The sequence below is a fragment of the Asparagus officinalis genome, chromosome 4 (genome assembly GCF_001876935.1).
Source record: "Asparagus officinalis chromosome 4, Aspof.V1, whole genome shotgun sequence".
NCBI lineage: Eukaryota > Viridiplantae > Streptophyta > Magnoliopsida > Asparagales > Asparagaceae > Asparagus > Asparagus officinalis.
In genome coordinates, this window is record NC_033797.1 from 135561488 (window position 1) to 135627578 (window position 66091).

At 37.9% G+C, this 66091-nt stretch overlaps 3 protein-coding genes across 7 annotated transcripts in view; 1 reads left to right on the forward strand and 2 right to left on the reverse strand.

Annotated features, from left to right (window-relative positions):
- Window positions 1-8029, reverse strand: part of LOC109839355 — a 9078-nt gene extending 1049 nt beyond the window's left edge. The window contains 3 exon segments of the mRNA XM_020407784.1: window positions 426-649; window positions 3691-3741; window positions 7925-8029. Coding sequence (XP_020263373.1) covers window positions 426-649; window positions 3691-3741; window positions 7925-8029 — 380 coding nt within the window.
- LOC109839466 (tyrosine-specific transport protein-like) lies at window positions 12608-17458 on the forward strand. 5 transcript variants are annotated; one of them, XM_020407894.1, is made up of 7 exons: window positions 12608-13251; window positions 13563-13968; window positions 14498-14635; window positions 14718-14874; window positions 15763-15907; window positions 16334-16573; window positions 17021-17105. In XM_020407894.1, the coding sequence occupies exons 1-6, from the start codon at window positions 12859-12861 to the stop codon at window positions 16559-16561; spliced, it is 1467 nt and encodes a 488-aa protein (XP_020263483.1). In that variant the 5' UTR covers window positions 12608-12858; the 3' UTR covers window positions 16562-16573; window positions 17021-17105. The 5 variants fall into 5 exon arrangements, with proteins under 5 accessions (XP_020263483.1, XP_020263484.1, XP_020263481.1 ...); XM_020407892.1 differs by having other exon boundaries at window positions 12612-13251; window positions 16334-16507; window positions 17021-17458; XM_020407893.1 differs by having other exon boundaries at window positions 12612-13251; window positions 15766-15907; window positions 16334-16507; window positions 17021-17458.
- On the reverse strand, window positions 14020-43611 carry LOC109839467 (tRNA wybutosine-synthesizing protein 4). The gene is made up of 14 exons (XM_020407897.1): window positions 43459-43611; window positions 39654-39742; window positions 39423-39565; window positions 39182-39229; window positions 38902-38983; window positions 29287-29389; window positions 26764-26884; window positions 26623-26670; window positions 23787-23870; window positions 23524-23588; window positions 22655-22706; window positions 22495-22533; window positions 21205-21261; window positions 14020-14336 (listed from the first exon to the last, which is right to left on the reverse strand). The coding sequence occupies exons 1-14, from the start codon at window positions 43536-43538 to the stop codon at window positions 14307-14309; spliced, it is 1041 nt and encodes a 346-aa protein (XP_020263486.1). The 5' UTR covers window positions 43539-43611; the 3' UTR covers window positions 14020-14306.

A 66091-nucleotide genomic window follows, 5' to 3' on the forward strand; every position in this document is an offset into this window, starting at 1 on the left:
AGTGTAACTACACGTGTGAGCGTAGGGTCTGCATATCTGAGGAGGTAGCTCTGGAGTTTGTTTATTTTTTTTTTCCTTTCTCAGGGCCACTTGTGTAGATACAGAGACTCTAGACTCACCTGTGCAATTACACCATACCCAAGGGTACCCGAATGTAACTCATCCTAATTTATGCTCAAATGCATGGCCACAAAATTAAGGGTGTTAAGAAGAGCAAAGACGTATTTGAATTTATATGTGCAAGACCCCTCTCATTGCTCCCCAAGATTTTAAGCGTATAATGCGCAGAAAGGACAATCGATGTGATAGCGTAATTTGGATGGCTATATAGGAAAAAGCTTTAGTCGTCTACAGAATCTCGCAATGACAAGAACTCCAAATGGTAATCATGAGTAATTGCGATAAATGGTGAGCGAAATGCAAACCTGTAGCAGAAATTGACAAGCTGAGGAGCAAGCTCGTTGTCTCGGACTTTTGTGATGGCCATGGAAGTAGTAGAGACTGCCTGAGATGTGACTAAGATCAGTGATTGTAGTTTTTGCAATGAAGCCTTGGTCTTAGTAATCTTTGCATCATCTTTTCCCCTGTATTCAAGGCCCTGCAGTGTCTTCAACTTCTTCTCGTGCTCAATCTTCACACCTTCCCTTGCCTGCGCATAAATCCACAAAAAAAATAAGATGAATCCTAGAATAAGCATCGTCAAGTAAACTCAAAACTACTTTAATCAAACTTAGAAGCAAGTGAATGGATCAGGAACAAGCTTATAAAAGCAAGAATAGTTTTGACAGTCCATTATATATATGGTAACTAGTGTTACGACCCTTGGTGGCTAGGGAAAAGAGGCCTTAAGATATTGGCTAGAACATTCATCTAAAGTATTCAAAACTGTGCCACCAGATATTAACAAGGGAAAAAAACATATTATAACCTCTGCCCACATAGAACCTAGTCAGAAAGTCAAACATAAGAAAGTTCACGCACAATGTTGAGAACTCAGGAAAAATGGGCAAATCGGCATGAATTTAAAAGAACTCTAGGTAGAGTTAATATGCATGCATAAATTCAAGCAGAGAAGTACAAGGCAGAAGAATCACTTAGCAGTAATATTCAGGAAACAATTCAGAAGATGAGGAGTCAGATGACTGAAAGAACTTATTGTAAATTCTGAAATATGTATATACCTAAAGAAACAATATGAATTAATCAAAAAAAAATTGAGAAGTAAAGAAATGTAAGCTAAAGAGAAGTATCACCTAGCAATAATGCGTGTGAAATCATAGTCTTAACTACTCATGATAATGCAGGAATATTAATTAATTGACTAATTGATTGCTGAACTAACACGAATCCCAGGAAAAAGTACTTGGATTGGTCAAAAAAATAACTACAACCACTCACCACAAGAGGCCAGGCATGTGCACACTAAAGTTGTTGGATTACTGCAAATTGTTTCTTCAATAGATTGAAAACTGTATAATGATGAAGTATAACAGTTACTATGGGTGTCAATTGATCGGGTTGAACAGGTTTTTGAGCAGTTTTATAATGAACCTACAATATTGATCGAAACTTTTAGAGGAATAAAACCTGCCCGCCATATTTCAGGTCAGACTTATCTGTTACATGCAAACGATAAAGGATGGAGGCGGTAGTACTTCAATTTCAGTGTACAGTGTACTAAACAATCTGAACAAAAAAAGGTTCATATTAGCCAAAACTCTAGTTAACTTATAACATGTGAATTTCATATATATCAAAAGCCTTCCGCAAGCATTATCATTATGATTATTAATGTGTAACTAATTTAAAATCCATTAACATTAAGTAATGTTTCTATAAGTATATCAAGACTTTTCGTTGGAGTAGATTTGTATCTCGAATGGAGATTGCTAAAATGCATCACTAACAAGAGTCAAATTATCTAAATAAATTAGGTTTTAAAATGCATGTATATGTATTTATGGTGGGGTTTTGGACACAAGCCTAACTACGGGTATGTTTCCGGATTTCCAGGTTCATATCGGGCGGTTCTTGAAAAGGATTAACCCCATCTTTGGGTTTTGGATATATTTCAAAAGGTTTCAGAACCATGGTTATCGGAGTTGGGTCCAACAGGTATTGAGGCGATATGATAATAATTAAAGGCTACACAAACATTAATTCAGTATGTACCAACGATGATAGTAAAGTAATATACACGGCCCAATTTCAGTTAACACTTGAGAAAATCGTTGTCCTATACTTGACAAATTCATGCAACTTGTCCAAGTCTAACTTAACCTAATAAAGCAGAGATAAAGGTAACTTTAACTTCATAAATCATTCATGCTATTTTTGTTTCCATGCTGCTGCTGGAACAAAAAATCAAAGATACAAAGGAAGAAAGCTATGGGTGTGCCCCACATCCTTTATGACGTCATACCAAAGAAAAAGAAGGTGCCACATTGGTGGTCCAATAAAGTGACCCTATAATTTGAGTCCAGCTACGAGCATGCATGATCATAATCCTTATCAACGATTCCTTATCAATCTTCTGTATTTTTGAAACCCACAATACATGATCACATACTATCAGAAATCAATTATCAATTACTCTTCCTCTTTAACACACAATCAAGGATTCTAAAATGGCACAAACAAAGCTTAGGACTTAAGCTAAACCTAAAAGTCAACGAAATCAAAACAGTGAGATTGGGGTAGATCATCTGCAGTTTTTCCCATGGCTCAATGCAACTAAAATTTGCAGTGGCTACTTTTTCTTGCACTTTTGCGATAACAAACGGTTGTTGGCCAGCCTATTAGCTATGTGCACTTCCAAACAAAAGCATCCTTGAGAGAATCACATGCCTTTCTATCTCCTTCCATAGAAAAGTGATCCTCCACAAAATGGAATAATTCCAAGTTGTTCCAATCACAGCCAAATACATACCTATCTTCCTATGGCACCCAAGGTCATGAATGATTAACAATTGGACTAGTAGCAACTTTTAACTCTAAAAATGTTACATATTATTAAATCGAACAGTTTCTTTGATATCGGTCAACTAAATCTTTAATATTTTGAAATCAGTCCCTCAAGTTATCGAAATTGCCACTGAATTACCCATATTATATGTCATCTCGGAATTATTCCCGCAAGTCCGCAATTGATATTAGGTTCCCGATTCTTATAATTTGTTTCAAATTAATCCTTCAAATCAAGAGCAATGGTAGAAGGATATAACAAACAGGGTACCTCGTAGCAATTTCAATGATTCAAAAGACTAATTTCAAAATATTAAGATGTAAGAGACTGATATTGAAAAAAAAAACCTAAATAGAATTTCATGAATCTAAACAAAAGAAAATTCATTTTGAAACCAAAACGTAGTAAAGGAAGATTTTTAAAATAAAAGTGTACCATAATTTTCTGCCTAACCCATAATTTAAATAGCGGTACATTGTCATGTTGACCTCTGCTATCTTCATATGAAGCAACAAAGACCCTCTATATTATTCCACTGTAGTGTAAAGTTGCAGGGGCATTGCAGACATTTAACAGGCCAAACATCAACAAGGGTAACTTGGCAACACCACGGAACAGACAGTGATACTCCAGAAATAACGACACAAAGCAGTGTCATTATCGAATGTCGGCCATTTTCCGAAAATAGTAATTAAAAAAACTAATTTTTATTATTAAAAAATTACCTTGACCTCCTCATAGAGTTTCTTCTCCCAAGCCAGCAGCCGCTCAAGCGTCTTATTTGGGCAAATTACAGTGCAAGGAGATCCAGCGAGAAAAGTTCAAAGTTCAGGGGCAAGTTCTGTGTGACGCTCTAAATTAAAGGGTGTTTATACCGAGATAAACGAAATCTATCAGGGTTATGCGCAACACCCTAAAGTTCAGGGAGGTTTTGACAAATCTAACCATGTAAAGCTTAGATCGCACCACAAGATAAAGATTTCCTTGAATGCCAACGCAGCAAATAGCTAGCATAGGCTTGAAGAAGGTGGGGTGGGAGTGGAAACTACCAATAATAGATAAGGGAGGCGAGAAAGAGAGAGACGAGAAGAGAATGGAAAGCAAGTTATTTAAAAAAAAGAACAATTATGTAAGAACAATAACGTTTGCAACCCTTGTGATTGATTTCGGTTCAACAGTCCACGGTGCTCTATGCTTTTCATGCCTCCATCTCCTCTCTCTCCTCCCTCCTAGAGGCAAGTCCAGCAAGCTCCCAGTGAGAGTCCTAGTCAGCAAGCTCTCAAACCGAGCTCATCAAGTATTTTGATATAAAAAATTATAAAATAGGCCTTTGGGACCATCTCCCTTATTTTATGGAGCTCCAACAAGCTCCTAGTTAGGAGCCTCCAACAATATCAAAAAAACCTCTTGTAGGCGTCTAAAAATCGCCTATGGGCTATCCGCCACATAGCTCAAGACAAAGAGAAGGCGATGGAACATTATTTATCCCGAAAGCAAAGAAGGATTGCATCCGGACATCGACAAGCCGCAGCAACCGAGATCGGAACTGTTGATAATACGACGCCAACACCCGAAAGCGCACCCACAAGGCAAACGCCAGTGAACCGCACCGCGTTAAACAGACCTCAGAAAGCGTACAAAAACGCGCCCAAAGCGGGACAGTCAGTTAACACGGGCACGCATCATTCAGCAGGCTCGTGCATGTCCAATCAGTTCACCGGCGGGGTCAATCAGTTCGGGCACGTCGGTGCAACACACCGATGCATCCAATCAAACCACGCGCGTATATTGATCAACCGACGACGCGCGTTCTATCAGTTAGATCCCGCAACGAAAGCGTGCCAAGTCAACAAGACCCGATCAACCATATGTACAAACGGGAAGAAAAATACAGTCCACGGAAACCGGAAAACACGAGTCAGCCGAAGCCCAAAAGCGCGGCCGCGCGGGTACGGACCAAACCGACCAGAAAGCGAGCGCGGGTCGGCCGAAACCGAGCCGACCCGCGTTTTGGCGGGTCGGCCAAGGGCCGACCCCTGCAGGTCGGCCGGGTCGGTGCAAATATGAAATTGGTCCTCCACCTTTAGGGTACAGTTAACAATTTTGGTTTTACTGATTTGGGTTCCAAAAAATCTTTGGTGTTTGGTATTTTTTGTTTTGCCCTTGTGGTTTTTTGTTTGTTTTTGGTGTTTGTTTTTTTGGGCGCCCGTGTTTGGGGGTGTTGGTGGCGTGTGGTGCTTTTTTTTTTTGTTGGGGGGTTGGTTGTGTTTGTGATTTGGTTTGTGTTGTTTTTTTTGTTTTTTTGTGTTTCTGATTTTCGTTGGGAGTTTGGTGGTTGAATGCGTGTTTGTTGTGTGTGTGTTGGGTGGCTGATTGCGTGTGGCTGGGTGTGGGTCGGTTTGTGTTGGGGTTTGGCGTGAGTTGTTGAGCGTCGGTTTTGCGGTTTGATCTGTGGTGGTTGTCTGCTATTCGTTTGGTTGTTCTGGTTTGATGTGGATGTTTTTGTTGATTATGTGTTTTTGTTTGTTCTGCGGTTCCTGACTTGTGTTTTTTGTTTGTGCTTTGGGTTGTTGGTCTTCGGTGGTAGGTTTTTTTTTTTTTTTTTCGGTTTGGGTGTGTGTTTGGGCTTTGGTGTTGGAGGGAGTGGGTAGATAGGTGGTGTTGGGTTGTTGTTTTTGTTGTTCTTTTTTTTATATTTTTTTTTTTTATTTTTGTTTTTTTGTGTTTTTTCTGTTGGGTTTTGTGGTGGTTGGCTTTTTGTGGATTGTTTTGGTTATTTGTCTTTTGGGTGTTTGGTTGGTGTTTGTTTATTGTTGTTTTTTGGGTGTTTGATTTGATTGTTTGTGGGTTTGTGTATTCTGTTTCTTTGGAGCTTTAGGGGGTAGGAGTTATTTTTTTGTGTTTTGTTGTTCTGATTAGCGTGTGGTGTGATTGTTGGTTGGGGTTGGGATCAGTTGGTTTGGTGTTGTGTTTTTTGTTTTTATTTTTTTTATTTTTTGTTTCTTTTATTGGTATTTTGTGCGTTGGTGTTGGTTTAGATTTTTTTGTTTATTTGTGGTGTGAGTTTTTTTTGGATTTTATTATAGGGTGGGGGTTTTGGTTTTTGGGTTTTTGTTGGTTTTGGAGTTGTCTGGTTTTTTGGGCTTGTTTTGTTGTGTTTTTGGATTGGGAGTTGGGTGTTATTTTGTTTGTTTTTATTGTGGTTGTTTGTTCGGTTTTTGGTTGTGACTGGTTTGTGGATAGTTTGGTGATTGTTGGGATTTTGATCGTTTTTTTTTTTTCTTTTGTTTTGGGTATAATTTAGGGTGTTGGGTTTTTATTTTGTGCCATTTGTGGTTTGTTTTGGATCGGTGTGGGTTTGTGATGGATTTTAGTACGTTAATTGTGTTGGAGTTTGTTTTTTTTTTGGATCGTATTTGGTTTTTTTATTAAGGTTTAGTTTTTTTTTATGATATTTGATTGCGGTAGTAGGAGTAGATGTTATATTAAGTTGATTGTGAAGGGGGGAGAGGGATTTTAGTTGACATGAATGGATTTGTAGAGTGTGTTGTTTGGATTTTTTTTTTGTTCATATTTAGTAGGAGGGATTGTGTTTGTTCCATGCTTAAAGTTGAGGTTTTTTTTATTTTTGGGAGTTTCGAAGAGGAAGAGGAGTTTGTGGGGAGGAAGGATTATTTTTTTTGATTTTGGAGTTGTATATTTAAATTTTCACAGGATGTGTAGTATGAATAAGTTTTTTTGAAAAGGGTGTATATTGTGATTGTAGTTTTTTTGATGGATTAATATATAAAGATGATTTTTTTGGATATTTTAGTGCATATTTTGTTATATAATATAAGTGGCAGTTGATACCAAATTGGTAAAAGTATAGAAATAGTCCACAGAATTAACATTTAATTATAATTACCACTCAAAATAGGACGCAGATGAGACCCCAAAAATGTTGATTTTACATAAAAATAAGAAAAACCACCAAAGAAAGAGTGATATAGGAAATGTGAACTTAAGAAATTTTTATATTTAGATATTACAACATTAGTTTGGAAGTGAGGAGTAAGCAAAAGTGAATATAATATATGGAAAAAAATGATGAGGAAAGTAATATCACAATTGTGAGATCAAGGAAAATATAAACACACAATAAAGTGAAGATGAAAGTAAACATATGATATAATTGTCTTATATGTTTAAGATGTAGAGATATATTATATGAGACACAGGAGAAAAAATAGATAGAGTTATTATTTTTTTAAATTTAATATAATTCAAAATTAGTATTTGAAATATTCTAAAGGATAATAGTTAACATTATATAAACAATAGGTAAGATTCCACAACGTGCAGAAACAGGAATAGGGGAAAAGAAGCAAAAAAAGATTTTTGGGGAAAGATAGACGATTATACAAGTTGAAATAAAAACGTAAAAAAAAAAAAACAAAGAGCAGGAAAAAAGGTGTAAATTTAAAGACAATAAATATAATAATAATTTTTAGTTAAATAAAATTCGTGAAAAAAAAAAAATAGTTATTAATAATATAGAAACAAGAAATAAAAAACAAAAGGAAGGAGAGAGAGAGAGATGGATGGCATGAGAAGTAGAAGATGAACGGGAAAAACGTCACAGGAGTGAAGGGGCGGAGGAGATCATGAAGGAAGAAGTACAGAATAGAAAATAGATAAGAAAAATCAAGAATAAATAGATAATCACACATCCGAAAAGAATACTCAATAGGAGTTACGAAGCCAGGTGATCTCACGTACTCAGAGCACCGCGGTTATCTCCGTCAGCGCGTAGCGCCTCTGCTCCGGCGTTCCAGTCCGGCGTCGGCTCGAGGACGCCATCTACGCTCCAGGAGGCCGCATCCTGCTCGCCCGCGGCCGTTGGGCCGCTACTCGTCGCTCTACACTACTCGGCGACGCCGTCGCAGGGGTCGTCGGCTGGGACTGGAGAACTTCTACCTCGTCCGCGCTCGGCTCTTCTTCAACGCTTGAAGGAGGAAAGGAGGAGGAGGAGGAGAGGAGGAAGAGGGAGCGATCATCGCCAACAGAAAACCATCTCGTCATCCACACACGGGCTCATCGAGGCGGGGTGAGGCGAAGAAGCGAGGCGGGAAGAACGCCGGAGTCCCTGCAGCGAGGTGAATAGCACCAGCGCCATTACGCAGCTCGCATCGTCGTCCACCGCGGCTGCGGCGGCGAGAGAGGGCATGAGGGCAGGAGGCGCGGGAGCGCACGAAGACGAAAGTCCTCCAAGTACTCCAGATCTGACGATTCGCGATCCGATTCGGCTCGCTCGCGCTCCGTTCTCGACCCGCTTCCGTCGAGATCGGGTCCTCCGCAGGGGTCGGGTCCCGTCGATACGGACTCCTCCGCCGCTCCGCCTCCGTTCGGGATCCTGAGATGGCTTGCGCGCACCGGACTGGCGGAGATCGTGGCTGCGGCTGAGGATGTAAGCTTCCTAAAGGGGCGCGGCGCGAGAAAGTGTCGGAAGATTCTATAGACAGGAGGGGATCAGTGATCGCAGCTTCAGCTGCGCGTCGTGGGAGATTTGGAATAGGCGTTAAGGGTTCACAGTGCGCGCTTCTCTACGTTTCTTTGGGGCTTTCTCTTTTTGTTTGTTGTAAACGTTACATTCGATAGCGTTTTAAGTGCGCTGTCTGGACGCTGGGCTCGACGCCGCTTGGCGATCAGGGTACGCGCTTTGATGCTGGCGGCGTTCGCGCGCGGCGAAGGAGGAAGAGCTCGATTGCGAATAGAGTGTCTATACTTTTACTCAATTGTGTATCAACTCCACTAGTATAGATGAATTCTGAGTGAATATTTGAGTCTTCTTTACTTAAAGAGGTAGATTTGTCAAAATATGAACTTTTTTTTTTTTTTTTGCTTTGAGGCTAAAATAGTCGCACAAAAAAAAAACTTATCTTTTTCACACATTTGGTGTCTTTGGAAAGGGAAGGCGAGCCGCTTTTTTTTTTTTTTGTGGGGTCAAAAGTAGTAGACAGTAGACTGACACAGTTGCTGCTGTTGTGTAATTTTATAAGTTGGTGGATGGCAATTTGAGATGGATGCTAACTTTTCCCCCCAAAAAGAGTCAAAGAAAGAAGGGAAATTTTTCCTTTTTCCCCCCACTAAACTTTCCCCTCTCTGATTGAGGACCCTGGAATAAATAGGAGAGGATAAAAGCGCGCTTTATAGCTGTTAATTCGAGCTTGGGGGTGGTGTTTGTAGACTTTAGAGGGAGCACAAATTCGCCTCTGCTACTTTTTTTTTTTTTTTTTTTTAAGGAGGGACCATAAAGTGCTACTTTTTTTTTTTTTTTTTTTTAAGGAGGGACCATAAAGTTTAAGAGAAAATGCTCGTGAAAGCAAGCACACACGTTGTATTTTCAAATCCGGATTCATGAGCAAGCGGGAAAACTTCTTTCTTTTCCTTTTTTTTTTTTTGTTTTTTTTTCCTCCCCCTTGCACCAATTATGCTAAATTGGAATGCATCCTTTACTCTCTTGATTATTTCGCCAAACAAAAAAATAAAAAAATAACCTCTTTAAGTAAAGAATTTAACCTGAAATTGAGCTGTTACTGCCGTGAAAAAATGAAAACCGTAGAAGGCTCGCCATCTTGATGTCATCTTGAATTTGTTAATGGTGTTTACATTTTAATAAGTCCATGCAAATGAACCTTCGTTTTGAGGGCATCCGCTTATTTTCCGTATAAAATACAATCCATGTAAATTGCACAAAATATAGATAGACCGCTGAAAACCGCTTTGAAATTATACGCATAAATTGCAAGAAGGAAAAAAAAAAAAACCAATCCATAATGATTATTCTCCAACTTCTGGATTATGCACAAAGACTACTTTTCTCAATTGCAAATTTGTTTCTTTGCCATCAAAGGGGGCCCAATTAAAGCTCTTAGACAAAGATATTTCGAATTATTTTCATTTTTGGCCCATTTTGTAGTAACCTATGTATCAAAGTGACAAAGGTATTAGATCATCTCCAACAGCTTCCCTAAAATTTTCTCCAAAATGGAGAAACAAAAGTCATATTCTCCAAATTATTTTTACTCCAACTCCAACAGCTTCCCCATTTTGAAAAATCGCATTTATTACAATAATAAAGCTCTCCCCAAAAATTTGGAGAATGCTGCAGATTTGGGGAATGCTCCCTATTTTTTCTCCTCATTCCCTATTTTGGGGAATGAGATGGGGAATCTGTTGGACCAAAAAAAAGCTCTATATTCTCCAAATTTAAGTATTTCAAGAAGATGGGGAAGCTGTTGGAGATGCTCTTAGAAGTCCTGTCTTTAGAGGCAACAACAGCTTCTTACTCAAAAGATGTGAGGGTCTCGTTGGAATTAATGAAGGATAACAAAGTGTTAAATAAAAGAGTTGACGAATGATAATTAAGTTATGCCCAAAAGTATAACTTAGGGTCAATTTCACCAGAGACCCCTAGCTTTGTGGGTGCTGCATTATCTCCCTTAACCCCCCGCGAACTCGAACCTTAATTGTCTCACACCACACGGCCACCTTGCTTGTAACTCACAAACAACCTAAAATATCATCAAGAGAGAAAATTTCAAACTTTGTCGCTTGTCATCCCTCCTCTAAATTTTGGGTCTCTTTCCTCTTAATGTTTTTAAATTATTTGCAAATTACATGCAAGGAGATCCAGCGAGAAAAGTTCAAAGTTCAGGGGAAGTTCTGTGTGACGCTCTGAAATTAAAGGGTGTTATACGAGATAAACGAAATCTACAGGGTTATGCGCAACACCCTAAAGTTCAGGGAGGTTTTGACAAATTAACCATGTAAACTTAGATCGCACCACAAGATAAGATTTCCTTGAATGCCAACGCAGCAAATAGCCTAGCATAGGCTTGAAGAAGGTGGGTGGGAGTGGAAACTACCAATAATAGATAAGGGAGGCGAGAAGAGAGAGAGAGAGAGAGAATGGAAACAAGTTATTAAAAAAAAGAACAATTATTAAGAACAATAAGTTTGCAACCCTTGTGATTTGATTTCGGTTCAACAGTCCACGTGCTCTATGCTTTTATGCCTCCATCTCCTCTCTCTCCTCCTAGAGCAAGTCCAGCAAGCTCCCAGTTGAGAGTCCTAGTCAGCAAGCTCTCAAGAGCTCTCAAGTATTTTGATATAAAAAATTATAAAAATAGGCCTTGGGACCATCTCCTTATTTTATGGAGCTCCAACAAGCTCCTAGTTAGGAGCTCCAACAATATCAAAAAAACCTCTTGTAGGCGTCTAAAAATGCCTATGGGTATCCGCACATAGCTCAAGACAAAGAGAAGGCGATGAACATTATTATCCGAAGCAAAGAGGATCATCCGACATCGACAAGCGCATGAACCGAATCGGCAAACTGTTGATAATACGACAACGAACCACCACAATGGCAAACGCCAAGTGAACCGCACGCGTTAAACAACTCAAAGCGTACAAACGCGCCCAACAGTCAGTTAACACGCACGCATCATTCAGCTCGTGCATGTCAATCAGTTCACGCGTCAATCAGTTCGGGCACGTCGGTCAACACACATGCATCAATCAAACACGCGCGTATATCAACCGACGCGCGTTCTACAGTTAATCCCGCAACGAAGCGTGCAAGTCAACAAGACGATCAAATATGTAAAACGGGGAAAAAAATACAAGTCACGGAAAAACCGGGGTCGGCCAAAAATTTCCTCACTAGGGTCAACATTTTCCTTCCAAAAATTTCGACCATACACAACACTATTGGTTACCATCCAAACTAAATTGAGGGTCTGAATTTTTTTTTTTATTTTAGATAGTGACTTCAATATACGAACAATGTATATATATGGATCTCCATATCTTAGAAAATCTTCCAATCTTCATATATTCCTCTCCGTGTCCATTCATATTCCTATAACAAACAAGATTAAAGAAAGTAAAACAGGCGCTTGCATATTTTATTCCATGTCTAAAATTACTATTTCTTTTTTGTTTTTTGGTCAGATTATTGTATTCTAATTATTGCCTACTCTGTCTCCTTTCGATTTATATGCATGGGCCTTTAAGCAGCCAGACATCAACAAATTAAAGGCCCATATGGCTTCACAAAGAAAAGGCAGGAAAATCAATCACCCATTAAACAAATCCACTTCAGTTGTTGCCTTTATAGGATAAATGAATTGGATTGTAAAATAGTTAAAATTAAGAAAAACCTGAAAAAATGTTTTGAATTTTTTTCTGAGCTCATAGATTATAAGCAGATGGAGAATTACAAATTACCTCTCGTCGGACACGTGTCCCAATTGAATTCCGAAGTTTTTCTTGAATTGAAGAGAGTAGTAGGTTTCTTTACTATCTTTAGAATAGTGTTTTCATGTCTCATTTAAAAAAAAGGGTTTTGCATATAAAACCACAATAAAATAGTGTTTTTTCAGAGAATCACCACAAAAATTATAATTTGATATTCTCATCACATTGTCCAAATAAAACCATATCAAGCTCAATGTCAGATGGACAAATCACAAGTTAAGACTCACAATAAAAGAAACTTCAATGGTTTGGAAATAAAAAATAAAAAAAACTTCCGCAATATACTTCCAGTATTTCATACTCATTTCTCTTAACATGTTACAGATGAAAGATTATATGACGGCATTCATTCTGAAAACTAATTTTTGCATCATAGTAAGTAAAATAAACAAAATTCTTCAGCCACTAGTATGTCAATCTGTGAGCCCACCATAAGAAAAGACAGGTAGATATTTTCTTTCACAAGCACACAAGGATGTTGGATTCCAACACATTCCATTATTAACAAAAATCACTTTGTGAATGAATCTCTCTCTCTCTTCTTCCTCCACCCCCTCTCTTTTCTTCCTAGTAACCGAAAGGGAATTATGAGGTCATCTTATAATTCTACCATGAACGCCTATCTATATGCTTGCAGAGCGACAAGATCAAATCCAACAATTTGTTTTCGTCATAGCAGCATTCGCTTTAGAAAGGCCGAAGGCAACAAAAATAACGCCAGAGATTGTGGTCGCTTGATGAGGATTCGCGAGCATCAGAACAATGGAAGCCTCCGCAATACTCAAAGAAAACTCTCGTTGTTCGTAATGGCGACAGATGAAGAGAACGATAACGATGACGGTGGTGGCGATGGTGGTCGATCATTGAATGATCAACAACCAGAGAAGAAGAGGGGGACTATTGTTGGTGCAGTTTCCTTGATTGTTGGAACCAGCATTGGCTCTGGGATCCTTGCTCTCCCTGACAAAACTTCACCTGCGGTATAAAACTCTCTCTGCCTCGATATACTATGCATCCTTCATTCAGCAATACGTTTACCTTACTTTTCTAACTACAATGTTGCTAACCAAACAAGAGAAATATAAATACGACTGCAACGTTTACTTCTGCAGCTCTATTTTCTATCAACCAAACAGCCCCTTACCTTTCTTCATGCAGAGGCAAGTTTGATATCAAACAGGAATTTGCAACTTGTCGTTTAGCAGAATAATGTTAAACCAAAATGCACGTCATTTATGCAAGTTATGAGTCTGTTTGCATTCAATCAGACGATGATGACCAGAATTTGCAGGGTTTCATTCCCAGTGCAGTAGCCATCACTCTATGTTGGTTAGTCCTCGTGATCGAAGCTCTGCTACTCGTTGAAATCAATGTGCATTTGATGAACAGGTGGGAGAAAGATGAGAAGAAACAACAATATAGCAATGAGACAGAAGTTGTATCATTGAAAACGATGGCACAGGAGACTCTAGGAGAGTGGGGTGGTAACCTAGCAAGTGTCACCTATATTTTCTTAGCCTACGCTTCCATGGTTGCATACATAACAAAGTCTGGTGATGTTCTTTCTCAGCTTATCAATGTTGATAATCCAACTATATCAGGAATCATCTTCACCCTTGCCTTGGCACTTCTCATATCGCTTGGTGGTACTGATACAACTGATCGAGTGAACCGATGGTTGACAGTCTCAATGATAGGTTTGAACTATATTAATTCCTCACATTTCTTTCATATTAAACGCACGAGGATAAATTGAAGATAACCCCTTATATATACCTTCAATACAGTTATCATCCATCAACTATAATTATGCCTTGCATTTATGAAGGATGTAGGGGAAAAGGTTTGTACATAAGAAATGAGTCTAACAAGTATCCGTTGCTATTTTATACTAAATTTTGATTCATCACAACAAACTCAAATAAAATAAATAACACAAACAAAAACTCTGATAGGCATCTAGATACACCATAGCTCTTACTTTAGTTAAACGATCCATCTTCATCTGCACCCCTTAGCTCATCTAAAAAATACATCACTCTGTAGTCAACCTCATCTGAATTACCTGCATTTGAAGAAAGGTGTCAACAATTCTGCGGAAAAAAAGAGAAGAAAAAGTAGTTCGAATAGATAAGTTTCTCAAAGAAGAGTAAATAGGTAACTAAAACTTTCATGCATTGCAATAATGTGAATGACTTTCTAAACAGAAGCTGTACATGCACACAGGTATACTTTTGTTAATTGAGGTCATGGTGCTTTCTTTTGGTGGTTGGTCGGATTCAATGACAATAGCCAATTGGAGAGAGGTTCCACAAACGATTCCAGTGATCATATTCTCACTTGTATACCATGACATCACCCCTGGTAGTTCACAAGCTTTAAATGGTTGAATTTTACTTGAAGAAATGATGCTTAAGGATTTATGGTTAACTTCTATTTTATTCAGTTATTTGTGCATATCTTGGTGGTGATCTTCTGCGAATCAGAATTTCTATATGGTTGGGTAGCCTTGTACCACTCTTATCGTTACTTATTTGGGATGGTATTGCACTTAATCTCTCCCCCAATCTGGATGGGATTGATCCCTTGAACTTTCTTATGAGGTAGCCACAAATATTTAAGGTTGTGTTCATCAATACAATTCATACAAAGCATCAAAATAATAACATACTCTCTTCCGTAACCAGATTTAGTTCAATCAGTAGTATTAGTAAATCAACTTTTGCACGACATAGGATTTCTTGTGTTTCTTTTAATGACATTTTTCCTTTAAACGCACAATGAATATTGTAAAATCAACTTCCTAACATGACATGAGGCTTCTAATGTATCTTAAGATTTTCAATTCTTTGTTCTCTCTCTCTTGGCCAGATTTAAACTTTCCGACTTTTGCTCTCACTCTGAGCAGACTTTTCTTCAAACACCTCAAGGACCTATATGACTACTTCAAAGACTCGGGATGGAATCCTTCTTGTTCATGCTGATTCCTAGGCTAATTTTTTACAAACTTCCGTGGGACTATTGGCAGAAAATTTACCTAAAAACTAACATGAAATACTAATAATATTGGGCATGAACACTGCAACAATATGTAGAGCAATTTGATTCTATCTCTGATGTAGTAGACAGATACCAAATAACAATCTATCCTGATTGTATTCTTTCACCAGTCAGCGAACACATAATTTTACCTGAATAGATTTGATGCAAGTATGTTTAATTCGCTATTACATTGTAAGGTTCGTCTTACAGATGTGATAATGCTTGTCTATCAAAGTAACACTAGTTAAGCACTCATTTTGATACTTTTCCCCTGTATAATACCAGCATAAGTTTGAATTCTTCATAAATTTTTATTGTAATGGTAAAACATGTTATGACAAGTAGCCAATAATAATATCGACCTTTAAGTATAATAGCATGTACTTTACATCAATATCTCATGTCTCAAATAGAAACTTTACTGAGGGAAGATCTAACTGATGTTCTAGCAGAAGATGGAGCGATATGTTTCCGATTGTAGATGTGTTCTCACTTTTAGCAGTGGGGACATCCTTAATTGGAACACTCTTGGGATTTTCTCAGTTCTTTAAGGAGCAACTGGCCAACTACTTTCATTCTCTTCCCTCAAAAACCGTAAGTAGTTTGTAATTTGATCACTGAGCTAGATTCTCTTAAATATCAATGGTCTATTTATCTATTATTACTATATCCTAAAATAACTGTAGTTGCTGAAATGCGACAAGTGGTAGCCGTTTAGGTTTTACTTTTTTGGAAATAATACTCGTCTTTAGTATTGTTAAATTGTCTTTTCAGCTTCCCTATGTCATTCATCATTATCTCTGCATCAATACCATCAAAATTCAATCCTCTAATTCTCGTTTATAATAACAATAGTAGTTTTCGTAACTATTTGTTGTAAGGTAAATGTATGGTACCAAACCTTTAGTTTAAAATCCTTATAGGGACCTTGCCTTTCATAGCTTTTTGCACTCTCCATGTTGTCTTATAAACTATGTCATTCTTGATCCTAGTATGAATAGTATTGATGATTTTTATCAGGGAAAGTTGAAAGGAGAATTTATGGATGATCAAGTTCAGATCAAACAGGAAAATGGAAGAAGTTGGTTGGAAGGCAAAACACTTGCTATTTTGGCAACATCAATGGCAGTTTTTCCATCAATGTTCATCTCAGAAATTACTCCAGATGCATTTTCGGTAGCAACTGATGTTGCTGTAAGTAAAATCAAGAAATTGCACCAAACTATGAACTTAGTGAAAGGCTCCTAATTTTGTGATTTGGTAAAGTTCATAACGCTGATTTTGATTTTCACTTACATGTATAATCTTGTTCAGTCATCAACCTTGAACCAATACCCACAAGCTCTGGAGTCAAGAGACTCAGAAAATATATTTCATCATCTTACAATTCTATATCAATCTAAGGATTAATAACCTAACAGTATATAAGTTTAATTAACTTTCATAATTGAGCTATGTAAGTAACCAATACATGTCAGATACAAGCAATTACTCTCTATACAACATAGTCATGGAGTTACCTAATGACCAAAGGGTTGTATTTTGATCAACAACAGAATTTTTGGTAGTAATAAACCATACTTCTATTGTTTGTCAATTGTCAATAATCCAAGCTAAAGCTAAAATCCAATATGATTATATTTTCAAGTCTTGTTTTAATTGAGGTTGATGTATAAATTAAAAGTGTATTCTTGTCATATCTTTCAGGGTGGTTATTGTATGACAATACTGTATGGAGTGCTTCCACCTGCAATGGCTTGGGCTATGCAAACTACAGTTGCTGAGAGCAACAAAGCTAAAGTTATACAAGTGAACGTGGATCGTACTGCTTTATGTAATGTTAAGCCTATTCTAATTGTGGCAGGACTTCTCTCTTGTGGGATTGTAATGGAACAAGTGGTTCTGGATCTCGTTCTCATCCTTCAATGAGCTTCTTTAGAACATCAAAAAAAATGCAAAGCTAAGCTTAAATATTTATAATAGTTTGTCCTCATTTACATTAGTATGTTTTTTTTTTCAATTTTTGGTAGACTCCTTCAAACTTCAGTTTTCAAGGAGCAAGCCGAGAGGAAGAGAAAATTGCAACAGGATATCATTTCCATTTGTCATCATTGATGCAATTAATGAAGGATGTTTAACAAGGGAAGTGATCTAATTTTTTATATTTATCAAATACATATATATTTTCCTTTGACAAAGTCATAGGGAACTCCTCACCTTGTATCTGGCGATCGCAACTGAAGGAGGTCAATTTTGTTTTAGTATGAGAAGTCTGTCAAAAACCGGTCTACTACATCAGCTGACCGAACGACGTTGTGCTCAATAACGTTGGTATGAGATTTTTGCAGCTAATTCTACTAAACAAGCAATGGAGTAGTTGTAAGGTCGATCATGGTTGTCATGTAATAGCCACTACCCAAATATACTACGTTTGTGCATCAAAGGATTAACTTCACTTAGAACCTAAAGCACCCAGATAGTGTATGGCCGACATTATTTTATCCTTTCCTCCTGAGCATACTGGGAATTACACTTTTCTCTGGTTGAGATAAATGATTCTCTCATATTTTAATTTTCTGATTCTTCAAAGCTTTGGAGAAGGTTGAAAGTTTGGACCCAAGAGGTAAGTTATTGAGCTGAGTCTGACCTGCACCTAAAACTCTATATAACCGCTCCTTGGAACCAAGCCTAAGGTTTTCTTATCATTCTTGGACAGCAACAGGAAGCCATAGGGTATCCTTTTTTATTTGGATCTATGGGAACCAAATCTGGCAATATTTTACTTTGATTCGATGATCAATCAATACCAAAGCATTTGCTTACAAACAGAATGGTGAATTCATACCAGAGCTTGACCATACAAGTAGATGGTATTAGACTTTGACATAAGAAAAGAAAGGGAAGGGCTCAAACGCGAACAAAATGAAGATTTAAACATATACCTTATCTATTCATCTTAATCTATAACTTCTAAAATATCTATGAACATTGTAGCTATCCATTTCACGGCTTCCAAAATCAACAGTTTCACTATCAAGTTGCCTACAAATTGACATACATAAATTGTAAGCATTTGAATGCAGTGATTGCCCTTGTTATTCTGAAACGAATAATATATGGTATCTTATTAAAATTTAGCATGTTCATATAAAATCAAGACATGAATTGGACTTTGGATTTAGGATTTTAGGATTTTAATAATCATGACCAAATCAAATATGAATAAGTGAATCATTGAGTATAATAAAGCAAATTACAGTTATCTATCTATGACCCTAAAATATTATATTCATAGAGATTTCTGCAGAACTGAAACGAAAAATAAATTCAGGTGTAATCTGCTATTTCATTAATTATACCAGTTTTTCTGCAAAACCAAAAAAATCGGGTCTAAATTTTTATTTTAAAAATTACACAAATGTTTCCATCTCCTAGATCTAGCTGCTATTTGCCAACACTGATCACTTCACGCTTGAATCGTTTCTCATGAAAAATCATTTGCTTCCTGTCGAAAAGCGATGATGTGCTACAAATCATCTTGTTCCACACTACGTGGTCTATGGACCAATAAGTCTAAAACTCACATACGAGGAGAATTAGTAAAAGCAAAAAAAGTTTGTTTGGAGCATCTTCTTCGATTGCATCCATTCACACACAAAGTGTCTCAATTTTCCATAGTTGTGGCATGTCATTTTGGCATTTTCCTTCTTTCTTGCTCTTTTCATGAGCCTAGCCTTCTTCTAAGACTTAGGATCATCGCTAACTAAGAGGGACTCATCATACATAACACATTGTGTTTTGCAATAGGCTTGCGTGGTAGTCATGCTACAGCCTACACGATGAAGTAAGCCTTCAGCTTCCTCCAGGATCCCACTTTGTTCCTCAAGATAGGGTTTTTCAAAATCTGAAAATGTCTATGCAGGAGTATCTTCTTGAGATTCTCCCACTTTGTAATTTTTGGCAATGAGCTCAAGACAGTCTGGATTTCCAGTTCTCGAATTTTGTATAGGTGGGTCTCACATTATAATTGGGAGAAATATTTCCATCTCCTTGATCCAGTTGGCATTTGTTGATACCTACCACTTTCATGTTTGAATAATTTTCTACAGAGTATAGTTTGCTTCCAATTGAAATGCAAACGATGCTTCACAAATTCATCATTATTCAAGCTATGTGCTCTGTAGAACCTGAGTCTACAACCCACAACTAAGTGAGGCGGTTCAATCTGAAAGACCAATGATGAAGAAATCTAGGTTTTCCTGAGCTTTCTGCTAAAAACTGCAAAATAGGAGAACATCAGGAGGATACTCAAGCACAAGGAGAATACACTTCCACAATGAGACATTTTCTAACCTCGTAAAACACCTCATTCTTGAGGAAAAAAGCGTGATTCTTATATGGAGGGAGCTCAAAGCTCAGCTCACCACACGCAAGTTGCACTGAGACCACCACACAAGCCAGTGGCTAAGTGCAAGTTGTCATGCATGAAGCATCACCATAGGGACGATTCTAGAAGATCAGGCGTGGGAAAATGGCAAGAAAGAAAGAAAAATCCAAAATGGGATGTCACAACTAAGGAAAGTTGTAATACTTGCATGTGAATGCACGTTACCGAAAAAGGTACTCACTCCACCCAAGTTTGCAGTGAGTCTTTTTCGGCTTTTACTAATACTTCTCATTTGTGGGTTTTAGACTCAAGATCCATAGACCATGTGGCTTCGAACAATGATGAATTTGTGGAGTATCGTCGCATTTCGACACAAAGAAACTCTTCATGGGAAATTATGCAAGCGTGGAAGTAGTCGATATTGGCAAATATCAGCTGGATCTTGGAGACGGAAAAAATTTCCCAATTTTCCAGATTTTATTAGACTTTTTCTAAAATTTCCCTCCTTTTTTTAACATACATAGATTGCTTTAAGTGGGACTTAAACCTAGTTATAGAGACATACAGTCATGTAGAGTGTTTATCCATTTTTCTCTGCACGCCTGTGCCCCAAGCTTCCAAAATGGTTGTTTTCCAGGTTTTGAGATATTTTAGATTTTCTAATACTTCATTAACATGATTTCAGCTTAAAACCTCCAACAAGGCCCTATCTCCTTTGCCTGCCTGTACTCTACAAATTTAAGAAGTCCCATATCCTTCGCATGAAAATAGTATTAGCATATCAGATGCTACGATTTCAATCTTGAATTGCGTAATCCACTTCTAAGTTCATGCAACTGCTTAATCTTTATTTTCTTTCTGTTTCTTGTCGGGAAACCTGGTTAGTTAATGATGAGTTTTTTTGTAAGCTTAGTTATGGTCAAGCTTCATCTTTGAGATTTTAGTACATTCTAGTAAGCATCCTCCTATAAGTGAACATAATCTACACATAATTGATACTTCAACTGTAATAATAAGAGGAAAAAGGTCACGCCACTCAAAAGGAGAGGAAGATTACAATGAGTTTGACACTAGACGCTTTTCAGAGACTGGGACAGTGACACATTTCCCAAGACAGATAAAATTTCCACATAACGAATTTCCGGAACAGCTTTGTTATGGTCAAGCTTCATCTTCAGATCTTAGTACATCCTAGTAAGCATCCTCATATAAGTGGACATAATCATGGACATAATCACACATACTTCAACTGTGATAATACGAGGAAGAAGATACCAATACTCAAAAGGAAAGGAAGATTAGACCAAGTTTGACACTAGATGCTTTTCAAAGATATGGAGAAACGCCACATTTCTCAAGACAGCTAAAGATTTCATATAACTAATGGCAAGCAGAAACTAATATATAATATGTATGTTTATATATATATATATATAGCAACTGCAGCATGGATACAAGCAAAGGATAAATCACAATATGATGGGGCTATGTTTAGGTAACTCACAGTAGATGGCGGGATGGCTCCCTGGTTCTGCGGGTATCCAAAATCCTTGAACAAACCCTGCAATAAATTGGGAAATTACCAACTGGAACTGTACAGTGAGCAAATCTATACTGGTTTAATTAGCAAGTTTGTTGTTGCAATCTATTTGCTTCATCATCACAACTTATGTAAGAAATGAGTAATGAGTGAAATCATTATAGCCCTACATATGATAGCACATCAAAGGATTTGATAATTAAAAAGGTGGCAAACTGTGACAAAAACTGCCAGATTCCAAGAGATATCGACCAATTGTAACAAGCTCAAATTTTTTGTAATAACAGTTGCTGCACAGATTCGTAGTAATCTAAGCCCCTAGAAAACGTTTGAATGATCATCGACCAATTGCATCAAGCTCAAATTTTTGTGATAGCAGTTGTCGTGCATATTCTTAGTCATCGAAACACCTAAAAGGTTTGAAGGATCATCCAAAACCTTGGTCTTTGACAGTAAACAGAGAGTAAGGGAAAGGAAATCATAGAAAATTGGAGAAAATAGGCAAATCCGAAATTGAAGGGGTAAAAGAAGTGAAGAAAAACAAGGAAAGAATAACATATGAAGTAGGATAATCCGGCAATGTAAAGCTTCAAAAGTTGACTTTTAATAATAATACAAAGAATGACAACAGGTTTTATAATATCATGGACATTGTTCACCTTGTTCCCATTAGTTAAACTGAAGATAAACATTCAACTGGACAATAACAAAATATAAGCCTTACCAAACTCTTCACTTGTGTAAGCCCTAGAGTTTATCGAATGTCAAAACTATTAATTTTATGGGTTTTTGGTGCTTTTCAGGAGGGGTTGATTGCACAAAGACCCATGTACTATAGCGCCGTGCCACTTATCACCGTTTAAGTTTGATATTGCTAGATAGACCCCTAGAACCAAACGCCATTAGAGATTTGTGGCAGATAAACCCCCTATACAATTGCACTACACCCCCTCCCTTCCTCAGCGTCCACTTCATCTCCACAACAAAGCTCAGCAGAAACAACACACCACCCAATGGAAAGAATGCATGGAGAAGAACTGAGGTGTTAAGTTCTGCTCTGGAGGGGTCTGCCAAAATCAAACTTTAATAAGTGGCACAGCGCAATAGTAAGGAATCTATGTACAATGAATCCTTTCAGTAACTAAGCTTTTGAGCTTCAGTTTAATCATCTAGCATTTCAATGTCGAATGGGAAATCAACTCCAGCCTTCCATTATTAAGGATGAAAATTTACCGCCCACACATTGTTACTAACCTTTGCATCATTAACTGCATAGGCTACACAATAGTGTTCCTGGAGGGAAGAAAAGTTAGGTAGTCAATAAAAGAAGAAGAAAATTGATTATGTTTTAAGTCAAGATAAATTAAGATAAATTCATGAAAATATGGTAGTACAGGGTAAACTAAGTGCTTGCCTGCATCATGTACCACTCTTCAAATTCATCAAATAACTCAAGTTGTTCGATCCTATACCAGCAAAGAGAGTACGAGGAAAACTAAAACAGTGAGCCTCAGGAAACAAAATAAGGTAGCCTCTAAAAAACCATTATTACAAAACTGCAACTGCTACATAAGGTACAGGCTACAAAGGTAGTAAGAAAGTTCTTAAGTAATGGGGAATAATAGAATGTAAGCATCAAGCACGTACAAGCATGTATAATGTAGTGAAGGAAAAGGTCATGCTATTTCATGGTATGTATAATGTAGTGAAGGAAAAGGTCATGCTATTTCATGGTTTTCAATTTTCCATGAACTGTTAGTGTTAGTTAAATCCCAATAACATGTGGACTCAATAGTCTGCAAACTATAATGAATTAAGGTTTATATCTGTACAATAGGAATAAGAGATGGTTCTCAGCAACGTAGAATGAAATCAGGTGCTTATGTGAAAGAAAATTTTTGGTGTTTAATAGCACAGCTAGGAGGATATTCCAGAAACATAGGTAATATAGTAATACAGGCTGCAGCCTGATGGCAGAGTTTCTGCAAGCTTATCCACCATATAATAATCTTGACTCATGTTTATTTTCTGCAGCAGTTCTGTACTTATGATTAGGGTGACTCACAAATATAACGAATGTACAACTTTTCAGGACAAAAGCAAGAAATAAGTTTATAAGAAAAAACACTTTCAAACTATTTAAACCTAAGTTTTACTGTTTCATGTAAGAATGTTGCTCCAAATGTATCTGACCTTGCCATGATGTGCCTCATTATCCTAGCTAATACAACACAAATTTCACTCTGTTTTTATAGCTGTCCACAAGAATCAGGTGATTATTACCTGCGTCTTTCTTGAGCTTCAATGAACTCGTTATATATCCTCATCATATCCCAAGCAACAGATCTCTGAAAGGCAAAAGTTCAATTTAAAATTATAGGAAGGAGGAGATTTGACATAATTATAGGCATCGTGGTCCACATTCTCTAAAATTTTGGATATAATTGAAAAAGTCAGCAGAATACTCCGCTAGAGCCTTCTCTCAAAACCATACTTTTTGTCAGGGAAGCATTTCTTGTGAGGGTATAATAACCAAAGAAACAAACCTGCCACCCCTGCTCAAGAAAGAGTTTCTCTTTATCCAGTAAGGTTGGGGTAGCGTGTATTCCTAAGAGTGGACATCCTCTGCTCTGCAAATAAATCAGGTAAAGGATTTTTCATATCAACCAATTAATCTGACAAAAGTCATGTTTGAAATTTTCTCAACATACTTTGAATTCATAAAAAAATATGCAGAAAACTTTTCTGACACAAAGCCATGTGGTGGCAGTTGCCAGTATGAAAGGCGAAGAGAGACGAGATGTCTCTCTTACTGGCAGACTTTGAGTCAGGTTAAAAAATAGCAAACCTGATATAAATTATATCTCTTTCTTACAGCTCTAAATTAAATGGATTTTGGATCAAACATAAACTTGCTTATATTAGCCTTTTCAAATAAGTTCATTGCTACCAAAACTCTAAAAGCTAGTATAGAGAAAACTTAGTCTTTGGAAGTCATGGATTGCAACTCTTAAAACATTTCCACTTAAGCAACAGATGAAAAAGTTTGTTTGTTCCTTCAAAGCCATTCATCACATACTCAGAAGAAATTTTGTACAGAATATTAGAAAAGGTAAAGTGTTTCCCATGTGTAAAATTTACCTTCTGCAAGAACAAGAATTTTGACTTTAATAACAAAGCTTCTATACCAAAACCTGAAAATATTCTTTTAGGTACCGTTTGGCAAAGGGTTAAGTGAGGGGTTAAGGAGACTTAACCTCTTCTTAACCCGCCAAACATAAAAAATCTATGCAAGGGTTAAAGTGAGTTAACCCTCCATAATTTGCCAAACATAAAAAATATAGAAGGGTTAAGCTAACCCCTCTAGAGGGATTAAAATGAGTTAACCCCTCAAAATGAGGGGTTTACTAATACTCCTATTTCAAAGGATTAAGAGTTAACCCTTCTAATTATAAAGAAAATAGTCAAAATCATTGTTATTCCCAAACACTAAAACTAATCATACAGGCTAAAATAAAACTTATTTAACGGGTTAATAATTTAGTCCTTCAGATTATCGAATGGGCTAAGTACATTAATCATTCTCTTTAACCCCTCTTCCTTAACCCTTTGCCAAACGAGGCCTTATTGTATATGTCTAGTTTTTACCAGTACAGTTTAAAAAAATATCTAAAAGATGGAAAACACAAAGAATGAACTTCAACATAGTTTTAATCTTTATTTTTAAGCTTCCAAGTTTCTTAGAACTAGATGATTAACAGGCATTGAAATCTAAACCTGAACTCAAGGTGGAAATTGCAAAATCACATGTCTAGTTTTACTTCTGTTGTTCTGTTTAATAAAACTTTCTGAAAGAGAAACACACAAAAATGAGTGTCCTTATGCTTCTTATTAATCTTTATGTTTGATGTTTTTAAGTTTCTTTTAACAAGACGCTTAACAAATGTTGAGATCTAAACCGAAGCTCAAGGTTGGAACTGCCAGAACCGCCTAACGAACCAAAAATATAAGAGAATATACTCTTTTGTTTTCACGTCTTTAAGCTGGCATGATAACAAATATGGATAAACTTAATATCACCTGATTCTGGGCAGTAACAGATGTTTCGCCATTCACATGCTATAAAGGAGGAACATACCCCACAGATAAAGTATTAACATAATACAAAGATGAAACTATACTGTCTTGCTTTATTACAACCATCATTTCTCTACAGCTTTCATAGCATGATAACTGAACTAACCTACTTGGACTCAGGGCCAAGATTTTGTAGCATCATTACAGCCAGGACACTAATGTTGTTACCTGTTCCTCATTTGCAGGGTTAAATGGCCCAAAGAGACCTTTAACACTCAGGAAAGAATTGTGAATTAGACCATTTTTATTTGCTAACGATGGAAAAGATAACTAAGAACTAAGAACATGTTTCATCGCATGTCTCCGCTAACATTTTCTGCGGTAGTCTACTGTGACCTACAAATGACTAATATGGTAAAATCGATAGCATTTTGTTATGATATGAACTTCTGGAATATGTTACAAATCATATGTCAACTAAGAGATTAGATGACTTGACTGTCCACTGAAGAGAAACTTGAATTCTTATCCTCCCTATTGCCATATTCTCCATTTTCTAATGGTTTTGATTTATAAATGCTCAAACTTAGTATGATTATTGTTTTGGGTCTTTTGCTAAATATATATTAAGGCTTTTGACTGCCTGAACCTAAGTTTTATCAGCTCTGACTAACTTTTATGCTTCTTGTGGTTATGCGACAATATTTTCATACTTCCCTACAGCAAAACTTGCTGGCAATTGCCAATAGACTTTATCAAACAAGCGGAACATAAACAGCATCTTTTTAGTTACATGTTTAAACTAGAACGACAATTGCAGATATCTGTATCTACCAATTGTCCTTTCGTGTTTACAGCAAGGTACTTTCTGCATGTTATTGCCCTAGCTGGGAAGTTCTAAAGGTCTGACAGCATGTTGAAACCCCAGTCACTAGGATCCAATTGACTCCTTAATTTAAGGTTGTCAACCAAAGTGATCCTGATTTCAATAGGCTCTTTTTTCTGTGAACAATATCATGCGCATTGCCTATTAGAACAACATGATCCTGATCATGTGAAGTAGAAGCAGTAAAATTTTCTTGCTAACTTTTGAAATACATTTTAACATCAGAAGCAATAAGGGACTACCTCAAGATCAGTAAAGTTTGCAAAGAAATTATTTTCACAAGGAAACAGAATGCCTTTCAGTAAAACAGGCAAAGAAGGAACACCTTCAAGCATCATCGGTTAATTGATAACTTTTTCAGGTCCGTAGGTAGCAGTTGATATTGTTCTATACAAATTTCAAAAATATATCTATATTACCTCCAGATTTCTCATCATCTGTTCTCCAAATGCATCATAAGGATGGATCTGCGAAGCAGACAAATGTACATATATATGGTGAATGATCTGCAAAGAAGATGGCCAACTAAAAGAAAGCATCGTAACTAAATATAAAATAACCTGTTCATATAAGAAAAACACTGATGTTGGGAATGTTTTTGAAGCCCATCCAACAACGGTGCGGGTAGAATCAGGGTCCAGGTATATCAACACACACTCTGCAATTATAAATGTTGGCAGACTGATGATAACATCAGATGGAGCAGTTAATTTTCTCCAATGTTAATGTTAAGCACTTCGATCTAAACAAAAAGAACAAGAGTTTTCAAAGAGTTTCTTACAAACATAATTTATTACTGAATGCTAAGACAATATTTGCTGTTCAAGAAATATATGCTTGAAATAAAAATGACATTGAAAGTCAAGCTGAACAAAAAATGTTCACAGAGCAGAAGCAACAACTATTTAAGAAATAAGGAAACACACAGGAGAAACATCCAAGGAAAAGAAATAAAAATTGTAACCATTTCTAGCTGGACAAAAAATGTTCACATAGCAGGAGGCAGGAGCAGAAACTACTTAGAAAGAAGGGAAACAGACAGGAGAAACATCCTGAAAAGGAAATAACTGTTATCATTGTACCCTTTTATTTTCCGTATTCAAGCAGAACTTACAATCCTTTTTAGTTAGCTTACCATCCATTTTCGAAGTGTTCAACATACAGTCCCTATTTGAGGGAAGGACTGGGTCCATTTTATAGCTTATTTGATTTGCCGGGATACTCTCTTTCATGACAGACATAATTTAGTAACACCTGCTCTAAACACTATCTCAAGAAAGCCCGACTGGGAACGGAACTAAGAGTTTTTACATGTAATAGGGAATAACAAACCCACCAACTTGCGTCATCAGAGATAAGAAGCAAATCAAGATTTAAGCTTTCTATATATATATAAATACATACATACATACATACATACATACATACACACACACATATATATACATACATAGATATAGGAAATAATGGGTATAAGGTGGCGGCTTTTTTTGCTAAATGAGCTACCCAGAGATAGTCACATGGTGAACTGGTGATACCATATATATATAGAGAGAGAAACGCTTCTATAAACTTAAGTGGACTGCGAGCTCAGTCCACCAAGTTTATAGAATAAGGCTTCTATAAAGTTAGTGGACTGAGGGTTTAGTCCACAATGTTTTTTAGACATTGGATTCGTTTAATCGACCAAGATCTCATTAGATGATGTGTCATCTATTTAATGAGGGAAGGGTAACTTAGAGAAAAAATAACCGGAAAAAAGAAAATTATATTTTGCAGAAAAGAAATCGCTGAAAAGGAATTGTCTCCTCATCTTCTTCTGTATTGCATATCTTTCTTTATCCACCCATTGTGCGTCCACTCCATTCCCTTGTGCGTCTCTCTCTCCCACATTAGGATTAAGTTAAATTATCTACATAAATTAGAGAAAGGGTCTTGGGTAATCATGGATTTCTTTTTCTATTATTTGGATGAATTATCTTCCGGTTCACAATTACTCAAGTCCAAGTTGTTATTAGATGATTATTAGATCAAACAGGAAGGCAAAGAACACAAGGCAAGAATCTCGTTAGCAAACAGGAAGCATTTTGATTACATTTTGCTTGGTTAAAGAGAGCAACTAACGACAAATCCACCATAATACAAATTTCAAGTGAGACTTATCATCACAAGAAAAAACACCCCCTTGCTCCTCTCAAGCAAAACCAAAGCTGACCTAAAATTCAACTACGTTTTCGTTTTATTTAATGTGAAATGAGGGAAAACTGTGTCCGAGTCGGAAGCTAACAGCTGGAGGAGCTGTGAAGGCGTGAACCCAAAATTTTCCCTTTGATATCTCTGCGATTCCTATCAGCTAGAGATTGATTTTATTTATTTATTTCCAACTGTTTTTTTAATTTCCTAAACTACCCTTAATTTAATAAATGAAAGATGACCATTGGATTAAGATCTCGATAAATTGAATGAATCCAATGTCTAAAAAAACTTGGTGGATTGAGCCTCAAGTCCACTTAAGTTTACAAAAATCTCTCATCTCTACTCTCTCTCTCTCTCTCTCCTCCTCTCTCTTCTCTCTCTCCTCTCTCTCTCTCTCTCTCTTTCATATGCTATATATATATATATATTATATATATACTATATATATATATATAATATATATATATATATATACACACACACACACACACATTTTCGTACAAGGAAAACGTGCGTCCTGATAGCTGAGATAGCTTATTTTAATCTACTCATTTGAATGGTCCCCATTTGAAAATGGTCTGTTCCTTGAAAATGAGTGGATTAGAATGAACTACCTCACTACTAAGGAGTAAAATAGTTCCTTGGTACCTAGGATACCCATCTTCCTCATATATATGTATCTGTGTGTGTGTGTGCATGTTGTGTGTGTGTATACGTGCATGAGTGTGTGCGTGCGTGTCACATTCTGGACTATGTGATTCATAATTAGATAAATCATGGAGCTCAGTAAAGGCTGAAAAAATCCTCGATTGTTTTTATAACATAGGTTTCAGCTCATTAAAGAATTGCATTCTGCAGTGATAGTGAAGAAATACTTCATCACAAACCTGGGATCCAACTTTGCAAGCCTCAAGATAGTATCTAACTGCTCAACATCACGTAAATCAACAGGAAGCAGCTTATAATGATCGCTCAAGACTTCACCTCTTTCTGAAGAGGAAAAAAGGGCCCAGCACAAGAATGTTAGAGAACAGAATAAGGAAATGAGAACATCTTAACTCACACAGATAATTAATAAACTGAATACTAAGAATGACAACATTGTACACTACTCTTGGCCTTCTCTGAGAAGATGTCTGTGAGCATTGAGCATGTATTTGCATGTGTATATGCGCATGTGCATATGTGTGTGTACGCGCTTGCAGGTGTGTGGGTGTGTGTGGGTGTCTGTTTGTGCGTGTGAGAGCATATTGCATTTGACAAGTTGCTGAAGATTCAGTAACACTGATATCTTCATTACAAAACACTAACATTTCACAATTTGCAGTCCGTGAACCACACCATTAATCCTGGGAGTCCTACATTTCTGGTAACAATGGTTAAAGCAGCCTACATGTGTTTGTTATGAGAGATTTAGACTTGAAGTCAATATACTTGCTATGATCTTTTATAAAGAGTACGATAGTCAAATATGGGCTTCAAGACCAAATGGAAGGGCCTAAAATTATCTATGTTCCACAACAGTAATCCAACCAAATACATCTTAGTCTTAGCAAAATCACATGCAACTGGTCAGGGTTATTTCCAGCAACAAATGTTCCCACCAGCCACCCAACTTCACGTGCATCCTGCAGATCCATCTGCCAGCAAGCAACTAACATGTATACCATGACTAAACACATAAATACATTAATGAGAGTACGGTTACTGGGAGCAGTCACTCTGATTAATTCACAGCCAACATTGTGATTGATCTCGGATTGTGGGAGCAGTTTGTAACTAAGTTGTTCATTCCAAATCTCAATCACTAAGGCTTGATTTGGTAGAGGGTGGAGTGTAGGGGCGTGAGGGACGAAAGAAGGAATTGCCTTTGGTTGGAGGGTTTTGGAGAGGAGGGAAGAGTGGAGTGGAGTAAGGGGCAGTGGAATTATCATACTGTCAATTTAAACAATTCCCTAAAGTTGGAAAGAAACATGAGAGAGAAAAGAAGCCTAAAAAGTCAAGTACCTCCAACCAAGCAAGAAGCCTAAAAGGAATTCCCTTATCTCCACCCCATAGCACTCCACTCCTCATTCCCTTCTTCCCTCATCAACACCCCACCAATATGAAGCCTAAAGAATGAACTAAATCCAGTACCTCAAAAAAACACTTTAGATGGGGCCTATATAGAGTTTCTGACGGAATTTTTTTTACTTGACTTTTGGTTTTGCTTAGGTGACGAGGTGCATGCTACATTTCCAACATGTTGTGCATGCAATGGTTAAAAAAAAGAATTATAACTGTGGGACTTGGAAGCTGATAACTGCTATCATTAATTTCTCTCTAGAAATATGTCAGTGGTTGTTGAAAAACTCTCTTTTTGATTACCATAAACATATGAAATCAAACAAGCTGTAAGTTACCTCCAAAACAAAATGTTTGTCTAGCTTTACAAACGAAAAAATCAAGAAAATTGACAATAGCGATCAGGAACCCTAATTTAGGCTACTACTTACCACTAACTATGAAGCACGGACACGGACACGGTGACACGGACACAGATACGGCAAAACCCCAAAAAATAGGATACGGCGACACGGCTATATTTTTTAATTTTCACTACTTTCATCTTGAGCATATAAAAATACAAGAGAATAAAGTTCAAGTTGCAACTAGTTCAATGACTACAAAATACTAAGTTACTAACATTGCAAAAATATAAAAATTACACTCAAAAGCATATCTTAAAATAAAGTTTTCAAGTTGAAACATCAAAAAGATTATTCTATGGATTCAACTCTTTCATCCTCATCAAACACGATGGCCTCCATCTAAGAAGCACTGACTCGTGAAAACTCCCCCCGTCCCCGTGTCCGACGCTTGTCGGGGACGGACGCGCGTTCGACACGACGTCAACGGCGTCGACACGGTCAGCTCAAGTCGACACGGCGAAGTTGAGGGCGACACGGCAAACTTGAGGGCGACACGGCGAAACCAGAATTTGAAACTCAAACCCGAAACCCAATTTCAAACAGAAACCCAAACCCTAACCCTAGTCGTGAGAAAACTTACCCGATTTCTCGTCGAAAGGGCTCTTGCGAAGTGAAGAGGCGCCGCCAGCTCTCAGCTCTCAGCTCTCGGTCTCCTCCTCCTCCTCCTCCTCCTCGTCGTCAGCTTCGTCATTGTCCGTCAGCTTCGTCATCGTCGATCATCCAAGGTCAGCCCCTCTCTCTCTCCCCCCGATCGATCTCTCGCTCTCTCTCATCCCTTCCCCTCTCTGTTTCTCTCTTTCTCTCTCTCTCTTATCTCTTTCTCTCCCTCATTTATCTCTTTCACGCTCTCACCACAAAAAAACCCCAGCAACTTTTTCGACTCACAAAAAACCCCCCACGAACTCTACAATCACCCCACAATCCATTGTTCTCTCTCTCTCTCAAAAATCGCACCCAACTTTCAAAGCACCTCTGCCCCCCACTACGATGGTTATATATTTTAAAAAAGTTGATTAATGTTTGCTTTTAAAATAGGTGATTACTGTTTGCTTTTAAAATAGTTGATTACTGTTTGCTTTTAAAATAGTTGATTACTGTTTGCTACTTAGTCATTAGTTGATTACTGTTTGCTACTTTGTCATTCAATGTTCCCTCTTCTTACTGTTGAATGCCTTACTGTTTGGAGCTGCTTGGGTTGGTCTTCTCCTTGCTCACTGTTGATTGCTGGTTGGGTTAGCTCCTAATTTTTATTTGCTGTTTTGCTACTGTTGATTAATTATTCTTTTTTTTACTGTTTTGCTGCTGCTAGATAATTTTTTAATGTTAACTGTTATTTGCTTACTGTTCTACTATTGTATGCTAATTTAAAAGTTAATTACGATTGTTTAACTGTTGTTTGCTTACTGTTCTACTATTGTATGCTAATTTAAATGTTAATTAGGATATTGTTTATTGTTCTATTGTTGTTTGCTTTTAGTTACTGCTTTACTATTATTAATTTTTTAATTTATTGTTATTGCTTATATTTTACAGAAATGGAATAAGACGGGAGTTCTAGTGGTAGTGGAATACAAGATGACAAATGTCCGCTTTGAAAATATGTTACCAAATTGAAGAAAAGGGGGGAACGGCAGGAGAAAATTGAAGATGGAGATGTAATTATTGCAGAGAGGATTTTACCGGTTCACACTCAAGAGTTAAAAATCACCTCTTGAGGATAAGTGGGACTGGAATTAAGATGTGTTCTAAGTCAACACCCAAAAATTTAAGGGAGTTTCAAAGGACGTTGGATCAAGCAGAGGCGAGGTTGATGGCTTCTAGGCCTAAGATGTCAGTTTTGCCTACATCTTCGACTGCAAGTACGGCCGGTGTAGGTGCAAGTGCAAGCATGCCGATTGATGCAGGTGGATTTAAGAGGAGGGGGCCTAATACCGTGGAACAAGCATTCAACATGGGAGCAAGGGAGGAATTGGATGCATTGATTGGTAAGGATGTTCTTCACCGGGGGATTGTCCTTCAACTTGACAAAGAATCCATATTATGCCAAAGCTTTTGCATATGCCGCAAACAATCCAATTTCTGGCTACAAGCCTCCTGGTTACAATTCCATGAGGACCACTATCTTACAACGTGAGAAAACTCACGTAGAGAGATTGATGGAGCCCATCAGGGACACATGACAACAGAAGGGAGTCTCCATTTATAGTGATGAGTGGGCGGATGCACAAAGGAGGCCCATCATCAATTTTATGGCGGTATGTGAGGGTAAGCCAATGTTCTTGAATGCCGTGAATGTCGAGGGAGAAGTCAAGAATAAGTATTTTATCCAAACACAGCTAGAAAAGTGCATCACAGAGGTGAGACCAAAAAATATCATCCAAATCATAATCGATAATGCTTCGGCATGCAAGGCCGCGCGAGGGCTTGTGGAGCAAACTTGGCCTCACATATTTTGGACTCTTTGTGTAGTCCATACACTTAATCTTGCTGTCAAGAATATTTGTCCGGCTAAGAATACGGAAGCAAATGTCGTGGATTATGCACAATTACATTGGATTACAGAGATCTCCGATGATGCATTGTTTATGAAGAATTTTATCATGAACCACTCTATGCGGCTTTCCATATTCAATGATTTTTTCAAGATGAAGCTCCTATCAATTGCCGACATAAGATTTGCCTCGTGGATTATTATGTTGAAGAGGTTTAAGGTCGTCAAGAGAGGCCTCCAAGACATGGTCCTTAGTGATCGATGGAGCTTATATAGAGACGATGATGTGGAGAAAGCTCAATTTGTGAAAGAAAAAATCCTCGATGATTTGTGGTGAGACAAGATAGATTTTATTCTTGACTTCACCGGCTCAATCTATGAAATGATAAGGGTCACCGACACCGATACATCATGTCTTCATTTGGTGTATGATATGTGGGATACAATGATTGAGAAGGTGAAGCAAGCTATTTACAGGCATGAGGGTAAAAGGGATAACGAGGAATCTCCTTTTTATGAGGTGGTTCACAAGATCTTGGTGGATCGATGGAACAAGGGCAACACCCCGCTTCAGTGCTTGGCACTCTTTAGTTCCAAGGTAATATTTCACATTTTACTCTTTAATGCGAATATTTCAATTAATTTTAATACATGAATTTCTTCTCACAAACATAGGTACTATCATTCCACATGGCTCAATGAGAACGTCAATCGGCAACCTCCAAATCAAGATCTTGAGATCTCTACAGAAAGATCAAAGTGCTTAAGAAGATATTATCCTAACCCCGATGAACGATTGGTGGTGAACTTGGAATATGCTAAGTTTGTGGGGTCTTTGGAGGCTTTTGGTGATCCGGATTCTCTTTCCGATAGAGGACATATGGATCCAAAGTCATGGTGGCTTCTTTATGGTGCAAGTGCTCCAAATTTACAAGCATTGGCCATAAAGCTTCTAGGCAAAGTCATGGTGGCTTCTTTATGGTGCAAGTGCTCCAAATTTACAAGCATTGGCCATAAAGCTTCTAGGTCAACCTTGTTCCTCTTCTTGTTGTGAACGGAATTGAAGTACGTATGGTTTCATTCACTCCTTAAAGAGGAACAAGCTAACCCCGACACGGGCGGAGGATCTTGTTTATGTTCACACCAACCTTCGTTTACTTTCTCGGAATTCGGAAGAGTATATGGAAGGGGAATCAAGAATGTGGGATATTGGTGGAGATGCCTTCGACTCATTTCAAGGAGCCGGCATGTTAGATGTTGCTGCCCTTTCTCTTGACGAGCCCACGATGGAGGCCATTGTGTTTGATGAGGATGAAAGAGTTGAATCCATAGAATAATCTTTTTGATGTTTCAACTTGAAAACTTTATTTTAAGATATGCTTTTGAGTGTAATTTTTATATTTTTGCAATGTTAGTAACTTAGTATTTTGTAGTCATTGAACTAGTTGCAACTTGAACTTTATTCTCTTGTATTTTTATATGCTCAAGATGAAAGTAGTGAAAATTAAAAAATCTAGACGTGTCACCGTATCCTATTTTTTAGGGTTTTGCCGTATCCGTGTCCGTGTCTGTGTCGTGTCCGTGTCGCCGTATCCGTGTCCGTGCTTCATAGGCCTCCATCGTGGGCTCGTCAAGAGAAAGGACAGCAACATCTAACATGCCGGCTCTTTGAAATGAGTCGAAGGCATCTCCACCAATATCTCACATTCTTGATTCCCCTTCCATATACTCTTCCGAATTCCGAGAAAGTAAACGAAGGTTGGTGTGAACATAAACAAGATCCTCCGCCCGTGTCGGGGTTAGCTTGTTCCTCTTTAAGGAGTGAATGAAACCATACATACTCCAATTCCGTTCACAACAAGAAAAGGAACAAGGTTGGCCTAGAAGCTTTATGGTCAATGCTTGCAAATTTGGAGCACTTGCACCATAAAGAAGCCACCATGACTTTGGATCCATATGTCCTCTATCGGAAAGAGAATCCGGATCACCAAAAGCCTCCAAAGACCCCACAAACTTATCATATTCCAAGTTCACCACCAATCGTTCATCGGGGTTAGGATAATATCTTCTTAAGCACTTTGATCTTTCTGTAGAGATCTCAAGATCTTGATTTGGAGGTTACCGATTAACGTTCTCATTGAGCCATGTGGAATGATAGTACATATGTTTGTGAGAAGAAATTCATGTATTAAAATTAATTGAAATATTCGCATTAAAGAGTAAAATGTGAAATATTACCTTGGAACTAAAGAGTGTGCCAAGCACTGAAACGGGGTGTTGCCCTTGTTCCATCGATCCACCAAGATCTTGTGAGCCACCTCATAAAAAGAAGATTCCTCGTTATCCCTTTTACCCTCATGCCTGTAAATAGCTTGCTTCACTTTCTCAATCATTGTATCCCACATATCATACACCAAATGAAGACATGATGTATCGGTGTCGGTGACCCTTATCATTTCATAGATTGGGCAGGTGAAGTCAAGAATAAAATCTATCTTGTCCCACCACAAATCATCGAGGACTTTCACTTTCACAAATTGAGCTTTCTCCACATCATCGTCTCTATATAAGCTCCATCGATCACTAAGGACCATGTCTTGGAGGCCTCTCTTGACGACCTTAAACCTCTTCAACATAATAATCCACGAGGCAAATCTTGTGTCGGCAATTGATAGGAGCTTCATCTTGGAAAAATCATTGAATATGGAAAGCCGCATAGAGTGATTCATGATAAAATTCTTCATAAACAATGCATCATCGGAGATCTCTGTAATCCAATGTAATTGTGCATAAGCCACGGTATTTGCTTCCGTGTTCTTAGCCGCACAAATATTCTTGACAGCAAGATTGAGTGTATGGTATACACAATGAGTTCAAAATATGTGAGGCCAAGTTTGCTCCACAAGCCCTCCCGCGGCCTTGCATGCCGAAGCATTATCGGTTATGATTTGGATGACATTTTTCGGTCTCACCTCTGTGATGCACTTTTCTAGCTGTGTTTGGATAAAATACTTATTCTTGACTTCTCCTCACATACCGTTATAAAATTGATGATGGGTCTTCTTTGTGCATCCGCCTACCCATCACTACAAATGAAGACCCCATTCTGTTGCCATGTGCCCCTGATGGGCTCCATCAATCTCTCTACGTGAGTTTTCTCACGTTGTAAGATAGTGGTCATCATGGAATTGTAACCATGAGGCTTGTAGCCAGAAATTGGATTGTTTGCGGCATATGCAAAAGCTTTGGCATAATATGGATTCCTTGTCAAGTTGAAGGACAATCCTCCGGTGAAAAACATCCTACCAATCAATGCATCCAATTCCTCTCTTGCTCCCATGTTGAATGCTTGTTCCACGGTATTAGGCCCCCTCCTCTTAAATCCACCTGCATCAATCGGCATGCTTGCACTTGCACCTACACCGGCCGTACTTGCAGTCGAAGATGTAGGCAAAACTGACATCTTAGGCCTAGAAGCCATCAACCTCGCCTCTGCTTGATCCAACGCCCTTTGAAACTCCCTTAAATTTTCGGGTGTTGACTTGGAACACATCTTAATTCCAGTCTCACTTATCCTCAAGAGGTGATTTTTAACTCTTGAGTGTGAACCGGTAAAATCCTCTCTGCAATAATTACATCTCCATCTTCAATTTTCTCCTGTCGTTCCCCCCTTTTCTTCAATTTGGTAACATATTTTCAAAGCGGACATTTGTCATCTTGTATTCCACTACCACTAGAACTCCCGTCTTGTTCCATTTCTGTAAAATATAAGCAATAACAATAAATTAAAAAATTAATAATAGTAAAGCAGTAACTAAAAGCAAACAACAGTAGAACAGTAAACAATATCCTAATTAACATTTAAATTAGCATACAATAGTAGAACAGTAAGCAAACAACAGTTAAACAATCGTAATTAACTTTTAAATTAGCATACAATAGTACAACAGTAAGCAAATAACAGTTAACATTAAAAAATTATCTAACAGCAGCAAAACAGTAAAAAAAAGAATAATTAATCAACAGCAGCAAAACAGCAAATAAAAAATAGGAGCTAACCCAACCAGCAATCAACAGTGAGCAAGGAGAAGACCAACCCAAGCAGCTCCAAACAGTAAGGCATTCAACAGTAAGAAGAGGGAACATTGAATGACAAAGTAGCAAACAGTAATCAACTAATGACAAAGTAGCAAACAGTAATCAACTATTTTAAAAGCAAACAGTAATCAACTATTTTAAAAGCAAACAGTAATCAACTTTTTTAAAATATATAACCATCGTAGTGGGGGGCAGAGGTGCTTTGAAAGTTGGGTGCGATTTTTGAGAGAGAGAGAACAGTGGATTGTGGGGTGATTGTAGAGTTCGTGGGGGGTTTTGTGAGTCGGAAAAGTTGCTGGGGTTTTTTTGTGGTGAGAGCGTGAAAGAGATAAATGAGGGAGAGAAAGAGATAAGAGAGAGAGAGAAAGAGAGAAACAGAGAGGGGGGGATGAGAGAGAGCGAGAGAAAAGGGGGAGAGAGAGAGGGACTGACCTTGGAGCTGACGACGACGACGACGACGATGACGAAGAGGACGACGACGACGACGACGAGGACGAGGAGATTGAGAGCTGAGAGCTGAGAGCTGGCGGCGCCTCTTCACTTCGCAAGAGCCCTTTCGACGAGAAATCGGGTAAGTTTTCTCACTAGGGTTAGGGTTTGGGTTTCTGTTTGAAATTGGGTTTCGGGTTTGGGTTTCAAATTCTGGTTTCGCCGTGTCGCCCTCAACTTCGCCGTGTCGCCGTCAACTTCGCCGTGTCGACGAGAGCTGACCGTGTCGACGCCGTTGACGCCGTGTCTGACGCGTGTCGAACGCGTGTCGAACGCGCGTCCGTCCCCGACAAGCGTCGGACACGGGGACGGGGGGAGTTTTCACGAGTCGGTGCTTCTTAGACCACTAACTTATTTCGAATTATAGGAGTTACCAATTTCCCAGTTCCACAATTATAACGCCTATACGGTTCCATGTACAATATTTGGCAACGTAGCATGCACGCCTTTCACCTCAGAAGTTCCACATTTATCATTTGATTACCATATAGATATGAAACAAAACATGTTGTGGTTTACCTCCAAGACAAACTGTGAGGCTTAGTTTATTACCTTGCTTATCTAAAAGATGAATAACAATTAAACTCTGGATTAACTGAAATGAGATGCACTGAAATGAGATGCACTGAACAACAACATCCTAAAAGATGAATAACAATCAAAACATCTGTCTTGATAAATTAGCAGAAAAGAAAATCAACTGCTCAATATGTTATATTTCTAGAAGAAGGTTCTCCCCATCTTTTTCTTATCTTGTAAATCCAAGAACATTTAACAACAAAAGTTAGTTCCATGCAGGTAATAATTTATATACAAGTATATACTGTGAAACAGTTGGCACCCCATAGCTCAGTATACTATTCAAGGAAAGGGAACTGCAGCTAATTTGAACTTTAAAATAAGATCAAAAATATAATGTACGGTCAATGCAAACAAGAAAAAAGGGTAACCACCTCTTGAAATAGAAGCCTCCTGTCCAACTTTGTCCCTGAGTTGGCTATGATGATCTATAAGAGCAGCCTTCTTGCTGGTAACCTGATAACAAAGACAAAGTTTCCAAGCTCACTAAGTAATTTAAAGGGATCAGAAAATATAAGTCTGGGCAGGGAATAGAACTAAATGACACTCTGATGGGACTATGTAAAATTGTCTGGACATGCAAAATACAAATAATTCCAAGAGAGCTCATGTTTTATACTGAGTCGGTAACATGTAAGTGCTTAAATGTCACACCTCTTTGAAATCCAGCTCCACATATAGATGTGGTGCAATTCCTTCTTCCTACAACATATAAACAAAGTCAAAGTTAAATAAATGTCATATGTGCAAAACGTAAATAGCCCCACATCAAAATCTATATTTAACCTGTACTCAGACCAAAAAAACCGAAATTTGTGGTAGCTGAATAATGTAATGAAACAAAGAAATAATATCAAGCAAAAGGATCACAGATGTTAGGGGCAACTTAGCTTACCACCAACTGAAAGTAGGTTGTGTCAAACCCAGCTCCAAGTGACAATATTTGTTTCTTTGTCTGGTTGCCATCATTGTTAGATATTTCCGAATTCAGAAACTGGAGAAGTAGCTTCCGAAGAGCAGCCCAACGAGCAAAATATCCTTAAAAAATGATATATATGGTATAAAATCTAGTCATATCAAGAATATATAAAAGAAATTTTGTGACCTCCTGTCTGTTCGTCAATACCACGGTTGATTATTGGAGATCTCTTTATGGCTTTTCTAACAAAAAAGTGGATGTACTCGTCCTTCATGTATCCTTTGTTGACACAGGACCTTTAAAGGGTAGAAGCATTAGACGGAAGTAGAAGTAAAGGAATAATTATCAAATTGATCAGGGGAAGGATACATGTAATGTAACCATAAGCAATACAACACTAAAACTGAACATCCTATTCAATGTTTTGCATGAATTGTTTTATTGACTGTCAGAAAACTTATGCAGTAGCAAAAGAGCATGTGTGACACATTCAAAGCTTGTTATTCTGCGCACAAAGGAAATACATGCAATACACATATCTAAGGATTCTTCGTACAGCCAAATTATTATTTTAACCATATAATGATGTAGAGTGCTCAGGATTTCATCGGATGGCTACTAATATAATCAGATCACCAAATAATCTACTAAAAGAATGTTAGTGTAATCACGTGTTCAGAGGACCCAAATGCATGCATGTGAACTGCTTGCATTTAAGAATTTGTCCAGATACCAAGTAATTATCAAACCACATATAAATTAATTACATGTAAAGCCAGTGTTATCAATGTGTGAAGCGCAATGCGGGGGCGCAAAGTCTCTTTACGTGCACAAGCACAAGACGCAATGGGCTTAACGCGCCCAAGTGAAGCGAGGTGCACACCATACATAATTTTTCAAGATAGATAATCAAGCACGAAATAACATGTTTATGAACTTTTACACAAAAATATGTCAACATAAATAATATATACTACCTACGTTAGCTGGGTACTACTAACCGAAGCCGCACCCGTACCCGACATGTACCCATACCCGTATCCGTACCCAAACTCCTCAAACACTCCTTGCACATATGGAAACGTTTATTCCTGCATATAGTCACTTATGCAATAAATATATTTTAAATTAAAACACTTCGCATAAACTTCTTGGATGCATATCCTGCACTTTATATCCACTTCCTAAAACTCATTCGACATAGGTCTGGTTTCAAACTATCATTTGAAGGGTTGTTTGGGTGTCTAGTTCAAAAATAATGTTTTCCAATTTATAATACACATAATTAAAGAAACATAAAAATATTATAGGAGTTTTAATTCTCATAACAAGTGAATAAAATACAATATTGATCTTGTGTAAATTATTTATTTCAATGTATAAAATATGCATGTATATATAAATATTTATGTAGTCGTGTCCCCGTCCCTACCTTTTACAAATTTGTCAAGTCCTATACACATACTCATACCGGCGCCCATACTCATACATGTTTCCATGCAACTTAATCTACTACCAAAACAAAAAAAGGGTCCTCAATCAAAGCAAAATCAGGATAACAATAAAAAAGAGTTAGGGTCTTCAATCAAAAAAATTTGAGTTGAAATGTTAAATATTGCACCTAATGGTTTTTTTTAAGGTATGGGTTAACGATTATAAAAACCTGATTGAAATGTTAAAGAACAAAAATATACGAGGTTATGCCTTGCATACACCCTATGCAAAGCGCCCTCACACAAGGCAGTTACGAGGCACAAAACAGCCCTCGCGCAATAGATGCAGGGTGCTTCACCACTATCCAGTATCAATGGGCACATGAGGCACAACAAGACGTGCGCCATTGATAACATTATGTAAGGCACTTGACAACATCCCCTGTGAAGTGGTCTGGAAACTCTCAACCTAATATGAATTTGTTGCAATGAAGGCACTGACTGCCAAGTAGGTCTGTATATAGCAATATCACAATATGTCACGTTAGTTTGAAATATAGAACACTTATGGTATTAGAAAATGGTCCAGTGACATCAAGTTCATACACACACGTTTATATGTAAGGCACATAGAACCCAATAACCCGCAGTAAGGACTATAAGTTAGGTAGGTCAGAAAATAGAAATTTTTAGTTAACAATTTGTTATACTCCTAAATCAGATTTGTATATCCACGCCAGAATCATTCACTTATTTGGGTCCCTATTAAGCCGCCTCCCTTTCTCAAAAGAATTCAAAACTGCTTGACAACATTGATCTAGTTGCTGGTGCTAAGGGCCATGTCGCCTTATGGTTCGTTTCTTACAGATGTCAATTCCATGGTTTTAAATATCGGCCAATAATCCGATATTATCGCCGAGTTATTGGATTTGGGAGCTTTCCGCTAGGATAAGTAGGATTTTTAATCAGTTATCATTTTTTGAGGTTTATCGGTGATAAAGGTACTTATCGGCTGATAAGTAGGCTCTAAATATCGGTTTTATCGACCGATAAGTAGGATTTAGGAGCTTTTACTTTCTTTTGAATTTTCTCTTTGAATGTTTACAAATTATGAACTATTTGTTGCTTTTGAAACTTGGTTGATTGGTGATTAGCTTATGTTTGTTTATGGATATTGATAATGGCTCATAACTACTAAATATCAACTGAGTAAGTTAATTTATGAATCTCATGATTAATAATTATGTAGATGCGTAGATGGTTCTTCATTCTTGATGTTATCTTATTATTTGCTTGTTTATTATTCCATTTTGACTAACATTATATTTTTTTCAAGCTTATGTTTGTTTATTATTTGCTAGTATATTACTCCGATAAATACTACTTATCCCTGATATATCCCCGATTTTCGCTATCCGATAAGGATTTTGACCGTCCGATAAATCCCCGATAACCGATATTTAAAACCTTGGTCAATTCCTTATTCCCTTTTCACAGCCTGCCCTCCAATAATTTATTTGTTGTTCTTTCATCTCTTGGTAGCTTGTCAACAAAATTGAGTACATTATCGAGCCTAGCTCTTAAAACAACATTATCACATTCTGCTACACAAGAAACTTTTTTTGTAGTAATGGCTGGATCGACTAGTACCTTGTCCACGGAATAGAACAAAGCAAATTATAACATAGCAATGAACAACGGGATGATACTTGGGGAGAATGCATATCTTACTTCAAACAAGGCCAAAAGGAGGTTTCTTGATTTAATTGAGATAACATTCAATGTAGAAATAGACGCATCATACAACATCCCTAGGATATTTTGTGCATCTGTTTTCGTCATGAGTGGAGTGCCTAGAGGATTGACAAAAGGAGAATGCCGCAAGAATAGGACGACAATCATGTACAAGCAATCGGTGTTTCAGATTCTACGCTTTTCAGCATTCCTATTTTTTTCTAATATTGCACTTGCGGTAAAAGAATTTAAATTTAGCCCGGTCTACCTATCCCTATTATGAACTTTTACTCAAGTGGAATTCCAAGAAATAAATAAATAACATATTATCCCATCTTCATTTTGTTTTTGCTTTGAATGTTAAAATAATAGCATATGCATCAAGTAAGTAGATCCCAAGACTTTTTATGTCATAAAAATAACCGCACCTTTCAAATCTATTTGCGTCATCAGACAGGAGAACTAGTCAATAAATAATGCCCGTGCTTAAATAAATCCAGGAAGTGTCCAAAAAGCAAAAGTTGGGATAAACCACTGGGCACCATGAAATATTTAGTGTACTTCTGCATAAAATTCGATTGTGTTAAAACCTTAAAATTCGAGCACATGTTTCAATTTTCGAGCAGGGATTTTTCTCGGTAAAATTTGTGATTAGTAATATGTGTTCCTATTTAAACCCCATTATGATGGTCAAAAGATGAAAATTCACGATCCATGAGTCAATTTTCTCGGTTTTCCAACGAAACCATACGATCTCCCTTGCTGTAATCTCTAATCTTGAACTAAGATAACATAATCTAAATCTGACGAATCGAATAAAGAGAAATAGAGAGAGGGAGAAGTACAGTTTGCTGGCGGAGGCGTCGTCGTTGGTTGCCTGGACGGCGGCGGTGCTGCTGTGAGAATCGCCGGAATTTCTCGCCATCGCCGCAGAAACTGGAGGAGGAGGAGGAGGAGACGAGGGCCCAGGAATGAGGTCCGATTATAGAGCGAACGGGCGTCGCGTTTTATCGAGGCGACGTGAGTTAATAGAGGATCGGGTCGGGTCAAACCGACTCAAACGCCCATCCGCGTTATTTCTACGCTGGAAAACATTTTCAAAATAGCCCCAAACTAAACTTTTATTACAAAAATCGACCCACTTTCTGATCACGTCAGCACTGTGGCCAAAAAGTGGATCGGTTTTTTTTAAACTCATTTCTAACTAGTCAGGGTTGTCAACCCCGACTAGTTTGGACGTCGCTAGGAATTACCAGCTAAATTAGTCGGGGTTCGAAACCCCGACTAATTTAACACACGTTTAAATTGGTCGAGTTTGGGAACTCTAACCATTTCTTCTCAAACTTTTTTAATTTAGTTGGATTTTTGTTGGTTGCAGAGTGGTGATCAACAATGTGGCGTGCTCGACGACCACGATCATAAAAGTTGATAGCGCTCAAAAGCAAGGGCTTCACCTCGAAGCGGTTTGGGTCTTATCGGATCTCAACCTATGGATCCGCAAAGCGTACATCTCCTCCGACGGCCAATGGTTCATGGATGCCTTCCACGTCACCGATCACCTCCCCCGCAAGCTCGCTGATGATCGAGTCATCGCCTACCTCGAGCAGTCGCTCAACGACTCCGATCTCGAACTCAGATCTGATTCCTTCGCTGGTCTCGAGCTCACCGGCACCGACCACCTCGTCCTCGAGCTCACCGGACTCAGATCGGGGATCGACAGCGACATATAGTAATCGAGAGTGACTATCCGAAGGCTGAAGGTGTCGTCGCCATTGGACTGAGAAGGAGTCGACATGAGAGAGTGAGTATTTTCTTTTTTTTTTTCCTTTCTTTTCTTTTAATATGGTTTATTGTGAGTGTGGACTAACGAAGAAAGGTGGAAGCGTGATGGTCACTTGAGCGTCGGCTACTTCTCGGAGAAGTTGGTCGGGTTGTTTGAGAACTTGGCTTGGACAACTTCGATCGATTTCATAGTCGGTCTAAATGGTCGGGGTTCCCAACCCCGACCAATTTAAACGTGTGCTAAATTAGTTGGGGTTTTGAGCCCGACTAATTTAGCTGGCAAATTCCCAGTGGAGTTTAAAATAGTCGGGGTTGCTAACCCCGACTAATTAGAAACAAGTTTTAAAAAACGACCCACTTTCTGGCCACGGTGCTGACATGACCAAAAAGTGGGTCAATTTCTGTAATAAAAATTGAAGGGGGTCGATTTTAAAAAAGTTTGGTTTGGGCTTATTTTAAAAATTTCTTCTTCTACGTTGGGATCTTGCAATATTACTGGGAATTTTTTTCTAACTTTTTGGGAAAATTACTTCTAGCCCCCAACTTCCTTACAAGTATTCCGCCCGTACCCAAGACTTTTTCAACGCTCCCAAAATCCTTAAAAACAAAGACATAATTTTCTGAGCCCCAAAACACAAAACCCAAGAGTGTAAAACGTGTGATGACCATAATATCATTTCTCTCTCTTTTTTTCATGATGTTATTGTGATGATTTAAAATGGGTTTTGGGTGGGGGGGGATTCTAGTTCTCTCCAAAATTTTCCAACTGTGGCAACATCGGCGGCGAAACTTTCTCGATGTCCGTCATCAGCGTCAAAGAAAACTGCGATCTTGAAGATAGTGATAACAAGTTGCGTCGCCATCCCCCTTAAGTTTACATGTTGTTGTAAATTTTTTTTAAATCGATGGCTTGAAATTAAAGTAGAGTATATATTGTTGTTATTTCATAGTAATAAGTCTGTTGTTAAACTTATGAGTTGGTGGTGAATGAAGGTTACGTGTTGGTTGTGAAGTTTACGAGTTAGTTGCCAAGGACATGTGTTGGTTGTGAATATTACGAGTTGGTTGTGAAAAGGTTACGCGTTGGTTGTGAAGGTTACACGTTGGTTGTTAAGGCTATGAGTTGGTTGTGAATATTACAGGTTGGTTATAAAAAGGTTACGCATCGGTTGTGAAGGTTATGAGTTGGTTGTGACGGTTACGAGTTGGTTGTGAAGGCTATGAGTTGGTTGTGGTGGTTACGAGTTGGTTGTAAAGGAAGGTTACATGGTGATTTTGAAGGTTACAAGTTGGTTGTGAAGTTTACGAGTTAATTGCCAAGGGTACGTGTTGGTTGTGAAGGTTACGAGTTAGGTTGTGAAGGATACACGTTGGTTGTGAATGTTACGAGTTGGTTGTGAAAGTTAGTTAACTACAACCACAATCAACTCATTGCCGAGGTTCACAACTAACTCGTAACCTTCACAACTCAAAACCTTCACAACAAACCCATAACCTTCACAATTAACGCGTAACATTCACAACCAACGCGTAACATTCACAACCAACTCATATCCTTCACAACCAACGCGTAACATTAACAACCAATGCGTAATCGTTACAAACTTACAATCAACTCATAACCTTCACACCCAACTCGTAACATTTTCATAACCAACTTGTAATATTCATAACCAACACGTATCCTTGGCAACTAACTCGTAAACTTCACAACCAATGCGTAACCTTCAAAACTAACACGTAACCTTTATTCACTACCAACTCATAAGCTTAATAATAAACTTATTGCAGTGAAATAAACAACAATATATAAATTTACATACTCTACTTTAATCTCAAGTCACCGATTTCAAAAAAAGTTACAACAATATGTAAATTTAAGGGGTTTGGCGCGCAACTTGTCATCATCGTCTTCAAGATCGTAGTTTTCTTCGCCACTGATGATGTATGTATAGGTTGTCTAAAAATTACTGTAGATAGTTGATCCCCATCAAACACCGATGATGGAAGTTACAATTTTATGGCTTCTAGAAGGCTACAATTGGAAAATTTTCACGTAAATCAATGAAGGTTACAAGGTGGCGACCTTCACAACAACCGATGAAAGCTCTAATTCAACAGCCTTCACAATCAACATCGGGAATTATAATCTGACGACCCTCATGTTTTTAAGGAGCCAAGATAAAAGTTACAAGATGATGATCTTTGTAACACTCTAGCAAAAGAGACTACAAATTGACGATCTCTTCAAATCAAAACGCAGATATTTCTCAAACCGTAAGGAATTTGGTGAAACAGACAGGAGCAAACTAAACCCTTTGGGGCGAGTTTGGTCGACTCCGTCTCATCAAGATAGCCGGTTTTATATATAATTCGTACAATTCTGACTTACAGTTTGAAAGTTATGACATGTTCTTCACAGCAAGTTATGTTCTGAAGTCCGTTTGCAAGACTGGACTTTACCTGAACATTGGACTTAGCCTGAAGCTCATCAAGCCCGCTTGAGACTCGCCTCTACATTCCAGAGTCAAAACACAGAGTTCATCACTGCGACAAAACGCAGAGTTCGTAGACTCAAAACGCAGAGTTCATGCAGAGCCCAACTCTGCGTCCCAGGTCCAGAACGCAGAGTTCATGCAAAGCCCAACTCTGTGTTCTAAGTTCAGAACACAGAGTTCATTTATGCGTCTCAGATTCATAACACTGTGTGAACACTGTGTTTTCAGCCTTAAACAAGCCTAACTCTGCGTTTTAGGTCTAAAACGCAGAGTTCGGGCCCGGAACGCTATTTTCAGCGTTTGACTCGTTCAAACATGAGCTGAACGGTTCCAGGAACCGTTTTCCCCCCTACGATTGGAGGCATTTCCGCCCCACTTAGGAGCGGATTAAGGGGACAATTATCACCCTTAATCCCTCTATAAATAACGGAAAAAACTCAACTGAGTGAGGATTTTTGGGTGATCTAGAGATCAACTTTGGATCGGATCTTTTGGAAGGCTTTTGAGATCGACTACCTGGAGATCAATCCTTGACTTTTTGGAGATCCACTTCAGCAAAAGAAACTCATTGGAGTTTTAGTACTTGGCTTACAAATCGATTTTCGGTTTAAATCAACTCTGTTACAGAGTTTAAACTCGTTCTGAGTTCTAAAACTCATTAAGAGTTATCTTAAAACTTACCACACAAGTTTCATCGACTTCAATCCAGCGATGTATTAGGATTGTCAACGAGAAGCAAACTCGATACGAGTTTCGAGGGAGGTAGTTCATCGTTACCGTGAAGAACCCAATTTTAAACAAATGGAAGGATCTCCGTCAATCCATCTCTCTTTTGTAAATCAGGATTCTGATTAAGAAGAATTGTAATTTCTTTTTTAGAGTTTGTTAGAGAGAAATTTTATTGAGAACGCTATAATCATTCTTTATTTAAATCGGTTAGAGAGAATAAAACTTTTTTGTTCTCAATTTTCTTCTTCAAATTTTCCCACCAAACAGTACGCCTGGAAAGTTTCGTTGCGATGTCGATGCCATTGGAAAAATTTAGAGGAACTAGAATTTTCCTCCAAAACTCATTTCTAATCATCACAGTAACATCATGAGAGAGAGGGTATTATGGTCTTCACATGTTTTAAACTCTTAGGTTTTGTATTTTTGGGCCTCAGGGAATTATGCATTTGCTCTTGGGGGTTTTCGGAGCATTGAAAAAGTCTTGGGGGGAGACGGAATGCTTGTAAGGAAGTTGGGGGCTAGAAGCAATTTTCCCTAACTTTTTTAGGAAAGGGTTTTTCTAATCATCAAATTCGAACCCGAATTCGAATATCTTTATCTGGATGTTTTTCGAATTCATGCTTGGATACTTAGAATTTAAGGCATGCTAGTTGAGATGCACGTGCAATGCACGTGGTTGAATATCATGATTATTTAAATTGATAAAAATAGAATAAAAAACAAAGTTTTTTGTGAGATTGATCATCAACTCAATAATATCTCTCTCAAATAAAATATTGTCATTGTTTCATTTAACCTAAAATGTGGTCACGCGATCTACTATTTGTGAGTTATAAACATGTTGATATAATACAACATCTCTATTGATGTTTGGTAGAAAAATTTAAAGAAGAAAATCGAGAACAAAAATATGTTATTCTCTCTAAATGATTTAGATAAAGAATGATTACAATGTCCTCGATATAATTTCTCTCTAATAAACTTTAGAAAAAGAAATTATAATTCTTCTCAATCGGAATCCTGATCTACAAAAGAGAGAAGGATCTACGGAGACCATTCCCTTTGTTTAAAACTGGGTTCTTCACGGTAGCGATGAGATATCTCGCTCGAAACTCGCGTCGAGTTTGCTTCTCGTTGACGATCTAACGTTTCACCTCGCTGAATTGAAGTTGATAAAACTTGTGTGGCAAGTTTTAAAAAACTCTTAACGGGTTTAAGAATTATGTGTGAGTTTAAACTCTGTAGAAGAGTTGATTTAAACCAAAATTCGGTTAATAAGCAAAGTACCGAGACTCCAAGGAGTTCTGTTACCGAAGAATTCTTCCAGATCGGATGATTAAAGAAGCCCTTTGTTGACCTCTAGATCTGAAAATGCTCAAAAGATCTAAACATCTGAAATAAGCTGATCTTTCAAGTATTTATAGGCGATTAGGGGGAGTAACTGCCCCTTAAAATCGCTCCTTTATGGGGCTAATGGGATGTAATTGCCCCCTTAAATCACTCCTGAGTGGAGTTGTAATCCCCTCAGATTGTGGAAAACGGTTTTGAAACCGTTCAGCTCGTGTTTGAACGAGTCAAACACAAGAATTGCGTTCTGACATGAATTCTGTGTTCAAACGCAGTATTTGAAAGCTCGAACGCAGCATCTGGAAGCTCGGACACAGCGTCTGGAAGTTGTGTTTGCAACGGTTTGGAAACTGCGTTGGCAGCTTAGAAGGTGCGTTTGGCAGTGCTTGGAAGCTGTGTTGGTAGCTTGGAAGGTGTGTTTGGTAGCGCTTAGAAGCTACGTTGGCAGCTGAATCTGAGTTGCATCTGTAGCGTTTGGAGGTTGTGTTTGCGACCGAACATGGGTTGCGTTGACAACTGGATCTGAGCTACGTTTACAGCGTTTGGAGCTGAATGTGAGCTGCATTTTGCGGCCAGGTTTGAGTTATGTTTGCATTGCTTTGACTCTGGAATGAGGCCACTTACGTTTTTATTTGGAAAGACCGTCAATTTGTAGTCTCTTTCGCTAGAGCGTTGCAAAGATCGTCATCTTGTAACCTTCGTCTTGGCTCCTTAAAAATATAGGAGTTGTCATATTGTAACTCCCGATGTTGATTGTGAAGGTTATTGAATTAGAGTTTTTATCGGTTGTTGTGAAGGTTGTCAGATTGTAACCTTCATTAATCTACGTGAAAGTTTTCAAATGTAGCCTTCTAGAAGTCGTCAAATTATTTCTTTCATCATCAGTGTTTGATAGGAATCAGCCATCTGCAGTAATTTTTAGACAGCCTATAATTGATAATCATATTTTATTATAATTTTATACCCTCATTCTCTATTTTATATAAATAAATATACCACTAATAATTATTTTTATTTTTAATTACAGGTTAATGAAGAATAAAGCATTGGATCTCTTCTCTCATCAAAGCCCAAAAATATTAATGAAGAAAACAAGTATCAAGCCCAAAAGCCAAAAGCCCAAGCCAAAGAAAAATTCGGCTAGAAAGTTGACAGGGCATCGATGCCAGTATCAATGTCAGCATCGATGCCCCCATCGATATTACCATCGATGCTGACGAGGCAGATACAATCAAATGGCTAAAATTTGATTGTTTTGGATAAGGATTCAATCCAAGGGCTCTCATTTATTGATGTTTACTATAAATATGGGTAGAGAGTGAGGGTTAAGGGTGTGAAAAATTTTGTAACTCCATTTGAAGATGAGGGTTACTCTTAATTGAGAAGATCTTCCAATTTTATAACTTTTGTTACAATCAATAAAAAAAATTCACCACTTTAAATTTTATTTCTTTGATGATGATGATGGAGATGAAGATCAATTTAAAGGTTTGCTTTTATTTTAATTTTCTTTTATTTCTTATTTCTTTTTAATAATTTCTTTCTTATTACTTATTAGATTTACATTCATGTTTTGTAGAGTAGATTTATTTTCTTGCATTTTTATTTCTTTTGCAATTTAGTTAGATTTATTTCTTGTTCATAGTGTAAAGTTCCGTGTTCTTATTTCTTTTCTTTGTAATTAGTTCTTATTCTTTTCATTTCATTCCCTGTTTTTATTTCTCAAGATGTGAAACTAATTCTTGTAGGAATCTTAGAATTACATGAAATTAGCTTTGTTTCTTTTATATTGTATGGATTATTCTCTTATGCTTAAAATGATCATGTATAGGATAATCAACTGGAGAACTAATTGGTAGAAGAAGAATTTGGTAATCTATGCTTACCTTGAGTGGTTTGATAGGTTATACTTATGAATTCTAAAATTACTATCTTGTTGTTGTTCTTGTCATGAATATTAATTTTGCTTAGATGATAATTTGATAGGTTATACTTTTCTTAAATGGTTTGATAGTCTATGCTTAATAAATCTAGAGTAAAATGTGATAAAAAGATAATAGTTAATATTTTATAATTGAGATTAGCTAGTGGATTCAATTCTAGATTTCTCAAATCTTCAATTGAATCCTTCATCTTGATTTTTCCTTAGTTCTTAATTTTCTCTTATTTGTTTTTTGATTTTTATTTCCTTTATTTTTCTTTCCTTATGATTTCATTTATTCTTTTATCACATCCACTCTTCATTTCTATCATCTAAAATCTCATTTATTGACTTTTGCACATATTCACAACACTCCTTATATCTCTCCACAATCATAATTTTTATCACTCCTAATTGTCACACACACAATATAAGAATCAATTCTAATTTTCTCCTACAAACACCTTCCTCGTGGGATTGATAACTCTTTATACTATAACTTGATTAGTTGTGCACTTGCAACTTTTGGTACATATTTATGCCCCATTAAGTTTTTGGTACATATTTATTAGTGTTTTGAAATCTTCAAAAGATGGATGATCATTCATATTCACATTAACTTTTAGTTATGGTCTCACGCATATTTAGATTACCTAAAGTTCTCATTCAATTTTACAACTCATTCTCTAAACCATAGAAGTAAAACTGAATATATGAAGAATTAATTTCTTACGAAGTTAGCATGGAGATTATGATATATTTCGTTGTGTGCTCTAAATATAAAAAATTTCTTTTTTCTTTGATGCAATGTTCCTATCAAATCTTGCCCCAAACGATATGAATGAAAAATGCTATTACAATTCACTTGCCTAGGGCAATTGTATTGTATATAAGACATATAACTCATCTAGAATATACATATCTGCTAAGTGGATTTTACTGTTATGAGAACAAAATGTTAGGGACTCGTATTCAAACTTTTTGGCTCTATAAAAGACATAAGAATTGTCATGCCCCGCTTCCCAAAATACCAAGAAATCGGAATATGAACAATCCGGCGACGTATTAGATTAAGAAGAATAAATAAAAATAAATATTTCTCCTCAACCTAATACGTTAAGCGTCAAGAAATAAATACAATGTGAAGTCACAGGTCTCTTATCACAGTTAGCAAGAATATAATAGACAAACTCAGAACAAAATAATTCATATCACAAATGAATATCATTCAAGACATAATATTCGGGTCAACATACCCTTATACAAAAATTAAACATCTGAATACTGGAGAAAATATAATACATCGTACAACAGTAAAAGAAAGGAAAATAATACAAAAGAACTAGGATTATCAACTAAGAAGAGATAACTGAACGTCGGCCTATTCTTCAACTCTATCTGCAAGGCACTCCTACTAAAAATATCCTGTCTCTGGCACATCTCCAAGCTGAACCTATCCTTCCTCTAAGTCTGACGTATACCAGAGAAAACAAGTGTACGTCAACGTGCATGGCACACGACAAGATCCCACAAAACAAATAGAGCGAACGAAAACCCAAACGGAAAACGATACGATAACAGAAATGACAAAAGGACGTACAACTGTAAATCCAACAAGATCAACATGCAAAATCACTACTAAAACATGATAAACATAAAGCTAACTGCGTACGGTAACCGGGTCGAACACTAGCCATCCTAAAACTCACTAGTCCACATCTCACATAAAGTCAACGTTCATATTATCGGATAATTGACTGTTCACAAATCTCCTACGTGCATCCAATACGTCGCTACACTGGATCGGTCAGAGGGCTACACACAATCCAATTTTAACCTGGTTCGAACTCAAGTTAAACTCGAGTGAATGTCAAATTCACGGACCAAAGTGACTACACTAGTTTCACTTTAACCCAACAAACCAACCCCAAGCTACACTGAATCATGGGGCGAGCCTGGAAGATACATCAACAGCTATATCTGATCACATGAACAAGGACTTTCCCATCCCAACTCTTATCGTTCTTTCTAAGTCAACAATCAAAATCCCTATTAAAACTCTGGTTCACCACCTAATTTCAGTCAACACACACACACATATGTCACTAGGTTTGTTCATGACGCACGAGGCCCCTAAGTCATGAACTACTAATGGTTCTCAATCACAAGATGAAATAATGAGTGCAGTTAATTCTATGCAATTAGAACATGGTATATCACATAACTGAAATAAGAAACATGAAATCAGCAAATGAATTGCACATAAAATGTCGCGGCCAACAACCATCAATCACATGATCATAAACTAAATTAATTCAAAATAAATAATTCTTTTTCAAAATAAATTCTTTTAAATCATCATAAATATCAAAAATATAATTCTTTTGCTGAAAATAATTTAACAGCTCAAAATGACCCCTTTTCCGAAATAAATAATTTTAAATTATCTATTCTAATAATTATTCAAAACCAACCCTTTTTCCAAATAAATCTTTTTCTCATCATAATAATTCTAAAAACATCTCAACATAGCCACTTTTACACAAAATAATTTTCCTTTAAACTATTCATCATACTATCATTATTTAATATTATTCATTAACAAACCCTCACAAAATATCACAGTATAAATATACAACAACATAAATAAAACACAGTCTAATCTATGCATATACTTAGTTAATTCATAATTGTTCAGAAATTATAGTGAATAATAATTGGGAAAATGGAATCTTGCACATAATTAATTTATGACAAATATAATATTATAATGAATAGACAACCGAGAATAGGGATCTTGCCTGCGAGGCCAAGGGACCTGCGAATGAGGTGGTGGCGTCATTGCTTGATGTTCGTTGTTCGGCGACATGCACAACGGATCGTCGGCTGATTTGTGGAGCTGGACGGTGACATCGGCGACGGGTCCGACAGCACGAGTCTGATCTCAGGGAGGAGGAGGTGGGGTTGCGCGGGGCTGTCCGTGGGTAGGGGCTGCGATTTTGGTGAGCGGGATCGGTCTGAGTGTGGTGACTGCGGAGTCAGGAGTGCACGTCGACTGGTCGCTGGCCGACATCGTTGGGCTCAGTTGAGTGTGCGAGGTGACAAGGAGGAGAGGGACTGTGGTGATGGCGAGGAAGGGGTGCGGGTGCTGTAGTCTCCGATGAGCGAGGCTGTCAAAACGAGTCATCGCCGACGCGAGGAGGAGTGAGCAAACGGGAGGCACGGCTCACTGCTGGGCAGAGCTGTCGGTGGTGATTGGGTTTCGAGCTGAGGGGTGTGAGCGGGGAGGAGGCAGTGCAACATGAGTTGTCGGAATTGGAGGCTAGCGGGGTGGGTCGAGGCCGACGGGGGGACTGGCTGAGGCTGGCTGGACGTTGACGACGAAAGGGAGGAGGCGGAGGTTGTCCTAGGCGGCGAGAGTAAGAGCAGAGAAGCTGCAGAGTTGTTGGTTGGATCTTGGTGGAGCGAGGCAACAGAGGAGGGGATTGTGTTAGCGTCGACAGAGAGGGGAACGAGGCCGGAGGTCGTGGCACGCAAAAGGCTCTGGTGTGGTAGGCGGTGTCGGTTTGAAAAACGAGTGAGCGAGAAAGAGAAAAGAGGAGAGAGAGGGTCTGAGTTCGGTGGGGAGATGGCCGGAGGAGGAGGTCAGGCGGCGGTTGATGGCAGATAGGCGGTGAGGGTGTCAGACGACAGACGGGGCGGGTGAGGAGAGAACGAGGGTGAGGGGCTGGCTGTTTTTGGGAAGAATGAAGAGAGAGAATACGACGAAGGGTTATAATAATATTATTATATATATAATAATATATATATATATAATATAATAATTTATATAATATATATATATATATGTATATATATATATATATATATATATATATATATATAGGAAATTAGGGTTTTGAAAATTAATTAAAAATAATAATAATTAAGAAATAAATTAAATAATTATGTAAAAATTATCTACACATTAAAACTTTCCGGTTATACTAATATGACAGATAATATACAACAGTAGTAATAATACAATAAATTGCACAATTAAACGAGAATAATTAATAAAAAATATAATTACTTATATTTAAAATCAAATAATTATAGGATAATTATCTACGCTATAAAACATACAAGTTGTACTAATACAACTGATAATATGCAACAGTAGAAATAATACAATAAATTATACAATTAAATAAGAATAATTAGTAAAAATATAATTACTTATTTTTAAAATCAAATAATTATGGGATAATTATATACACAATAAAACGTACCAGTTATACTAATACAACCGATAATATGCAACAATAGAAATAATACCACAAATTATACAAATAATAAGTAATTAATAATACAACATATTACACAAAATAATACGTAATAAATAATAATAATACAACATATTATTTAAAATAATATGTAATAGTATCAATAACACAATGGATAAATACTATAAATTTTTATTAAAACCATTTAAATAAATATAAAACTTGGACTTTAAATCATAGAAAATTATAAAAAGTACAAATACTCTTTTAAAAATAATAATTAAATATTTTAAAATACCAAAAAAATTATTTTAATTAGTATCAAAATTTCACGGTCATTATAAGAATTTAGAGTGCATAGTGTATATATCGTAAAGAATATACTGGTTCATGAAGAATTTTACCTAATAACGATATTATTACAATGATATTACTATTTAGTATTAAATTAATTTTAATATATAAGATTATATGACCCTTTTTAATAAATTATAAAGTATATATATGCAAACCTCAATGCTTATGGCCAGTAGTTGGGCTCCACAACATAGGTTAATTTTACATTGTAGTTTGCTATTGGTAGTACTGTTGGCAATGCCATTATCTTTCATGTTCATCTTATTATTCACTCTTTTCTAATGTAAGTCATCTTTTGCTATTCACTCAATTGGCTATATTTAGTTTTTATAATATCAGATGTTAGAATATTCTCTTCTATTTAAAAAGTATTGACATAATTTTCTTAAAAAAATATATTCATATAGTAGCAATAGTATATATTTTAGATTAACTCAAACATTTGCTTAAATCCATTTAGAGTGAGGTCATTTCTACGCTAGAATGGTGATATAGTGATTATACAATCCAAAAGTCAAAGAAGAAATTTCTACAAAAAAAATTTAATACGTCAAATTAACAACTAATTTATAAAATATACATGAACAGTGTAGATAGCTATAGATAGTAAGGTATACATATTCATGAAAATTCTATAGTACATGACCAACTACAATCATCATAATTTAAGTATGAATATTATTATTTTAGTTACTAAGTTGGTACACATAACTATGAAATAAATCTTAAGCAAAAAATAGGAATTGAGATTGTATTATCCTGTAGGTAAATAAATAAATGTTATTAGAGCTCCTCTTTATATTAATTTTAAAAATAATAATTTAAATTATTAAGCGTCAAATATTAGTTCATGCAAGAAAGTAAAGTAATCTATGATCTATATACCTATATAGTCAATCAATCAAACGTATTAAAATTATAATCACCACAATCAAAATTATATGGTGAATTCACATTAAATATAATTTATAAAAAGTAGTACATTAATGTCAAAATTATTTTAACCACTATATAGATTGTTTAAATTTTTTCCATATAAAAATTATACTGCCTAGGAATAGTGACATGTGGCCTAATACATCTTAAGAACGACTTACTCTTCAATATCATCGTTAATTGACGTATCTATGCATTACATTGACAACACAATGAAAATTTAGAAAACTATAAAAGAAACACCCTCAATAGTTTTAAAAATTATAAAAAAACACCCTAAAATTTTTTAATTTATAAATACACAAAACTATTAAACATTACATTGAAATCAAGTAATTACAAAAAATCATTGAAAATTTTAAACTTTGAAGGGGGTAATTTGTAATGTACGAAACTTTAAGGGGTTTTTTTTGTAAATTTCAAATTTAATAGATTTTTAATTAGTTATGTTCTTTCCACAAACGTTATAGGTATTATTGACCATGAATTTTTTTTCCTAAACCTATACTTTTAAAGGGAGCATGATAGTTTTTGTAAATTTTTAATTTTCTAGGGGTTGTTAGTAATTTTGTTTATTCATTTTAGTGTCTATAGATTAGAAATTCTCATGGTGTTTTTGGTAAATTATGAATTTTAGGGGTTTATTATAATTTTTTAAATTATATGCCTTTTATATAGATTGTAAATTGTTTATAGACTATTTATAATTCCTATGTTTTTAATTTACTAATGAGTTTGAAATTCTCAAGGTGTTCTTTGTAATATTTGAATTTTGAGTGTTTGTTTATAATTTTTGAAACTTTAAGGGTGTTTTCTATAAATTAAATTATGTAGGATATATTCGTAATTCCTATATTTTTAATATACTTTTAGGTTAGACATTATTAGGATTTTTATAAATTTTATAATTTTGAGGGTTTTATTTTGTAATTTATAAAAAAAATTAGAGTGTTTATTACAAATTTTATAAAATTTCAGGAGTTATTTGTGTTATTTGTATGTTTTTAGTGTGTTTATTGGTTTAAAATTTTCAAAACATTTTTTACAAATTTTTAACTTTTAGGGGTGTTGTTGTAATTTTTAAAACTTACGAAATACTTTCTCCCAAGTTAAAAAACTTTCAGTTTCTAGCAGCATATGTTTTTCAAATTTCTCACTGAATTGGAATATATAAAATTTATAAATTTTAAGATGTTTTAATAAAAAATTAAATTTGTAAGAGTGCTTTTACAGTTTAAAAAACTTGGAGGATATTTTATACAAAGTCTAAAAACTTTTAGGTGTTGGCTAGCATATGTTTTTTAGATTTCTCTACGAACTAAAATAAGTAAAGGATTTGAATTATATCAAATGTATCTCTATCCATATATAGTATATATATAGTAATATATATATAATATATATATATATATATATATATATAATATATATATATATATATTCTATGTTGTTAATGAAATTTAAATACTATATTTTATTTTTTATAGCTAATTAAATAAGCCCAGCGTGAATATAGATAAATCATTATTGAACACTTAAAAGGAAAGAATATTTGTTAATTATTTTTTCCCTAACGTTAACACTTAAAGCGGAACATTTGTTAATATATTTGTTGCCCCTAACCGCATCACCCCCCCCCCCCCCCACCCACTCCCAACAAAAAAAAGTGAAGGAGAAATAAAAGCTAAGCTAGGAGTTGTCTCACAATATTCTTCTATATTTTCAAATTGGGTGTTCGGCTATTAAGGCAAAGTATTACCCCTACTTATTTTTAAACACACCAACTTTCAAGAACACCCTTAAGCACAAAACATCAAATTCTATTATTTTTAAATCCAAGTATCCACAACATATGTATTTATACAGTATGTACACAACAAAATCTTAAACTACAAAAATGCCATCTTTTTCTTCCTTTATAATTAATTGTTGATGTTTTCCTCCATAATGCCCAATACCACTTAATTTTCTTGGTCGTCGTCGGACTCTACGAAAGCTCCTTCCATGATTATTGTGTGTTCGGGTCAACTGTTAGGAATTTACCCGTCGGGGCTACGCAAAACCCCTAAGATAGCAGAAACGCAGAATAGAAAAAGTACACCAAGATTTAACGAGGTTCGGCAACTGCCTACGTCCTCGGGAGCCATACAGTAAATTTCTTATTAATCAACAAGAAATTACAAAGCAGAGCAAATCTTAAACTGAGATCTCTCAATAAATATAATATTAACACTGTAGCTACAGTGTTAAACCCTCTTTAATCCCCCCCTCAATAAATAACTGAGTGCTGGAGAAATTAAGTCTCCCCTCAAAATTCACGAGAGCTGGAGAAAAGAGGAACGAGCAGCAAAAATTTGCCGTCGCCGCTTGGGAGAGAACGAGAAGAAGCTTCACCAGATCCGAGCCCTAGGGATTCCCCTTTTATAATGAAGCCCTGGCTGAGCTGTTGACAGTCTGTCAACAGCCTGGATCGCACCTAAAACGAGCGCTCGATCTTGCCTGCAAGTCATCAACTCGCCTGCAGCGCTCGCCTATAACTCGCGAGCTCGCCTACAACTCGCGAGCTCGCCTGCTCAAGTTCCGCCTGACAGAAGCTCGCCTGTGAGTCAATCTCACCTGCAGCGGCGAAGACCTCGCCTGCAAAAGTCACAAGCTCGAGCTAGCCCACCACGACTTCGCCCGCAGCCCCCCTTTCGAGCTTGTCGCCACGAGCTTGCCAGATCTCGTTCGCCTGGATCGCGTTGTTCGAGAGTTCGCTTGTAGCCCCGCTCGCCTGCAAGGTTTGGTCGACACCCCTAATTCCAACAATCTCCCACTTGGAGGCCAAACCGCCGTCAGCAGGCTACCTCTATAAGCATCTCCTTCTGTGTGGCTCCGCCCTCATCATTTATGCATGAAGGCCAACTGAAGTTACGCACAACTCTAATTTCTGAATGGTCACCGCCTTTGTTAACATATCTGTTGGATTCTTACTTCCTGGAATCTTCTCCAGTTTCAACACGTCATCTTCTAACAGGGTTCTGATGAAGTGGTACCGAAGCCTAATATGCTTCGTTCTAGAATGAAATGTGGAATTCTTAGCCAAGTAAATCGCACTCTGACTATCATTGTACAAAACATTCTTCTCCTGTTTGAATCCCAGCTCTGTTAACAAACCCTGAAGCCATATCATCTCTTTACTGGCTTCAGTCACTGCAACATACTCAGCTTCTGTAGTGGACAGAGTGACAATCTTCTGTATCTGTGACATCCAACTAACAGCTGTAGTTCCGACAGTGAATACATAGCCGGTGGTGCTTCTTCGGTGATCAACTTCTCCGCCAAAGTCTGCATCTACGTACCCTTGCACTTCTACCTCTCCCTTACCAAAGTGCAAACACTTATGTGTGGTGCCTCGTAGATATCTCAGAATCCACTTGACCACTTCCTAATGAGCTTTTCCTGGATTCAACATAAACCGGCTGACCACTCCCACTGCATGGCCAATATCTGGTCTCGTACAGATCATTGCGTACATCAAACTTCCGACGGCTGAGGCGTAAGGGACCTGATTCTTACTCTCTTTCTCTTCTTCTGTTTGAGGAGATTGATCATTCGATAGACGAAAATGGCTGGCCAATGGTGTGCTCACTGGCTTGGCGTCACCCATGTTGAATCTTTGCAAAACACGGTTAATGTACTTCATCTGAGATAACTGCAAGAGACCTCTCTTCTTATCTCTCGTGATTTGCATTCCAAGGATCTTCTTTGCTGGACCCAAGTCCTTCATGTCAAACTCCTTTGACAGTTGATGCTTCAAACTTCTGATATCCTCCATATCTACACCTGCAACCAACATATCATCAACATATAATAGTAGGATGATATAGCTGGACTGATATCTTTTGAAGTAGCAACAGTGGTCGGCATTGCACTTATGAAAACCTTCCTTGTGCATAAAGCCATCAAACTTTCTGTACCACTGTCTTAGGGCTTGTTTCAAGCCATACAAGCTTTTCTTGAGTCTGCACATCAGGTTCTTCTTCTTTTCTTTTGAGAAACCTTCTGGCTGGTGCATGTATATCTCCTATTCTAGATCTCCGTGAAGAAACATCGTCTTCACGTCTAACTGCTCGAGATGAAAATCTTCAATAGCTACAATACTCATCACTGTCCTAATAGTATTTAGCTTCACCACGTGAGCGAAAATATCGGTGTAGTCAATTCCTTCCTTCTGCTGGAATCTTTTGACAACTAGCCGAGCTTTATATCTTCTGGAGCCGTCCTGCTCCTCTTTCACCTGGTACACCCATTTGTTGTGGAGTGCCTTCTTACCCTTGGGTAACTCAGCTAGTTTCCACGTCTGGTTTGAAATGAGAGACTTTATCTCATCTTTCATGGCAAGCTCCCACTTGCTCGCATCTCCACTCTGACAAGCTTCATAAAAGCTTTCAGGCTCCCCACCATCTGTCAGCAACAGATAGTTCATGTATCTTCTATTGGGTACAGGAGGACGAGAAGTTCTTCTCAATATCGGAGCTGGTGCGTCAGGCTCGTGCGCACCGTTCTGTCCAACATGCTCTTCTGGTTGAGGACCTTTTGTATTGGGTTTTTCCGAGAGGTTACTCGAGACATCATCTGCATCTATAAATATTGACTCGCTCTCTGAGTCGTCTGTCTTGTGCATGTCCTTGTACATCACCTTCTCGTTGAATAACACATCTCTGCTGCGGATTACTTTCTTGTTTTCATTGTCCCAAATGTGGTAGCCGAACTCATTTTCACCATAGCCGATGAAAGTGCATTTCTTTAACTTGGGATCAAGCTTATTCCTGCCTTGATCACTAATATGCATATAAGTCACACAACCGAAAACTTTGAGATGTAAGAGTTTTACCTTCTTTCCGCACCATACCTCCTCTGGTATTCTATTCTCCAATGGAACCGATGGACCTCGGTTGATTAAGTAAGCTGCTGTGTTGACTACTTCTGCCCAGAACTACTTTGGTAGGACTGACTGTACCCGAATACTTCTGGCTCTCTCTGTCAACGTTCAGTTCATCCGCTCAGCTACACCATTTTGTTGAGGCGTGCTGGGCACAGTTCTCTCCATTCTAATCCCGTGCTCATAGTAGAACTTCTTGAATCCGGTGTCTTCATACTCACCGCCATTGTTGGTTCTGAGCTTCTTTATTCTCAGACCGGTCTCATTCTCGACCATGGCTTTCCATCTCCTGAAAGCCTCAAATACTTCTGACTTATACTTCAGAAAGTAGACCCACACTTTCTGAGAGTAATCATCAATGAAAGTTACAAAGTAGTGTTTCCCACCAATGGACGCGGTTGTGGTTGGTCCCCAAGCATCTGAGTGAACGAGCTCTAGCTTCTCTTTCCTGGGGGTTCTGCCACTTGTCTGAAAGCTGACTCTTTTCCACTCTCTAAGTATGCATTCTTCACACATATCCATCTCCACTGACTGCAATCCTGTGAGTTTTCCCTTTGTGTGTATGATTTTCATCCCCTTCTCATTCATATGACCGAGTCTCTGGTGCCACAACTTTGAAGTCTCATTGCCTGCTGCAACTAAGATCAAACAACGTACACCTGGTGTCATATACAGGATACCAGTCTTCTTGTCTCGGGCAATCGTCATTACGCCCTTTGAGATCTTCCAATCATCTCCATAAAAGGTCGTAGTGTATCCTTCGCCAGCCAACTGGCCTACGGATATTAAGTTCTTTCTCAGGTTAAAAATATTCCTGACGTCCTTCAGCTCCCATACTGACCCGTTCAACTTAATTTTCACCACACATTTGCCCACAATAGCACACGGTTGATCATCACCAAGATATATGTATCCAAGATTTCCTGGAATATACTTCTCGAAGAATTCTTTCTGAGAAGTGGCATGGAACGACGCTCCTGAATCTAACACCTAAGATTCCTCCTTGCTCTCCAAAGAGCATATCAATGCGCTGAATCTAACACCTAAGATTCCTCCTTGCTCTCCAAAGAGCATATCAATGCGTCGTCTCCTCCTGAGGTAGAAGTGACATTCACCTCTGCCTTCTTGCTCTCCAAAGAGCATATCAATGCGTCGTCTCCTCCTGAGGTAGAAGTGACATTCACCTCTGCCTTCGCCTCCTTCTCCTTCTGAGCACTCTTGCACTGATTCTTGTAATGCCCGGTCTTTCCATAATTCTAACACTCGATAGCCTTCGAGCTGTTGCTTAGATTACTTGACTTGGACCTCCTGTCCTTTGATCTATCTCTATAGTTTGATTTGCCTCGTCCGTTCCCTCTGATTGAATTTCTACATCTTGACTCTGTATGCAATACTGAAGAGGTTGTAGCTTCACCCGACCCTCTCTGTCGGATCTCCTCACTAAGAACCAGATCACGAACGTCATCGAACTTCAATTTGGTGCTTCCCGACGAGCTACTCACAGCTGTGACTGTAGCGTTCCAACTCTCTGGTAGGGAAGACAAAAGTATCAACACCCGAACTTCCTCATCAAACTCAATTTTAACTTAACTCAATTGGGTTGTGACCGTGTTGAGTTTATTGAGGTGTTGTGCTATTGATGCGCCTTCCGCCATTCTCAGATTGAATATCCATCGCATTAAATGAACTTTGTTTGCGGCTGATGGCTTCTCATACATATTTGAGAGAGCTGCCATAAGACCCGCCGTGGTCTTCTCCTTCGCTATGTTGAACGCAACGTTGCGAGTCAACGTCAATCTGATAACTCCGAGGGCTTGTCTGTCTAGAAGGTTCCACTCATCTACCTTTATAGAATCTGGCTTTTTCCCCGATAGTGGTTGATACAGATTTTTCTGATACAGATAATCCTCTATCTGCATTTTTCAGAATCCAAAATCTGTTCCATCAAACTTCTCAAGTCTCATTCTTCCTTCATCTGCGGCTATAGCTCCTACTTGAATCTGACTTCCTCTAGATCGTTTTACGCTCTGATACCAGTTGTTAGGAATTTACCCACCGGGGCTACGCAAAACCCCTAAGACAGCAGAAACGTATAATAGAAAAAGTACACCAAAATTTAACGAGGTTCGGCAACTGCCTACGTCCTCGAGAGCCACACAGTAAATTTCTTATTAATCAACAAGAAATTACAAAGCAGAGCAGATCTTAAACTGAGATCTCTCAATAAATACAATATTAACACTGTAGCTACAGTGTTAAACCCTCTTTAATTCCCCCTCAATAAATAACTGAGTGTTAGAGAAATTAAGTCTCCCCTCAAAATTCATGAGAGCTGGAGAAAAGAGGAACGAGCAGCAAAAATTCACCGCCGCCGCTTGGGAGAGAACGAGAAGAAGCTTCACCAGATCCGAGCCCTAGGGATTCCCCTTTTATAGTGAAGCCCTAGCTGAGCTGTCGACTGTCTGTCGACAGCCTGGATCGCACCTAAAACGTGCGCTCGATCTCGCATGCAAGTCATCAACTCGCCTGCAACGCTCGCCTACAACTCGCGAGCTCGCCTACTCAAGTTCCGCCTGACAGAAGCTCGCCTGTGAGTCAATCTCGCCTGCAGCTGCGAAGACCTTGCATGCAAAAGTCACAACCTCGAGCTCGCCTGCCACGACTTCGCCCGCAGCCCCCCTTTTGAGCTTATCGCCACGAGCTCGCCAGAACTCGCTCGTCTGGACCGCGTCGCTCGAGAGTTCGCCTGTATCCCCGCTCGCCTGCAAGGTTTGGTCGACACCCCCAATTCCAACATCAACTTCGGGGAATGCTAATGGAGTGTTCATAGGGTACAAAGACAGATCACGTGGGGGAGAGTATTTGGCAAAGGGTCATGAACTCATGATTTTGTTTTGGCACACATGGTGTTTGATTAATATATGATAGAAATATGGTTTCTTAGAGAAGGCCTAATTATGTATATTGGTTTCTTGTACATAAGATGTTTGATAGAAATGTGTGTGAATGATGTTATGTTGAGGATGATCGACTACCAAGAGCCTTTACATTAGAATCAACTTTGTCGGATGGACTTGTGGTTACCATTGTTTCTTTCGGAGATTTGAAGCTACCATTGATCGAAAAGAAAGATATATCACAACTATTAGAAAAATAAATTGGTGCTAGTTGTGCATGCTTGAATTAGAAAAGTGAATGGGAGCTTGCTGTGTATGGTCGAGAGATTTGAAGCAACTGTTTTATTTCCATGTTGTATATGATTCATGCCGTATTAAAAAATATTTTAGTTCTTGAACGTGAGCAAATTTTGTGTGGTTGTGAAATAGAGCTTGTTGTGTTCAATAAATATTTTACTTACAACTATTAGAAAAGTATAAAAACATATAACGTTCTAATTTTGAATGTCAGAGTACAACGTTTTCTGTACAAAGTTGTAGGTGTAAATTTTGATCTCCCGAAAACAGGGAACTTCGTTTGTATTGATAAGAAGGCTTATTACAAACTAATAAATCAAATGTTTACAACAGAAGCGGAGGGAAGTCCCTCCTTGTTTAACGTGGGTTCCTCGGTGGCGATAGGACGCCTCGCTCGGTGCTCGCGCCGAGTCTGCTTCCCTTGGACGATCCGATCGAAGTTGCTGGAGAGCTTCAGTACGCAGTAGAAGCTCGAGTCGATGGAGTTCGGGTCTTCTAGTTCACCGACGATCAGGGCTCAGAACTAGGAGAAGACGCTACAGTGCAAGAGTTATGCAAAGAGCTTGTCGTCGACTCGGTTGGGAGTCGAGAGCCAGTGGTTCAGTTAACTGATTGAATTAATCAATTAACTATGTGTGAACCCCTTTCCTGTAGCCGGGCGAGGTTCTTAAATAGAGGAGAGATGGCGTGGCCGCTCCTTGAATCATGGGATGTGACCATACACTGTTGAGAGACATCTTGCTGTTCATCTGTACCATGAGCGGTCATTCGAGGAGTCGTGTTTGGCATCACGTCAAGTAGGAGCGGGAAAGCCCCTCCTCGTATGTGTGACGACGGTTGTCAGATACTCGAGTGGATCTGACCAACCACCGAGCGCCGGCGGCTCTCACCCTTCGCTTGGACAAGTGAGGTGAGTCGCATTTATGAGGGTGCAGGTTGATTTGGCGTTTGTCTGACCACTTGTACCGTGAGCGGCTATACCGTGTCTTCTCTCTTCAGGCCGAGAGAGGTGGGAAAGCGGGTTCCTGGTACTCGAGTGGGCTTGGACAGCTCGCCGGGTGCTGGCGGATCCGACTCTTGACTCAGACAGCCGAGGTGAGCTGCATTTATGAATGTTCAGGTCGACTTGACACCTGCCCAATCATTCGTACTGTGAGAGGCCGCTTGACGGTCTTGGGGTACTGTGTCCTCTCCCTTGATTTGTGGGATTTGACCACTGATGTAACTGTTCCCATGCTCCCAGTGGGCAGTTGACAGTGAGCTGACGAGTCTGCAGCTTGGGTCTGCAGGCGAGCTTGGGACTGCAGGCAGACTTGGGTCTGCAGGCGAGCTGAGTCTGCAGGCGAGCTTGGGACCGCATGCAGACTTGGCTGCCGGCGAGTGGGATTTGACCACTGATGTAACTGTTCCCATACTCCAAGTGGGCAGTTGACAGTGAGCTGGCGAGTCTGCAGCTTGGGTCTGCAGGCGAGCTTAGGACTGCAGGCAGACTTGGGTCTGCAGGCGAACTGGGTCTGCAGGCGAG

Bases quoted from the DNA above. Each gene is read 5' to 3' on its own strand.
- LOC109839466 (XM_020407892.1), top strand. From the start codon at position 12,859: ATGAGGTCATCTTATAATTCTACCATGAACGCCTATCTATATGCTTGC. The intron at 13,969-14,497 runs GTTTGAACTATA...ACATGCACACAG, and splicing joins GTTGACAGTCTCAATGATAG to GTATACTTTTGTTAATTGAG. The intron at 14,636-14,717 runs GTAGTTCACAAG...TATTTTATTCAG, and splicing joins ATACCATGACATCACCCCTG to TTATTTGTGCATATCTTGGT.
- LOC109839467 (XM_020407897.1), bottom strand. From the start codon at position 43,538: ATGGCGAGAAATTCCGGCGATTCTCACAGCAGCACCGCCGCCGTCCAG. The intron at 38,984-39,181 runs GTGTGACATTTA...CTTTGTTATCAG, and splicing joins TGGAGCTGGATTTCAAAGAG to GTTACCAGCAAGAAGGCTGC. The intron at 23,871-26,622 runs GTAATATAGATA...ATTTATTTGCAG, and splicing joins AGATGATGAGAAATCTGGAG to AGCAGAGGATGTCCACTCTT.